Source organism: Aplidium turbinatum, chromosome 15 (assembly GCF_918807975.1).
Source record: "Aplidium turbinatum chromosome 15, kaAplTurb1.1, whole genome shotgun sequence".
Lineage (NCBI taxonomy): Eukaryota > Metazoa > Chordata > Ascidiacea > Aplousobranchia > Polyclinidae > Aplidium > Aplidium turbinatum.
Genome location: NC_137486.1, coordinates 9,592,821 through 9,662,596, shown reverse-complemented (window position 1 = coordinate 9,662,596; position 69,776 = coordinate 9,592,821). Strand labels below are relative to the sequence as shown.

The 69,776-nt window shown below is 37.9% G+C and overlaps 3 protein-coding genes across 3 annotated transcripts; 1 reads left to right on the top strand and 2 right to left on the bottom strand.

Moving 5' to 3' along the window:
• The first annotated feature begins 16,084 nt into the window (after window positions 1-16,084).
• Window positions 16,085-32,150, top strand: LOC145784277 (uridine phosphorylase 1-like). The gene is made up of 8 exons (XM_082596067.1): window positions 16,085-16,280; window positions 20,151-20,265; window positions 20,406-20,524; window positions 21,029-21,101; window positions 21,268-21,338; window positions 25,741-25,876; window positions 29,744-29,893; window positions 30,782-32,150. Exons 1-8 carry the CDS (start codon window positions 16,143-16,145, stop codon window positions 30,913-30,915), a joined length of 936 nt encoding a protein of 311 aa, XP_082452193.1. The 5' UTR covers window positions 16,085-16,142; the 3' UTR covers window positions 30,916-32,150.
• Window positions 32,151-32,531: 381 nt separating this feature from the next.
• Window positions 32,532-45,557, bottom strand: LOC145784276 (uncharacterized). Its single transcript, XM_082596066.1, has 17 exons — window positions 45,148-45,557; window positions 43,338-43,440; window positions 43,105-43,260; window positions 42,507-42,630; window positions 41,926-42,053; window positions 41,381-41,636; window positions 41,184-41,261; window positions 39,458-39,564; window positions 39,038-39,158; window positions 38,005-38,228; window positions 37,453-37,588; window positions 36,888-37,054; window positions 36,391-36,545; window positions 35,602-35,765; window positions 35,087-35,231; window positions 33,092-33,217; window positions 32,532-32,784 (listed from the first exon to the last, which is right to left on the bottom strand). The coding sequence occupies exons 1-17, from the start codon at window positions 45,288-45,290 to the stop codon at window positions 32,625-32,627; spliced, it is 2,493 nt and encodes an 830-aa protein (XP_082452192.1). The 5' UTR covers window positions 45,291-45,557; the 3' UTR covers window positions 32,532-32,624.
• A 3,318-nt stretch (window positions 45,558-48,875) lies between these two features.
• Window positions 48,876-58,616, bottom strand: LOC145784464 (uncharacterized). The gene is made up of 4 exons (XM_082596282.1): window positions 58,521-58,616; window positions 55,005-55,187; window positions 52,513-52,616; window positions 48,876-51,943 (listed from the first exon to the last, which is right to left on the bottom strand). The coding sequence occupies exons 1-4, from the start codon at window positions 58,543-58,545 to the stop codon at window positions 51,734-51,736; spliced, it is 522 nt and encodes a 173-aa protein (XP_082452408.1). The 5' UTR covers window positions 58,546-58,616; the 3' UTR covers window positions 48,876-51,733.
• Window positions 58,617-69,776: the final 11,160 nt, after the last annotated feature.

Genomic DNA, 69,776 nt, shown 5'->3' with positions numbered 1-69,776 from the left:
TGGAAATGCGATTCTTTTAAATCCCTGTTTTGTGGTGCAGACATTTTACTTTTTGGCAACATGGGATTTCAAAGGCTCAAGCGAATGGTTCAATTCAATCGAGGTTTTTAGTTGTCTCTCGAAATGCTTTTGATTTTTGCGAGTGCGTTGTTATTCATACCTGGGTTTTTTTTTTCGGTCATTTATCGGTCATTGACCGATTTTTTAGCAAAATGTCCGAAAAAAATATAGTCAATTCGGTCAAAATGTCCGAAAAAATATGTACGCGCTCAAATCGATTTCAGTGATTGCAAAGAAGCTTCTTGCGCCACTGTACGATTTCTTGTCAATCGGAAATACAAGACGTAGACTTAGTGTTTAAACGTTGATCCAATGTCTTATTATATGTGATAACACAAATACAGAAGTCAGCCTTCGAAATTAGCGTGGGCAATCGGCACTTGCCGAGGTGATTGCCGACGCAGATGCGTGAATGGCGCATTAGCGTTGGCAATAAAAATGCTGAGGCCACAGGAGCGCTTGTAAGGACCGAAAGATTACAAAAAAAAATAATTTTCTTGGACTACACCAGACTCTTACTATTGCTGAATGTTTTATTTGGGTTACTTCCTACTTCGCCGGCACTTAGACACGTGCCCAGCTGAGAGAATTGAGTCTTTCATAAAAATATTATCCTATTTGCATTGATTCAACGATGGTAGACATCAAATTAGTCTAAGCATCTACTCCTTATCGCGCCTCGCGACTTTGTGTTGCTCGCAGTATCTCAATTGTGCCGAAATTATGTTAGTGTAAACGTAAATCGAGGCAATCTTTTCGCAGAGAGCTATTAATTTGTTACTGGTACCTGGTTAAGCAATTAACGTTATTTTATGATAATTCAACGCCACTAGATGTCGAATTCATGTAAAACAAACGTAAATTTCTTATTGGGTACTGTTGTTACGCAATATAACCCGCCGGAAAAATTAAATCGATTTGTGTTGCCTCGAACATTGAATCAACCCAAAATTAACTTACTTTCCCCCCGTCAGTTATATAGGCTAACGTTTATTACTTAACAGTGTGCGTATCGCGTTGCTCGCTTTATCGCTAGTTTTTGGTATTATTACATCACAACAAATCAAACAGTGCGGTCGTGATAGACTATTCTAGTATATATTTTGCTTTTCGCTTTACATGTTTTGGTACAATTTTTTCGTAATAAACGTTCACATGCAATTGCCGAGGCAATTTCAACTTTTGCCGTTTGGCCTTGACAATGTTTTTGCAAAAATAAAAATATGTTAATTTCGAAGACTGAAAGTAACGTTTGTCTGTTCTAACTTTTCTCAGATAAAACACGACAACGTTTCTCAGCGAAACTTAATGTTGTAGCTAGTCAGGAAGTGCAAATTTTCGTTTGTATCAGCTACTTCAAAGGAAATATTTTCATCAGAAAAAATGACCGAAATAAATAAAAAATGACCGAATTTTTTCAAGTCATTTCGGACAAATGACCGAAAAGTCTCAGCGAAAAAAAAAACCCAGATTCATACTACTATATGATTCTTTAGCTGTGATACTATATGATTCTTTAGCATTTCTTTCAATAATGTATTTTTCTTATAGGCTTGAAAAGGGCTATATGACTAGCCGAAAACGTTCGCTTGTTGTTTTTTGTTTTTATAATGTTAAATGTAGTGTTGTTGCTTAGTTATGTCTGTTTATCGTTGTTATTCAGGGAGCTAAATACCGTATTTACTTGATTGTAAGCCTCGGCTTATAAAGTTTTTTTTTCCATCATGTTTGCGGCTTACAATCAAAGGCGGCTTACATTTTTCCTTTTTTGTTTTTGCCTTTTTCCTTGTCGACTTTGCCATAGATGTTTTGCCGTACTGCGTTGTCTGATGCCCACAATTGCAGTGCTTCCACTTTGAAGGATTTTATCCCGAAAAAGGGATTTTTCAACGCTTCGAAGGATAAAAAAGGGAAATTAAGATCAGAAGGATTTTTTAGGGATTTTTGACAATTTTACAAGAAAATTTTGTCTTAAAAAGGGAATTGTTGTTTTTAGCAATATTAAAGAAAATTTTATTACTATTTCCATTCAAAAGTTCTAAAAACAACCGGAATAACGAGGTGGTCACAACGGTAAACTATAATCTCTTGGTGGGAAAATTGTAACGTAAGATTCCCGAATCCGTTTGTCTGTATGTAATGACCGAAAAAGAAACACTCTTTGAAACGTCTTTTCAAAAAGTGTATTCCTGTAAAATTAGCCCGCGGCTATCGAAATCGAGATGCAACGCCGTACACCTCTAAAAACTGTCACTACAATACAAACTACTTAGATAAAGACGGAAATTTTGTCCAGCTAGCAAGCACTAAGCAAACAGTTAAATGTGCGACTAACTCTCAAGCAACCATTTCACGAATGACCAGAATAGATAGCAATATCTCAAACTCACATTCACACAGAGATGTACGTATGCGCCGCAAATTCTACGCCGCATACATGCGGCGTAGACTTTTTGTTTGCGCTAACGCTTGCGGCCACATTTTTTTGGATAGTTTGCGCTTGAGGATGCGCCATAAAGTTTTCGCGGTTTTTTAGCGCATAGCGTCAACGCATACTTTTTAATGTCTTAGTTGTTGTTTGCAATTTTTTTTTGTCAAACTGCAAAATGTTAACGTCTTGCAATTGCCCATTGTTCTAGTGTTGTGTCACAGTGTCATCTATTGTTCAGTCAGCTGGAGTTTGTTTGTATATCGCACTACTGCCTTTGACGCTAGAGTCCCACGTGGAGACTGAAGTCTTGCAGAAAAAAAGAATTAGTTAAAACAACTTAGGCCTACTGAGAAATTACTTAGTAAATTACGGGTCAAAACAGGAATGTAATGTAAGCAAGCAAGTAGGTAGGTTGGTAATGCCGCTCCATGTAAAATGTAAACAATGACTTGGCTTCGTAGTGTGAAGTTTTTTTAGGCAAGCAGTGTTGAAGGCGTTTGTAAGCAATTGTGAGCACTTTAATTTATATTAGTTAAGTCTTGCATTTTGGGGCAAATCAGAAACTTCTCAGGCAATGAGCAGTGCAGCCTATGTATCTAAACAAACTCAAATATTTGGTCTCCGACCGTGATTGCTTGCATGATGTTGTACTCTGTATCTGTATGTTATATGTAGTACATTACTTTGCCGATTATTCTTGTTGTAGGCTAGGCTATGTAGCGTAGACTGCGTAGTAATGTGTAGGCCTACATACAGTAGGCTATCAAGCTAAGGTAATTTTTACTTGACAATTTATACATTCTGTTGCGTAAGTATGTAATTATATATGTTTTGTAACTTGATGAGCAGTTTAGCAAAACATGCATCCAGGGGCCAATTGTGAGAGGCTTTTGAGTAGCCTACTGCTAATAATACTAGTAATGCTAACTATCCCTGAATGCTAATAACAAAGAGTTGTGCAGTTCAGAATCTAAACTTGCTTGTGTCTGGCAGTTTTGTCTTCCATTAACCCACTTTTTAAAAATCTTATCAGAAAAAAGCATAGAGCTTACTGAGAGAATTATGGCATTAAAAGCAATATTAGTCTTATTCAAACGGAATTATTTTAAAAAGAGTGTTTTTTATAATGGAATTTTAGGGAGCGACAGTTAGTATATTACTAGGAGCGACAGTTAGTATAATACTAGAATTTTCTTGATGGGCTTATGCTACAGTTTCTTACACTACACTATTGTATTCAGGGAATAACTTACGGTAATACTAATCTCCAAGTGAAATGGAGCATGATAATACAAATCCATGGCCCTACATGGAAAAGTATTTTAAGCTCTTCTTCGAAAGGCAAAAACTTATATTTTCAATGCCAGATGTGCCTTCCGGCCAAAAAGATAATTTCTTGTAACGAGAAATCGCGAAGTGGCTTGAAAAGTGTGTTGTTTCGAGTGGTTCATACCGTGTGAATGTTTGGCACCTAGCAAACAAAATGAGTATGCGCTAGAGTATGCGCTAACGCTGACGCCGCCAACTTTTTTTACAAGTTGCGTTGAAGCATACGGCGTATAGTTTTTCGAACGTTTGCGTTTGTGCTGACGGCGTCAATATTTTTTGTATGCGCGTACATCACTGCATTCACAGTACTGTGACGTAATAGTGAAAGACATTGTCACGCAATTCAAACAGGTGTTCAAAGCTGGTGAACCAATATTTCATGTTTAAACAGGTTTGACACTGAAACAGATTTAAACAGGTTTGACACAAGTCGTACGAACGATGGTGCAATCTCTGCTCATGTTTAGGAAAAATTCCATGACGTAATACGCTAACATTCAGTAGACCTGAACGGTTTTTATATGACGTTTGATTAGGTGAACAATTGTCTGGAACACGAGGATCAGCTGGTTTCGGTCGCCACTCGCGATCCGAAACCTCTTCTCACTCTCTTTCCCATTCTCGGTTCTTGCCTTTCTGTCACTTGATTTCTATTCTCGCCATTTTGGGAATTTGACGTGAGTGCAGTGAGTGAGTTAGTTTTCAGGATACGAAATGAGGGTACCATACCAAGTGTTCAGGGTACGAATTAGGTTGCACCCATAATAGAGCTAGCTAGGCTGTGTATACAACGTGTATAATTGTACCGTATGGTGTACACCAGGGGTGGGGAACCTTTTTAGTATTGCGGGCCACATAAAATGAGAAATAACACAGGCGGGCCACTAAAAATTTTGAAACTTTAATTACAGATAAAAAATGCCAATCTTAAATTCTAATCTTTCTGGAACATTCCGCCTTCATCACCAATCTTTCTTTTCTTTCCAGAAGCCATTATACATTACAATTAGGGATGCCCAAAGTAGAATAATTGCCTATTGTAGAATTATTCTAGAATTTATTTTCGGATCTAGAATTTCGAATCCTATTCTAGAATCCTGGGCGTAAATTTTAACCTTTTCTTTTTATTGAGAAAATACACATAACGGCATGAAAAAGAAGCCTTGCAAAGCTATCATTTTAACAAGTTCTCAATCGTTCACAACAGTGATGAATTGCAATGTAAAACGTTTATCTCCTCCAGATGCTGCCCTGTCAGCCTTGTTTTGAGTTTTCCAACAGTCAGCCCAGCGCTTGAAAACGATCGCTCCAAAGAAGCGGATGTTGCTGGAATGGCCACATATTTTGCAGCTAAGTTGTGCAAAAGTAGGAAGTCTGCTTTGTTGCAAGACTTGCAGGCGTATTTTTTCAAATTTTTTTTTTTATAATTTTTTCTTTTCTCCGTATTATTTCCGAATCCAATTACCCGATAAAAAAGCGGTTTTTAGATTCGAATCTGGATGGATTCGAATCTCAAGGATTCGAAATTTTACTTTGGGCATCCCTAATTACAATGTAAAATTTTTCTAATTTGAGAAGTAGGTTACGTACTTTGCAAAACACTTTTCACAAATAGCATAACTGACCAATTAACTAGTCACATTGTGACGTACACTAGGGTGGCTCTTAATTGGCAAAAAATGAAAAAAATTTGAGTTTTGTGTGGGACACCCTTCTAAAAGGTGAGGTTGTCAGAAAAAATAACTCCTGCAAAAAATTGTTGAATTTGAAATTGATTTAGAGGTGGCCCTCCCCCCCTAAAGTTTAGCACCCTCCTCCAAAATACCAAATCTGCATATCTCAAAAACTGCTTGAGCTAGAGATACGTTTTTGTGTCAAAAGATGCAGAAGACATGATTTCCTATCTGCTTTCTGAACAGTGATTGCATCTATCTTGAGTAGAAAAGCAGTTATTTAGAAAAAACCTGTTTTCGGTATTCTAGCACAAAACAATGCTAAACAAGTATTGTGCCCAAGCTATTCAATAAACAAAGTTCATAAACTAACCTGTAAAACTGGTAAAACAATAAACGAAATAAGTATTCCTAAACTTTTTTGCATTCATACATAGCTAAAATGCCCGTTTTTTGTCATACTCCTTGGAGAAACTCCTGAGCGTGGAATCCGCTTTCAAGCTTCAGGTGCTATGCATCGCACTTGTTGGATGGTGAGTGCGATATATGCAAAAAGCTTGGTCTGCATTTATGGTATCTGTCCGAAGAAATGGTTGGACTAGCCTTGTTTGACTATCGATTGTCTGTGGAAAGTAAAAAGCTAATGGTGGCAACCATGTTAGATGAAACAGGAGAACGTCCACCAAGGAGACCAAGCATCAAAGTAGATGCGTTTCTTAGCAATAAGGGTCTAGAACAGTATTGCACCTCTAATTCAAAATGGCTTGTTCAGCTGTTGGGTAAAGATGAAGCAATAATTATACTTTCAAAGGATCCTGCTCATTGGACTGAAGATGGTGCATTTATTCATGCTTTACACATGGCATAGGGACTTTCAGTACGGTAGTCCATGACAGAGCAGAGAGAGGAGTTGCTCTAAGTTTAATCCAGGATTTTAACAAACTCTTAACTAAAGATGAGTACCAGCTTCAGTTTCTTTTGCAAGTTGTTACTGAACACAGGAAACTGTTTCCAAATTCCAACAGGAACAATATTGTCGATTCTTTTTCGTTTAAACCTTCTTTGTTACTCCAAGGGTCAAGGGGCTCTGTCTTTTACCACCCTTGTGCAGTGGCGATGCGGTTTAGATGCTTAAGCAGGTGTCGAGCAGCAATTGCATTGATTCGTCATCCAGTTCAAGCAGACCACGCACACCATTTGGCACAGTTACAGATGGTGTGGTCTGTGGTTTGTTCCTCTTTGCCACACTCACAGATTGCGGATGGAGCCATCCCCCATTTGTTCATGTTGGAGCAGAATAGTCAGACTCCAGTAGCCCAGTACGCAGGCGGTTGAGTCGCACCCAGGCCTTCCTTGGAAAATTATGCATTCCGGTCGGATGGGGGCTGGTGTCGGAGACAAAACTTAAGAGTCTTGAGGAGTTCTTCTTCCACCCTGAGCTCCATTTGTTGTCCTCCCAGGTGGCCGCGCTGATGGATTGGTCTTCAGCGATTTTCATCAGGAGTTGTGCGTCACATACAAATGGGTGTCTCGATTTCAGTTGCCGAGGATGCTCGATTGCTCGCTCACAGACTCGTAAAGACTTGAGTGGAGCAAGTGGTTGGGGTTCGTAGTGCGGCGAGAAAGAGACAGGATGGCTTCTTCGCGACGAAACTCAGCTCGTTGGTTGCTTGCAAGGACAGGGAAATTATCCGATGGTGTAGGTCGCAGACATCCTGTCACGATACGCAAGGCAATATGTAAAATATTGTCGATAATATCGCTTCTTGCGGTACTGACCAGAATTACATTTTGAAAGGAATATCGTTACCAGAGTTCCCTCTAAGGTGCAAAAATTAAGAAAAAAAAACGAAATTTTGTAGACGGTTTCGTGGTCACAAAAAACGTTGTAAAATCAAGATTTGGTCAAATGCGTTTTATCTAAATAACTGCTTTTCTACTCAAGATGGATACATTCAATGTTCAGAAAGCAGATAGAAAACCATGTTTTCTGCATCTTTTAACACACAAACCGTATCTCTAGCTCAAGTGGTTTTCGAGATACGCAGATTTGGTATCTCGAGGGAGGGCACAGAACTTTAGGGAGGGAGGGCCACCCCTAAATCAACTTCAAATTAAAAAAAAATTTGCAAGAGTTATTTTTTCTGACAACCTCACCATTTGAAAGGGTGTCCCAAGCAAAATTCAAAAACTCAATTTTAAGAGCCACCCTAACGTACACACTGTTGTTACAAATGGCCTTCTGTGATGGATTAAATTAACCAGTCATAGAAGGCCATTCGCAATATACTGAGAATGCAGAGCCTACTCTTTTTTGAGCTGTTGTTTCAATATATTTTGGGTAAAAAAACTTGACGCTGGCCACATGGAACAGTCACGCGGGCCGCAGGTTCCCCACCCCTGGTGTACACAGTCAGATTAAGTCAGTATCATGAATAGACCTAGTATCCTAAAGTTTTTCATCAGTCTCAGATGATTGTGAAGACGTTACTGACAAGGAGAAAAAAAAGATAGCCTCGTCTTATAGAGTTGAACAAGTTAGCGCATCAAGGAAAACCGAACTAAACACAAAAATAAGTTTGTTAATCGATGGATAATTCGTTACTGCACATTTACCACCTGTCTATTAGGGTGGTCCTCAAATGTATGCAAAAATTTCAAACTTAAAAAATTGTAGTGCACACACTTCTATTTGGTTCCTTTTTATATAAAAACATTTTCCTGAAAGTTTGAAAGAATTTGATAAAGGTTTAGAGGTGCCAGATTACAGGTAAAAATTTAATAAATTGAGCGATTTACAAAACCCTCCCAAGATAACGTAACATTTGCAATTGCATTTAAAAAAGAGTAAAGACATACTAACACATCATGGCAGAACGAACAATAAACATGAGAAAAATGATATGTAAGAATACTGTACTCTCATCCAACTCTGCAGTAGGAAACACTGATATAATTTTCTAGTACTATGCTTCGTGCATGATTATATTTCCAAAGTATATTACTGGAAAATTAGAAGTTTAACTCGCAACAAGATTAACTAGTGCATTCTAAAGATAAATACATAATACAATTCAGTCTGTGGACTGATACACCTTCTGAAGATTTGCTGTTCCACAACTTGTAGAATGTATTGAATTTGCTCTTCATCTTTCGTTAATATACATTATATGATACATTGTTAAAATTTTGCATCAAAGCAACACCTCTTTCAGCAAATTCATTGATTACATGGAGCCCACCAACAATAGCTTGCGCTTTCTTATAATTGTCATCAACATTCCAAGATGTGATTTCCACCTTCAGAAAGTCACATGGTAAGATGAGAATCTGGAAAAATCTCATGGTGTTTGATGTGACAAAGTGCGACAGATCTTTTGATGAAATATCATCTGGTACTCAAGAAAGACGCTGTGAAGGTGTACTACTTTGATGAGTTAACGCGGAAACCATGGCTTTTTTTTGAGTAACAGAAACAGCATCATTAAAAAATGCCAGGCCCACAAGTTCTTCAGTTGTACCACAAGTGCCTCGAAAATGTTTTCATGGCTTCTTGCGATAAAGCTGCATTGTGTTTCTCATACAAATTTACCCTTTTCAAGAGCTCCAGGTCATGTTGTAGTGCACATTTAGCTAAACGTGCTGTGAACCATGATTTTACATACATCTTCAAAACAAACATAACAAATTGCTTTAAACCACATTGCTCCTTACTTGACAAATCAAACTGCATTCGAAACAACCAGATTTTGAGTGCATACATCTATCTGGTGCAATGAAGGGCACCAGGATGACAGAATCGAATTCCATGTGGTGGTGTTCCGTTGAGGATTATGACCGATACTTCTCAAAATTCTTGGTAGTTGTCTCTTGGCTGATTATTGTTACGCAAATGGTGGATACAGAACTGTATGATTTCATCAGAAAAGCTGCTGTCATCTTTTTCCAATGTCATATACCCATCTTTATTCAATGTACTCCATTTTGATTTAAATCGCTTAAAAAGGAGAATGCCTGGTCCAGATTATGGCCCAAGGCATGTCAAGAAGGCTTTTTGTAATATTAGTTCCAGAATATGGTGACGACAAACCAGATGAAACATGTCCTTGTTCAATTCTTTTGAAATTACGACACAAACACCAGACTTCTGACCAGTAGCCTATTGCTGAATTGAACTAGCTTTAGCTGAATCTAGAATATTTGCTCAACTACAGACAAAGGTTTAGTAGCTGGTGTGACATAATTTTATCTACGGTACTGTTAAGACTATCAACATGGCAGCCAAGTAATGGTGGTCAGTGAAATGGAACAACATCATGCTGATAAAAAGAGATTAACCCAGTTTAAAAGAGAACATTGCCTACAACTATATCAACAGTTGGATAATTACAACTTCAGTGTGTCAAGTATGGTTTTACAGACTGTAGCTTCCTAATTCCCATATGTTCGCATAGGAAAAAAATCTGAATTTTCAAGGTAAATCTGGCACCTCTGAACAAAGTTCAATCTCTCTGAAATTTTTACAGGGTCCATTTTTTGTCATTTGGAGATGTTTTGAGTAGTGTCACATTGCATTCTCTAAAATTCGGTTTTCGGGACCACCCTACTGTCTATTTTCGATGTTAGGGAAAGGTTAAAGAGTCCGTGTGGGAAAGATGAGAGTGGTAATTGGTAATGATGTCCAGGACTCCAGGTGGTAAATATCCCACAATCGACTAACTGACAAGCGTTTTTTTGGCTGGACAGTGAGCAAAGGAAGTAAACCATGTTATTGTAAAATATGTGCTGCTTTTGTGTAGCTTACGATACTGTTCTAATAAAACAGCGTTGCTTCGACATACCGTTGCTACTGAAAAAAATCAATTATTCAGCAACTTTATGGTATGGTATCAGATTGGGTTTGTCAACTAAATCAGCCATGCTACTGCCGGCAAGGTTTTGTTTTTTGTAGCGATTTGAATACTATACCACTTCTTCAATTCACTGATTTTCTGTTCTTTCAAGTTAAAACGTAACTTAGGTGAGATTAAAATAACTTTAATGTTGTATTAGCACTTTTTTAACTTAAATAACGTCAAAAATAACATTGTCTATGAAGGAAATTTTAAAGGATTTCCGACTGAGAAAAAAGGGATTTTTCAAGATAAAAAAGGAAACTGAAGAGGATTTATCAATTGTCAAAAGTGGAAGCACTGGACAATTGTGAAGTTGTGACATGCATTTTAAATTGTCACATGCATTTATGACGTGCATTCGAAAGAAGAAAAGGAGTTGTCAGTTTTATTTATGGTAGGCTACTTAACAGTAAACAGTTTCAGCTTTGCGTGTAAACAGTATTTGAGGCTTACATTCAAGGGCGGCTTACATTAATTTTTTAACACTATCACATGCGGCTTACAATCAAGGGCGGCTTACAATCAAGCGTGGCTTACAATCTAGTAAATACGGTATGCAAAAAGCAAATTTAAACTAGGCACTGCAGTTTTTTCTGAGAATTAGAGGTTTTTTGTGTGAAACTAGATTAACCTGGCAGTTAAGCTGCAGAGGTCAGCAGGCTAGTGTGTTAGATAATTATGTTTAGTACACATGAATTGAAATTGATTTGTGATTACCCAAGGATAGCACTGAGGAAAGAGAGCGTTGGCTGAACTGAAGTCAATACCACGAGATAACATATCAGAAAGCAAAGATACTGTAGTGTGAGAACTGAGAAGCACTGACATGGTAAATTTAGGCCAGCATCACATCCATCAGTTTTCAATTGTATATATATATTCCAAAAAGTCTTGTTCCTAATAATGTTAGTAAAAAAGGAGTTACTCAGTAGTAAAAGTAGTATTCAGTAGTATGATTCAGTAAATTCTGATTTCAGTAAAATTAAAGTATGATTCAGTAAATTTACCCCCAAGGGGTAATTTTACCTACGGTTAAGAACCCCTGTGTTAGACTGAAACTGCTTGCCTTCAGTTTTGTTTCATTGATTTCAAAGAAAACAATAAAACATGCATAATCACAAAAACATAGAAAAAAAGAAAAATACCAAGCTCACATCTAGGGGTGTTCAATTTCGATTATTTGAATATTCGAAATTCAATTTATTTTCGAATTTCGATTTCGAATATCACAACTATTCACCAAACTGCAAAATGTAATTTTATTAAAAGAAACGACATGAAAATTCGCTAGAAAACGCGAAAAAAAGCCATGAAAATTTGCGAAAAAAGAACACAAAATAACGTCTACAGCTCCAGGCCCATGTTGATGTTTATGAACACAAGCTGATCGACATGGTCACCCGTCAGTCGGGATCTCAGTTTCGTGACGGTCAGGCCAGCTTTTGAAAACAATCGCTCCGCTGGAGCCGAGGTCGCTGGAGCCAAACACTTCAAGTTCATTTTCACAGCGAGCGATTCACTGCCGCGACATTTCACTGCAGAGTGCAGAGATTTCGACCCGAAAGCGACATCGAGTATGTTTGCAAGCGCATAAAGCTAAACGCACGCTCCGTCTACGTAGCAAATTATGTTGTTTTTGGGTGCATTCAACATCTGATGACATTGAATCGATACAAAATGCTAGATTTTTGCTATGTCCCAGGCAGCAAATCAGTCATTTTTAGATTGATTCAAAGTCTGCAGACATTAAATCAATGTAAAAATGACAGATTTGTTGTCTGGTGTTGGATTGTAGCATCGCAACTCGTTCTAGTGATTATTTATCGCGAAGCTGTTGCGGTTTGCATTCAAAAAGTGTTTTCCTGCTGCCGATCGCTAGTTCATTTATTGTATTATGTATCAATACAGCATAAAAAGTTGCCCCCACACAGAAATATGCGTGGGGGCCAGGGGGGCCTCGCCCCCCCTGGAAAAAATTTCGCCCTTCCCTTGGCAAAATCTCAACATTCTCGAGCAACAGCTACAATTATAATGATTTTGCCCATTTACATTTTTTAGGGCCCCCCTAAAAAAAAGTTGCCCCCCCCCTTGCTCTGCGGTCTGGCTACGGCCCTGCCCCCACGGCTTAGGCGCCTATGGATTCGGTAAAAAAAGGATAAAACTGCGACAAAGTTCACTCTACACTTTCTGCTATTGCACAACCTAGCTATCTTCATTCTTGAGAAATTTGTGAAATTTGGCATTAAAAATGCCAACCTGGCATCCCTGGTGCAGGACTGGCCGTTGGACCCGCGAGAGCGTGTGATAGTCACGTGATCGACGATGCGCATGCGTTGAAGTCTTTTTTCACTTGCAAAATGCGACAAGACAGATTTCGCGCCACTCGCGTTACTTTCAACCGCGTTCAGCCGAAAGGACGGCTATAATTTCGAATATGTCCGATACGAAAAACGAATTTCGAATATCACCTTAATCGAAATCGAATCCAAAATCGAAATTGAACACCCCTACTCACATGCAACACATACTGTTAGTATGATCTGAATTAAATAGACTGCAATGACATAGTTCTAACAATCAAAAGCTACAGTAAATATTACTAGAGCTGATTGCTGAATATAAGGAATAGGGAAGGTAAGGTAATTTGATACATTTTTACCTGTTGACTGCAAGTTTTGCGACGCAAACTATGGATTTTAGGCTAACACAAACTATTGATTCTGATCCCTTACACACTTTTTAAAAACATTTTCACTTTTGTTACTTTTTTTTATTGCAATGTTAAAAACATCACTCAAATGTATCGGAAGGTAAATTAATACAGTAAAACTAATACAGAAATCTCCATTGACACTTGACAGTAAAGCAACAAATAAAAATTTAATATGTGGTTGGTGTGCTTGGGTGCAAAGATGACTGTTCAGGCCCATGTATGCGGCGAAGTTTCTGCTACAGGATGGACATGGGAAGGATAATTGGCTGGAGTTCTTATTCAAGGTTCTAGACTTATGCCAGTGGCGTAGACAATGGGGGGGGTTTTGGGGGTTACAACCCCCCTTTGGCACGTGTGTGACGTCACGATATTGAGAATGATGCTTTCAGTCTAAAAAAAATTGCTTAATTTTATACAAAACTGCATTAAAAGAGCGAGTTTTGCCAATACCAAATGTTCAAACATCTCAGCCAGGAATTAGCAACAAGAAAACATAGAGACTTAGCTTTATTTCCGAAAAATGCCGAAGAAAACATGATCTTATCCTTTTGCTATGCCACCGGACAGCACCATTTTACAGGAATATTCATACCTATATTTTTGTTGAAAATGCTCTCAAAATGCACCAAATTTAAAGTAATTTTTCAAAATTCCTGGCTACGCTACTGACTTACGCTGTTCTCGTTTTATTTTTTTAACAGCAGATAGTGTGTAGGCCTACGATAGCCTATTAGCTGCTTCGCAAACTAGCAGGTCCACTTAAAAAAAGAACAACTTATTTAAATCAACTAGAATTAGATCAATGACAACATTTATTACAGTTACAGAAGAGAATTTAATATACCAGGCCTCGAAATTCACGGCGGTCATGTCCGCCGTCACAGCGTGTGATGTCCGCGGGAAGTACCATCTAGATCGGTCATATGTGTCCGCCGAGAAATAGCGATATAAATCGTCATTAAGTAGTACGAACAATTGTTGCGAATATATAATTTCCTGCGTATTCTAGCGCGCATCTAAAAAATGTGAATACTGTATCCCTTAGCTTCCATTCAAGCAGGAAAAAACTTTCGATTTTTACGTTGCTTCAACGATTGGTGACATTGAATCAGCGTAACAAAGGTGATTCTTCGCTAAGAACCGATGGGAGTACCGGTACTTTTACATTAATCACGCGCAACTTAGTTCAAGTCTTACGTAACAATGTCTGGCTTTGATCTTCGAGTAATATTGATAAGGCAAGGTTGGTTACAAAATTAGATTATAAGAGTAGGCTAGTACAGAAAGATGCAGCAAAATTTGTTTAGTTTTGGTATTACAGCAAGAAAGAATAGGTCCAGGGAAAATTCACTTTCGCTCACATGACGCGCGAAAATAAACCAAAAGAAAAAAGCTTAAGAAAAAAGAAAAAGGCGAAGATTATCAAGATTAAGTGATTAAGCATGACGATCGACGATAAAACTGATGTGTCCGCCGTGAGACTTAATTTGTCCGCCGAGATAGCTGCTCAGACCGGACACGTTTGTCCGCCGTCAACAAAAACGAATTTCGAGGCCTGATATACTATATCATACTGTATCAATTTACCTTTTTAAAAAAATCTGATATTTGGATGCACATTGCAAAAAAAAATGTAACATGCTCTTGAAGCCTTATCAACAAAATGTTAAATAAGTTTGGTTTCTCTTTCTAGAACTTTTCTTCAATTTTCCAGACGAAAATATTCATAAGCAAAAAACTTTAAAAAAAACACACTTTATGCCATAAAAGCACCAGTTAGCTGCATGGCGTCATTTTGTAGGCATTATTTTCACAGATCTTTCACTTGATAACAATATTTTGACAGATGAGAGTAATATTTTGTACATTTCTGTAAGGGGGATTATCAAACTACGTACCTTCCCTTCCTCTACTGTAGGTTACAAAGAAATGAGGAACTTGTGTCAGCTGCACAGAAAAGAGGAACCAGGATTGTTTTGAACAGCTTTGTTAGCCTATATGAAAACCCCACTTATCTAGTCTACCCTACTTCCTCTTTAACGCTTTTGTTTTGTTTTTTTAAATTTGATATTTACTTTCGCTCTATATTCTTTGTTTGAGAAATGGCTATTTCTTGAAGCAGTGTAGAACTGTAGATATAGGCACAAGAAGCTGCAAAGGCTTTGATGATGAAAGTTATTAAGTGTGCAACTAAATAATTTCAGAGATAAAAATTTGACTGAGATCCAGGTAGATTTTTTTTAGCGAAATTCAACTGGTCAGAAGGTCTCTTGGATTTAATTTGCGGTGTAAAAGTGTTGGTGAAATGAACTGGTGTTTTGGGAATTTGCGAGGAAGCATAGTATGGTTCAATTCTCTTTGATTTGCATAACAAAGAGCTATATGATAGATTAGCTGCATCTCAATGTTATCTATGACACAACAGTTGGCTTGCAAGCTAGAAGTTCAACAACCCCAGCTAAGGACGATAGTGCCCGAACTAAATTAGAAGTGAAAGTATGACTTGGCTTTTGGCCAAGCCCGCACAAACGGAAACAGGTTTTTTATATTGCAACTTTTTGCAACTTATTTCTTTTTTACATGCAACTTTTGTTAAAATTAAGTGCAAATTTCTCGCAATTTTAACGCAATAAAAACTTGCCCTAGTAATTACATGATAAGAATGCAACATAGCCAGCAGCAACAAATGACAATCTGGGGAAGCAATTATGACATGAAGCAGACATAACCTAATATAAATTCTGTAAGAAAGATGCCCTTCCAGCGAATAACTTCTTGTTGAGCTGAGGTTTGTGCTGTTTTATTTGAAGTGCTTCGTGAATTTTGGTTTCAACTTCTGATTGACAGTTTCGAATTATTTCAAAAGAATCTGATGTAAAATTGATGTCACAACAAATATATACTGCTAGATATCTAAAAAGGCAGAAAGTTTTTTTTACAAATAAACAATCTACTAACTCTTTTGTGTCTTCAATATAGTATTGACACCCCACAGAATATTTTATATCAGTATTTAGCCTAAAGCTTAAAGCATCTTCACTATGAGCGACACCACTCAAACAAAGTCATCAAGAGTATGTCTTGCTAATCCAAATTTAAATGAGAAAAGTGACTATCTTTATCATCTTGACTTATCTGTTGAAGATGGCAGATTAGCGGAGAGATTTCATGATGTCAAGGTATGTTGCCACACAAGAAATAACATTAAGTATATTTTTTTGTCCATTTGACAACATACAGTAATGCATAATGATGTGATACAATGCAGTTACTCATGTAGCATAACAGACTGCTTGAAACAATATTATGCTAGATACTAGACCTCCCCAGTCCCCGGACTTTTTTTTGTTTTCATCTATATTGTGACTTTTCTGCATGGGTTTTCAATGCTGATTTCAAAAATATGCATAAAAATTTTTTTCGATCAACGTCTGGGAAGTTATTCGCTGTTGCTTAGCAACAACTTTTCATAAAAATTACAAAAATCTCCTTTAAAACCCCTTTACTTTTAACCTAGTATCCTGATATCTAGATTATCTGAAAGCATTTCTTCTGCTGAAGAATTTAAAAAAAAATTTATTAAAATTGGACAATCGGTACCAGAGTTATGACCGTTTAAGTACCCAAATTATGCAGTCACGCATGACTGATTTTTGTTAATTTATTGCCAAATGATACTAGAAAAATGGTGAAAGTTGCTGTCAAGGGGTTTTTGGGGGTAAGGAGTTCAAAAAATATATCAAAAAGTGTCTCAGAGCAACAAAAAAAAAGTTATTAAAAAATTGATACAAACAGTCATGCATGAATGATTTTGTCGCAGTCGCTTCATTCCTACAACGAGATGTATTCCTTAGGCACCACAAACGTTAAATGCCTGGAGTCATATACAGTATAACGTGGAACCGATCATCTCAATGTAGCTAATATCTGGGTACCCATTGCACTTGATGTTAGAATACACACTTCATTGCTCGGAAAGAGCTCTGATCAAGTGCAAGATGGTCACAGTCCGCCACAATTTCAATAGCATCTCTTACCCAGCATAATGTAGTCTATGTATCTAAATCATGTGGCAAAAAATGGGTTAAGTCAGCTGAACTTAACGATAACCTTCTGTAATGCATTTCAGGTTTCACTATTGATCAGTTAGCATTTTCTACTTGTATCTTGTATGATTATATAACGTATTGTATACACTTCTGCTGTCTGATATTCCGTGTGTATTCATGTATCCATCATGGAGCTGAGGAAGAGTAAAATGAACAATGGTGGTTTGCTTGGTAATTTGCAGCCTTTAAAACATTTTAAGGACAATTTAGACCAACTACTGGAGATGTTCTTCAGAAATACATATATCATCTTCAATTAAATCCTCGTAACCACCAGAGTGGGAAGCTCGCAGCTTGGGATACAGCAGTATGTCCAGCAAAAGTATGGCAGCCTGCTTGCATTCCACTGATGACAAAACAAAATATCCAAAACAAAATTGTTTGTTTGGTTGATGAATACAAGAAATACATACATGACAAAAAGGAATCTGCTGCCTTAATTAAATTTCGAGAAACACTGACAACACGATTTATGATATCTGCTAAGAATGCCGAAAATCTTATTAACAAAAACAAAACATTGCTACCAGAAGATAAGGCAGAAATTATACAGTTTCTTAAATTACTTGAAACAAACCAACCAGCATCTCTTGGACCCCTTGACAGAAAGAGGTTGAAACGCTTCACGAATTATGCATTGAAGAATCGAATAAAGGTAATAAAGTATGATGTATGTTTATTCCCAGTATGCTTAACAGCCCAATGATTTTTAAAGTAACATACCTATTAATTTTTGATACTGATGCATAAACAAGACATTTTTTACAGATAAATGCAGATTCTCAGCCATCTACCTCAGTGCTTAATTTCCTCTCCTCGTCATCTTCCCAATAAATTAAGTCGAATCTGCACTGAGAATCTGCATTTATCTGTAAAAAATGTCTTGTTTATGCATCCGTATCAAAAATTAATAGGTATGTTACTTTAAAAATCATTGGGCTGTTAAGCATACTGGGAATAAACATACATCATACTTTATTACCTTTATTCGATTCTTCAATGCATAATTCATGAAGCGTTTCAATCTCTTTCTGTCAAGGGGTCCAAGAGATGCTGGTTGGTTTGTTTCAAGTAATTTAAGAAACTGTATACCTTCTGCCTTATCTTCTGGTAGCAATGTTTTGTTTTTGTTAATAAGATTTTCGGCATTCTTAGCAGATATCATAAATCGTGTTGTCAGTGTTTCTCGAAATTTAATTAAGGCAGCAGATTCCTTTTTGTCATGTATGTATTTCTTGTATTCATCAACCAAACAAATAATTTTGTTTTGAATATTTTGTTTTGTCATCAGTGGAATGCAAGCAGGCTGCCATACTTTTGCTAGACATACTGCTGTATCCCAAGCTGCGAGCTTCCCACTCTGGTGGTTACGAGGATTTAATTGAAGATGATATATGTATTTCTGAAGAACATCTCCAGTAGTTGGTCTAAATTGTCCTTGAAATGTTTTAAAGGCTGCAAATTACCAAGCAAACCACCATTGTTTATTTTACTCTTCCTCAGCTCCATGATGGATACATGAATACACACGGAATATTAGACAGTAGAAGTGTATACAATACGCTATATTAATCATGCAAGATACAAGTAGAAAATGCTAACTGATCAATAGTGAAACCTGAAATGCATTACAGAAGGTTATCGTTAAGTTCAGCTGACTTAATCCATTTTTTGCCACATGATTTAGATACATAGACTACATTATGCTGGGTGAGAGATGCTATTGAAATTGTGGCGGACTGTGACCATCTTGCACTTGATCAGAGCTCTTTCCGAGCAATGAAGTGTGTTCTAACATCAAGTGCAATGGGTACCCAGATATTAGCTACATTGAGATGATCGGTTCCACGTTATACTGTATATGACTCCAGGCATTTAACGTTTGTGGTGCCTAAGGAATACATCTCGTTGTAGGAATGAAGCGACTGCGACAAAATCATTCATGCATGACTGTTTGTATCAATTTTTAATAACTTTTTTTCTGTTGCTCTGAGACACTTTTTAATATATTTTTTGAACTCCTTACCCCCAAAAACCCCTTGTCAGCAACTTTCACCATTTTTCTAGTATCATTTGGCAATAAATTAACAAAAATCAGTCATGCGTGACTGCATAATTTGGGTACTTAAACGGTCATAACTCTGGTACCGATTGTCCAATTTTAATAATTTTTTTTTTTAATTCTTCAGCAGAAGAAATGCTTTCAAATAATCTAGATATCAGGATACTAGGTTAAAAGTAAAGGGGTTTTAAAGGAGATTTTTGTAATTTTTATGAAAAGTTGTTGCTAAGCAACAGCGAATAACTTCCCAGACGTTGATCGAAAAAAATTTTTATGCATATTTTTGAAATCAGCATTGAAAACCCATGCAAAAAAGTCACAACATAGATGAAAACAAAAAAAAGTCCGGGGATTGGGGAGGTCTACTAGATACAGTAGTCGTCAATTCACATTTTTCAAGTGACGTCTTTTTGAATGCACTGCATCATGCAAGTGCTCTTAGCCTTGTAGCTGACTAACATTATGCATAGATGTAAGTCTCATTTTATAGATGTAGTTTCATGTTAGTATGCATTTACAAATTTAGTTGACTTGCTGTAGAAATCCTTTCTGGAAATGGATTATTTTTGCATTAACTCCATATATAATATTCTCGTTGTACCTGACCCCCAACAAACATAATGACAATGACGTTTTATAATTGCAAACCCAGGTTTGCTGTTAAATACAGTACAACCATTTTTAGTTTCACCTACATTTTAAAAAAAAATTGTTAATAGTTTTTTGAAATGAAACAGCTAAAAAGCCTTTTTGTTCTGCCATTTTATTACAGTGTTGATATAACCTGCGTGTTTAGATTTCTAAGTTAAAGATGCAGCATAAAATTAAAGAAACCAGTTGAGCAATAGTTACAGAATTATTTTTTATGTAACTTTCAGTTTATTTGCATTGGTGGAAAAGAAAAACGGATGAGAAACTTTGCTGAAATTTTGTATGAAAAACTCAACAAGCCAAAAAATTGCGAATTTGAAGAAAGTACCGGTACTGGAAAAGGTAGTTTTCTTCAGAACACTTCATTTTTTATGGTTAACTCAATTTGGATTTATTGTAGAGGAGCTTTCTCGCTAGCTTGGTAATTGCAAGCATAAACAGAAGCTAAGACTGAAACCTAATAATCAAATTTTATTATTCAGAATGTCGATTGAAAGATATCAGTGGACATGCTGGGAGATATTCTATGTTCAAAGTGGGCCCAGTGATATCTGCTTCTCATGGAATAGGAATAGCGTCTATGTCGGTTGTGTTTCATGAGGTTTGTATGGATGTGATGTCTCAGTTTTTTTAGCTTATGCCACTTTCAGTCTCAGAGCCGTTGAGAGGATAATTTGGGCCTTGTGATAATGAGAGGTCTTGGGCCCCTAAACAAGGCACTTTAAAAAACGACATTATTACCTAAGACTTTCCGGTTCCTTGGAAGGATTCCCGTCCCCTGAAATAATCCTGGGTCTACAAGTACCCCCCGTCAAGTGTCAACCTTACTGCTTACTATACTTGGAAAACACAGGCGGTGTATAATTCACTGCGGTGTGAAGCCTTTATATCAACCACAATTTGCAATTTTGCATACACCCAACACACTATTATCGATGCATCTATTTCTCTGATGACGTGGAAAATTTGCACTTTGTGTGATGAATGAACATGTATAAAGATAACTTAATGGCTGCCAAGGTCAAGTAAATCTATCGTGCAGTTTTAAGCATAATTACGTCATGTGCTGCAATGAGAAATCCTTAAAAACTTTACTTCGTTTCAGCTTTTGAAATTGGTTTATCACTCGGGATGTACAGATGTCAGTGTGATACGTATCGGCACTTCTGGAGGTCTTGGTATGTAACTGTTTATGGCAAACAAAGTCAGAAATACTCCATTTTACGTTGATACAATGGCTGCAGACATTGAATCAATGTAAAAACCGAGTGTTGTTAAAGTAAAATGTCATACAAGAAGCAGTAGGCCAGCTTAATGGACTGGTTTCGTTTTTTCTCCTTTCAGGTGTAGAACCTGGAACAGTTGTTTTCACAAGGCAATCTTATAGTGGTTTACTGGAGTCTCATTACCGACAGGTATTCAGCTTTAATATTTGGCAGTCAAAGCACTATTCTAATAGAGTAGGGTCAGGGATGGATCCAGCCTCTAATTTTTTGGGGGGTGCTGCTGAAATCTATTTTCATTCAAGGAGGTCCATCAGTGTGGCACTGTCAAAATGTGTCTCTGCTGTATTTGGCATGCGGATAAGCATTCATGTTGTTAATTACAGATGTTTTTGTTTAATATTAATAAAGACCTGAAAACGGAGAAAGTGTGCATGAAAAATCAAGTCTTAAAAACAAAATAAATTTGTGATGAATGAGGTGTATTGCTTGAACGTTCATTTGTGTTTGAAGAAGATGAGTCCGGTTGAGATCAGTTATTGTTATTAGAAAATGATCTATTGAAAATGGTCTATCAGATTCCGGAATTGGATCGGAATTTGGTGCATGAAGCCGAGGCCGCTTTCGTAAATATGACAAAATATTGGTTGCAGGCATACTTACGCTACATGCAGGGCCGGATTAAGGGTACTGTAGGCCTTAGGCTGTTTACTAGAGAAGGGCCTAATTTTGCAAACCAAGCTACAAAAAGTAATAAAAATACATACATGAAAAATTGAAATTATTTACTACAAAATAACATAAAAGAAGAATGGCTCGTAATTGGTTTTGGAAACAAACACAATTTTTATTGTCAAGTTTGAAGCAGATGAAAAAGATTTTGGAAGAAAGAGGTGGATAGTAGGTACCTATGGTAATACTTTACCCATACGTGCCGACTTCCGGGGGGCGGTGCCCCCCTTAAATTTATGGTTGAAGGGCAACAAAAATGGCTATTACAAGTGGTGTTTCAAAGATAAAATACTTCGCGAAAGAGATTTAGATCATTTGAACGGACTTAAAGAATGCCGAAAGCGAAAAACAGCCTACGTTGCTCTTGCCCGCGAAACAGCAGTTGATCGCATGGCTTTCTCTGGAACGTGAATTTCTACTGAGATGCGCACAGCACGCACGCTCATAGTCACACACTGCTTATCTTCCCGCGGGTGAAGAGCAACTTCAATGTCAAAACGCGTGGAAGCGAATGCGAGGTTAAATGTTTTTTCCTGATTTTACGAGTTATCTAAACGTCCGTTAGATTTTTTGTGACTTCAAGCATGAAATCGATTTTAACAAACTTTATCGAGTTGAAACTACGACACAACGAACAATTACGTGAATACAGCTTAAGGAAAAAATGCATTTTTCAAAACTGTCATCCGTGTTTTGCTTCAATAAGCACTGTATTGATGTATATATTGTGAAAATATATAGGCTACATCTCATACACTCATCAATATACACTCCTGCACTATCGTATATAGGCTACTCGAGTATAGGTCAATCTCGTGTGAAGTCGAACCCCTACTTCTAAGCTGAACATCGGTGGTATTTCCTTCTCCCGTGCATAAGTCGAATAGCTGACATCGACTTCAACAATCTTGGAATGTTACGTAATAAGAACGATTATATCCTACACACAAAAAAATGATCTCTTAAAACAGCTATTTCTGCTATTTTGTCCCGTGAGCTTTGCATATTGCTCAACAAGTGCATAAAGTTTAGAATTGACAAGAAATCAGTAAATTTGAAAATCAAGTTTGAATCACTGCAAATAAACGTATTCAAAACTTTTACTGCGGCCGAGGCCATTTCACACTCCGTAATCTACGTCGGCAATGATTTTGCCGCAGCAAAAATGCGTTCATTTTGTAAACTGCTCCGAGCTGGAGACAACAGCTTGTTCCCTGTATAAGTCGAACCTGTCTTTTTGAGGTGAAAATCACTTGCGAATAACTCGACCTATACTCGAGTATATACGGTATTCGATAAAAGACTATAAAGACTTTCGATAAAAAACAAAAGAGAAAACATTTCGCCGTTGTGAACGCTTTGAAGGTAAGTAATTAGCAAAACGAGGTTAATAAAACTGATAGCGGGTTTCCATTTTGCTTGAGATCATGATTTTTTGCGTTTTATTTCGATAACTTCACTGTTTTGATTGTTGTTATTCACACTCGCACGAAAAGGAAGTGAATCGGCTTGTTTTCCAACTGTTCCAATTATGAGCTAACAATATCAATTTTTTTACGTCTAGGCGTCCTGCATGCGTAAAACTAATCGTTTCAAGCAGCGGTTTTAATAAATTCGGTTTGCGACCTAGGTGTCAATATAAACAAGACACTAAGCTTAATCAAAGACTATTTTGATTGAGTAAAATAACGTTATGGTTATGACGTCATCACCTTTCTCGCCCCCCAAGGTTTTTTGAAAAGTCGGCGCCTATGACTTTACCTAATGACACACTAAACCAGGGGTTTTCAACCCTTTTTCCACTGCGACGTCCTCAGAGCAATCAATGTAGTCTCATATCCCCCCATAAAAGTATTCAACAAAAACATATTTAATGCAAAATTTAACCAAATTTGATTCATGCCGACATCCAGTTATGTTTAGTTTTGCTGTTCCAACGTCAACTTCCGAATCGAAAAACATTTTTTGCGATGTTATCACTGCTTTTATTACATTTCCTCCGATTGTTATTTCCATTTTCTATCAAGCTTAGCTAGATAGTAGGAGAAGAAATAATAAGAATAATCTACGTTTTCGCACTTTCACCGGTTGAACTTATTGCAATCTTTTATGGATTTATTTAAATCAATTTCAGTGAGATGGTTGGTGCTGCACATTTTTAACAATTAAGTTTGTCAATGCGTGCACCTGTTTCTGAAAGAACTTCCAAACAAAATATCCGACACCAATTTTTTTCAATGCCATTGAAAACGATACTGAGAAATCTATATTTTGCATAGGATTCTACATAATTTTGCTTTTTTACCATAGCGTTGTTACTGCCTGGTTAACGTTAGTCTGCACAAAACAACGTATAAGAACTTGAAAAATATCGAATGCTTTCCTATGGTTAAAGCCTTTGCAACGTCTGAAAGCTTAAACGATATACTAACCTCAAGTAGAGGAATGGGCGATTGCGAAAAAAACACAGTGTTTAATCTTTTCTGCCAAAAAAGAATTGAAAACAATACACTGGAATTTCAAGCACCTCGCCAACCTCCAAAAAACGACTCGCGACTCCCAGGTTAAAAAGGCCTGCTCCAAACTCAATTTTGGTAAAAGTGGCGCCTACGTGGTTTTGGAAATCAGCTCTTCAATCTTCATACGTATTGACTCAACTCAGTCATTCGTTTTTAAGCAAAAACTGTACTGTACTGGATCTGTATCACTACCAGCCTTACAAAAATTGAGGGCCGAATTTTTCTAGGGCCTAAGGCTATAGCCTTATTAGCCTAATGGTTAATCCGGCCCTGGCTACATGTATGTTAATTTTGTACAAAACCCTAACTTTTAAATATTTTTCATGTGAATTAAAATCTGAAAACCAAATAAATATCATGATTTAATATTTTTTCATGTGAATCAAAATCTGAAAATCAAATAAATATCATGATTTAAAGTTGTCATGGAAAGAAAGGATTAATATTCCTAAAATAACAATACATTCAATAGTGACAATCATACAATTGACACCACCTCCCTCCTCCTCCCACACTCCCGCGTGTCGCGCATTTTGATTTTTTTTTAGGGGTGCACACCCCCCCTTGGATCCATCCTTGAGTAGGGGTCACCAAACTTTTTTCTCTGAGGGGCAGATTGCTGCGAGATTAACAGCTGCGGGCCGGATACAAATTGCGAAAAGATATACAACTATTTAGAATCTCCATTGACTTGAATTGAGCACAATAAATAACAAAGTCAACGGTGGAAGTCAGAGTAAAGTATACAACACAACCTAAAAGTTAATTATTTAGCACTGGTACTGTCCAAATCCTTCTGCTTATGATGTCTAGTCTGGCTGGTATGGTATGATTTGCCTAAACAGAGATATCGCACTGATGAAACATTTGTGTTTTGAACAACAAAGTTTGTGATGTCATAAGAAGAAACAATATGGAAAAATTATTAGCATGTTGCGTGTAGCTCAACAGCAACGTCAGTCCTTTACAAAAAGTTTGGTAACTTTTTTCCTGAACAGTTGTAGTGCAGCTGTTATTTCCGCAGCACGTGGCGGGCCGGATGAAATCAGTTTGCGGGTCGGCTCCGGCCCGCGGGCGTAGTTTGGTGACCCCTGTAAATAGAGTGTCAGATTTTCTGCATCATAGACGATTGTGCTTTTTCCTATGAATTGTCGGAAATCCCCCTTGTGTTGCCTGTATGGGTTATTTCACAGACGACACTTATATGCATAATTTCTCTACAGTTTCTCTTACATTGTTTGTACACTTGTGTGCGTTTTAAAATGCTTTCAAAGTTCATTGTATACGTCACTTTGAAACCTTGCAATATTCTCAAGATCTGTTTATTCGGTTTGTTGCTGCAGGTCGTTTGTGGCAAGGAAGTCATCTTTGAATCGAAAACCGATAGTGAATTGACGGAAGATCTCAAGGCATGCGGAGAATCCATGGGTGTCAAAACAGCCTTTGGCAACACAGTGTCAACGAATGACTTTTACGAAGGTACCAGAATGGCTTAGCGGTATTGATAAAAATCTGAGTTTATTCACTAATCTGTTTCTATCTATACGATTTAACATCTCTTGTTCCCGTATTGCAGTGGTTCCCAACCTTTTTTTGGCTGTTACCCTTATCTCCACCCTGAAGTGAGTCAATTACCCCAACGATCAATTTTCAAAAACAAAAGTGTTTATTGCTGTGTTTTCAAAGGGCTAACTATGACAATCAAAATACAATACAATATTGAACACAAGATAACGATGCTTGGTAAACATTCAATGCGAAGGTTGGGCCTGGACTTCAGCCGCCAGCTTTGTGATCCTGGTTTGTGGTACTCAGGGCGATTGCCGTGTCGCTTTTGACATCCTGGCCATTGCGCTTTTTTGTCTTCATTCCCAAAACAGTTAAAAATCCTTGTTCACAGCGATACGTTGTTGAAAAAGATGTCAGGATATTTCATGCCCGTGTCGCTAATGTTGGTGTGTCCTGGAGTCTGCCTATCCAGAAGAGCTCCAAGCCTTTCCCCTTGAAATCAAGTTTCAACGCTTTGTTCATTCGGGGAGTGATAAATTCTTCTTTGGCTGGACAGTCGTCATCATCCACTTGGCTGTCATCACATGTGAAGGGCTTAATGCACCATTGGAGACTAGCCATGTCCATATTCGGAAAGTAGTTGTCCACCTTCTTGGTTAGCTGGCCTAATTGGTCAGCTATGTCCTTCTTCAACACCGCTGTGAACTCAAGTCCATTGCCTTCGAGATACATGTCAAGCGTCTGAAACTGCGCCACTGTGCCTCTCCCAACTCGCTTGTTCCACAATTTAACCTTTGCGATAATGCAGCTACGGCTACTTTGGTGTCGATCACAGTTACATTCTTGCCTTGAATTAAAAGATTACGGTACCTTTGTTCTATTCACCAAAGATAACAGCAGGTTATAGAAGTATTCAGCTAAGTCGGGCTTCTTCTCTATTGGAAAAACATGGACAGCCTCACGAAGCTCGACCAGGCGGGTTATCACCTTGCCACGAGACATCCATCGTACTTCTGTGTGGTACAGTAATGCTTGGTATCTTTCTCCCATCTTCTTGCACAGTTCCTTGAAAAGATGGCTGTTCAATTCCTTCGTTTTTACAAAGTTCACAACCTTCACTTGGTTTACTGTTTCAAAATCGGGTCTCGTTACCCACAAAAAACAGGCAAATTACCCCCGGGGGTAATTTACCCCCAGGTTGGGAACCACTGCCGTATTGCGAGAGTTGGACGCGAACGAATGTCTACTTTGTCTGATGACATTTCTCCATGCCACCCGGTCCTGAGAGTCGACCGATGCAAAACCTTCCAGTCACAGAGCTTCCCCAATGTTGTTGAGCCAACGCTTTTTGGACGTGCTCGAGGAGTAAAATTGGGGAAGCTCTGTGACTGGAAGGTTTTATTTGGAAGTTTGAAGGTTTAATTTGGAAGTTTGAAGCGAGTTAAAAAGTATCAATCATTCGAATGTAGACTTGGCACAAACAACGATTGCTTCCTCAAAAAGTTCAATGTTTGCCATTGCTCGACTAACACCTCCAGCACACTCTGATGTTTGTACAGCACAACCAACACAGGTATGAACTTGTGTGAAAACATGCCATCATGAGCAAATAAAATTCCAGTAGCGGTAGCCTACACTTGGAAATTAAAAACGTTTCTTGAAAACCATAAAACCAATACTGTGGCGTGCTTGAACTTGTTTGAAGTATAAGCAACTTTTAAATGCGCCTTTTAAGAATTATATCATGAGATGCAGATCGTGCTTTATTCAACCCTGGGCATGTATTTATCCATTATTTAGCTTCGACAAATATCTTTCATGTTGTCGAGCCAACGCTTTTTGGACGTGCTCGAGGAGTAAAATGAAAGATATTTGTCGAAGCTAAATAATGGATAAATACATGCCCAGGGTTGAATAAAGCACGATCTGCACCTCATGATATAATTTTTAAAAGGCGCATTTAAAAGTTGCTTATACCTCAAACAAGTTCAAGCACGCCACAGTATTGGTTTTATGGTTTTCAAGAAACGTTTTTAATTTCCAAGTGTAGGCTACCGCTACTGGAATTTTATTTGCTCATGATGGCATGTTTTCACACAAGTTCATACCTGTGTTGGTTGTGCTGTACAAACATCAGAGTGTGCTGGAGGTGTTAGTCGAGCAATGGCAAACATTGAACTTTTTGAGGAAGCAATCGTTGTTTGTGCCAAGTCTACATTCGAATGATTGATACTTTTTAACTCGCTTCAAACTTCCAAATTAAAACTGTATCATTGCCGTACAGTAAGAATGCAATGCCCACATAAATGAAGCTATTGGGTAACGGCAGGAATGAGAAAGTGGATATTTTTAAAACCACTTTTGTGCTACTTGAGTTGGGAATCCCAACAAATGGATCTCATTCTCATCACAACCTCGACATTGTAAAGAAATGAAAGTATCATCAGCATTATCTCACCTACGTTATATGTGAATACCTTTCAGCAGGAAGCCGTTTATTTGGCAATGCTTCCTTTGAATAAGTTCCACCTCCGCATTGCTTCAATATCTTGCTGTCAGGCATGGAGGAACCACGTGGGCCTGGGCCCACCTACTTTAATTTCTGGGTGGGCCTGGGCCACCCACGTTCGAAGGCCAAATTTCTTGGAAAAGGTAGCGAAAACGCAAATTAGAGATGGAGTTCCAAAAAAGGTCTTCACTCACTTCTGAGTTTTAATAGCTCAGAAGTCTTCAAACTTTTCTGCTGAGCCCACTATTGATGGGCAGCACATGTGGGTGTGGTTGCGTGTGATTGGTGGAGAAATCTATCAATATCAATGGCCTATAATTATTCTCTATGGTTAAAACAATGATGTCATTGTTTAGAGTCCTAGACTCTATGTGAATTTGAGTATAGTATCGGCCAACTTTTTCCGATACCGAAACATATAAAAAAGGCGTTTGCTACGAATTTTCTACAGAAGCAAAGATATAGATTTTTTAAAGTAAAGTAGTAACTAAAGTCACATTCACATTGATGTAGAAAAATAACAACCTGTTCAAATTTTTGATACCTCACACTCCCATGACTTCTTGCACGCACCTTTTAACATTGGTTGCTTGCAGTGATTCTTTCACTGAAGTACGGGCCTGGGCCCCCTGCCCGCCATAAATCCGCGCCTGACTCCCAGGTGGTATTATAACTGTGTGTGTGTTGTTGCCTTTTTGTTTGTGTGTACAGCGCTATTGAACAATTTTTTAAATATTCTAGCCAATCGTGGCTTAAAAATGGAAACTTTTTACTTGTTGGCACGAAAGGCAATCATAAAAACAACAATGTATAAACGATTTCAAGTATTAGGAATGCAACAATGTTATGGAGGGTGTGGTGAGCTTGGCCCCCAGAAGTCGGATTGACTTTGACTGCTGCGCCCACCTACTTTTAAAATGGTTCCTCCATGCCTGCTTGCTGCAAAACATAATCTCGACCAAAGTGTCTTTAATTAGTTTAGCCCGGGGTTAGGTAAAAGTTTTCAAGCTATGGCTCATTTTTATAGATTTTACACGCGAAACTGAGTTTTCTGTTGATCTTCCAGCTGTGGCTTCCTGTCCTTTTGTAGCTTGGTTTGGAGGAAGATTGTTAGCGGCTCGGACCAATCAGCGAACAGTTCGATGTGACTCGGGGATCTTAGTTTGTCCACACCTGGATTAAACTGAAAATGGAGATCCTTGTCTTGCAATAGAAGAACGCTTAAGCTAAAATTAACAACGATGAGTGAAAAAAAGCTACTGCTGAACGCTCAATCACGTAGGAAGTATGCTAATAGAAACATAAGAGTGATATAATTTATTCCACAGAGCAGGGTCGTATAGACGGCGCATTGTGTAATTTTACTCTGGACGACAAGATGGAGTTTCTCACTCGAGCCCACAAGGAGCATGGCGTAGTTAATATGGAGATGGAAAGTTTGTGTCTTGCTGCCATGTGTGGTCGGACCAATGTCAAATGTAAGTATCACCATCAATTCAGTGACCAAATGTCATACGACCGCTGACGCCATTTTAGTCTATTTTCACCGTCTTACGGAAGTGACGCATATCCCTGACGCGAAATTTTTTTACCACAAACTTTTTGTCTCATTTGCATATTTCTGTAAGTGTAGCCATTGCTGGTTACCGCGCGGCGCGCGTAACTGTTTTTACCGATTTTTGCCCTCACAGCAGCCGATTTTCGCTCTTCAGGTCCAAATCTAAACATTGAACTTGAAAAAAACGTAGCCTGGAGCCACACCTAGTCTAATCAAGTTTAAAAAAGTTGAGAAAGGAAATTGATTATGATGATCACTAGTCTAAAAGTAAGATTTTCCAAATCGATTAAGAATTAACCCTAACCCTAAGAATTAACTCTAACCCATTAACCCTAAACTTACTTTTTTTGAAAAGTTTTTGTGCACTCAAAAATTAATGTAAAGAAAAAAAATGACGATGGGCGTCGAACCGTTGTCCCCACGATCATAAGGCAAAAGACGAAACCACTGAACCAAACACGTCAACGGAAAATGTTCGCATTCACACGGTATAAATACAAACTCTATGCGAAGTCACAAAAAAGTTCGTGTCCCTGACATATGTGACACAATATGACGTTCCTGACTACGGGACCAACTTACGTCCAGAAACGTCGATTTAATGCTACAGAAACACGAGTGAAATCGCATTTTTAAAATAACAATAATGCGTGTTTTTATATAGCGCTGCATCCATCGCAGAATGCGTTGCTTTCCGAAGCAGTGTCAACGCAGCCGTAATGACTGGAGTGTAATTTAAAACTCCACCACATCAGAAAATTTTTTGAAAATACTGTATAAAACAACCTGGTAACGCTACTTTGTGCAGGCGCCGTTGTTTGTGTGACTTTGCTGAACCGACTGCTCGGAGACCAGGTGTCCAGCTCTTCGGAGGAACTGCACTCTTGGGAAGCTCTCCCACAAAATATCGTTGCAGAATTCATCAAACGAAGATGCACTTAAAGTCAATCCAGATTATGGTCATCAGTCTCTTTCATGATGCTTTTGTTCCTCATTTCAATTTATAGTTTTAATATAGTATATACTTTTCAGTATTCGTAATATATACTTATGATTAATCAATTCCCAACCAGTAAAAGTTTCCGTTTTTACATCGTTGAAACGCCAATTTTTTCTAATTGGTTTGTCACTGCTGCCCATAGATCAACGTTAAGCTTCGGTGAGGCATGATAACTTGCCGAGGCTTCACTGTCATTTGTGTTTTTGTTCACTCTCATTAAATAGGCGAGGTGTTCACCCGAGTCTTATCAACACTTTTAGGAAAAACGCCTAAAGTACCGTATTGAAGCTCAACATGATATGGGCTAGCAGCCACTACTGCATAAATTAAAGAACGTCCCAGACAGCAAAATCTTTCATTTTTACTAATTTAAAGTCTGCGGACGTTGAATTAATGTAAAAATGACAGATTTTGCTGTTTGCTACGTTCTTTAATTTATAGTCAGTCATACGTCATAAGTATTGCTTTTCATTATATATTCACTTATTCATTCAGCGTTTTTGATTTGTAATGTGTGCTGAAATTGCTTTGTTCGAGAGCCTTAGCTGGCAATCTAAACACATTCGATAGCGGCTTAGCCAATGGTGCAGCATTGCTTGGTGGTGCTACGCAGGATGCAAGCCACACGTTGCGTTTAACAGTCGCACCATCCCTGCTGCAATCAGTCCTTTTTATATTGATCCTATGTCCGCAGACGTTGAATCAATGAAAAAGATCTTGCCTGGGACGTAGCATCGTTACAGAGGCGCTTTCTTTCACGTTTAGCAAACTTGCTTCGTAGACGTTACTGTAAGAATGACAGAGTTAAAAAGCTACGATCTTTTATCAATGGGTTACATTCTACAATGACATGAGACGCGTGTCATGGACGGGTTGGTGAAAAATGAAATGTGTAGCCAAAGCGGAAGAAAGAGTATAATGAGGCATCGAGCAATTACATTATACAAGTCGTTCCATGCGGTTTTACGAGGGAGATCGAGCTACCACGATTACGACTTGATGTTGAGAAAAAATTGTGTGTGTGTTTAAAATGCAAGCTTTTTAAGCAAATTACATGGCCTGTTTTTTAAGCCGACTGTGCAAATTTCTGCAGTGAAGGCTCTTTTCAATGCACTGTACCACCGTATTCCTTGACAGTGTATGCTTATCATTGATCGAAATACATAATCGCAGTCAGCTTTTGTGCTACGCAACAAGGCATTGTTTTGACCGAAAGTGACCTTTGTGCTGTTAGCAGCGCGCATACACAATAGCATACAAATCAGTCATGTTCTGTGCAAAAAGGTGCTTAGCTGTTTTGAGTAAAACGATCAGTTTCTGCGGCGGTTGGTGTTTGTACAAATTCAATGTTGGCTGACATTACGTTGAGTCAGAAGAAGTTTACTGAAGTCAGCATTTATGATTTGTGTAGTTCGGTATTGGCAATTTCTGACCCAATTGACAGAAGTTACAAAGTGCAGACAACTAGGATTACGCAAGCGCTCAGGATAAAAGACTTGTCAAGCTATCTTTGCGTGGTCCTAACATTCGTGTTTGTTGGCAAACAAACAAACCGGTGGAAACCAAAATCAATTTTAAATATGAAAGTAGATCTGCGCTTATATCGATTGCAAGAAAAGAACAGAAATAATGGTTTCTATTGTACGCGAGTTCAGTACTTTTGTGACAACTCGAAACGCTCTTTGAACTGGTCTCTCTGCGCCATAACTTCCTTGATTCTCTTGCGAAGCAAAAGTTCGACTTCGTTTTGTCCTTGGACGCGGTCTGCCAAATCTTGCTTCATGGACTGAACAGTGGCAGCGAGTTCATTTCTGAAACAAGTATTTAAATGTAAGCATAATACCAAACGTCTTTGGAAGTTGATTTAGTGCAAATGAGATTTTAGCTAATCGAGTTGCCTTTAACTGTGAAAAACACACTAATTGACTCAAAATGTCATGAGATTCTTCAGAGAGCATTTAATTCAAACCATGTCCAGACAGCAAATCCGACGTCTACAGACGTTAAATCAATGTGAAAAACGACTTGATTTGCTGTCTTGAGTAGTTCTTGTGGCTTATGTATCAATGTTTAAGTTAAATGCTCAACCGTTGTACAACGTATCTGAATGAAGCTCACTTGTCTGATTGCAGTTGGCCGACTTGTCGTTGATGGTGACACTGCACTTCTGTGGCGGTCTTTTTGATGTGAGTCATCATCGATATGACGTCATTGACCAGACCGAATAAACAAGCGACGGGTTTTCTAAACAAAAACTGCTGTTAACGTATCTATCCGTGTTATATTTTGCTTGATTAGATAGTTATTGGTCTTCTTTGAACTGAGAAAGCCACTTTTGAAGGGCACTATTGCAACAGAAGGAGTAGCACTCTCACCAGCCAACTTCGACGAAACGCTATGCCATCGCGGTAACACAGTGGTTTTCAACCTGCGGGTCGTAAAACGCCTGAAAATCCAGTGTATCGTTTTCAATTTTTTTTTTTTTTTGTAAGAAAAGGTAAAAACTGGGTTTTTTCGCAATCGACAATTCCTCGAGCCGAGGTTAAGTAGCATTTGAAATCCCCCCCAGTACGTTGCTTTATACAGACTAACGGTAACCAAGTTATGGCAAAAAGCAAGGTTATCTACCATCCTGTCAAATATGGATTTGTCTGTGTAGTAAACTATTTTGTTTGAAAGTTCTTTAAGCAACAGTTCCACGCATTGACTAGCTGGTTAAAAAAATATGCAGCACCAACCATTTCACTGTAACTGATTTCAATGCGAAAATGTAGATAATACTCTTTTTTCTCTCCTATAATCTAGCCAAGCTTGATATAGTAGTAGTAGGCATCCTTCCATCTTTTCAGATGATGGTAGCACTCTGGGTACGGCAGCTTCTCATATGGATGTTGTCTGGTGTATGGCATACAACCCACCTATCGGGTAAGACTCTAAGCTCCACACACCCAATGAAGCAGGTAAGTCGTGACGGGTCAGCACCTAACTGGCCGGGGGCTGCCCGGCTTAAAGCGGGCGGTAGCTGAACCAGTAGGATTTCGAGGATCCTTCCCACTGTCGAAGACAACCTGTGGCGTCTAGCATTTACGTCAATTTAGCAAAGACTTAAAACCCGTAGACTGCTGTCCTCCGGTTTGTTTTACGCACCCAGGGATGGGGGCGACTGGAGTGGCCTCTCCAGAGTGCTGGCCTGGGCGTCTGTATGGAGGTCTTGCGCTGCCCAAAAACACAACAGGACCCCCCTCTCTGCCTCTCCGGCGTGGTCCGAGGGAACGCAAAGCGTGACACTCGGCGACGGTTTGGCTGCAGGAGTTGCCGGAAGGATGTCAGAGTTTGACAGTCGACCGCCTCACGTACTCCACTCCGGATTTTCTGTCTGGGTTGACTCCCGTAGCCTTTTCCAGGACTGGATGTAGCCGCAAGACAGCGGAGGTTTTTGAATCAGGGTTTGCCTACCCCTAGGGCCTAGACGAACTGCCGTCCAAGGCTGACGGGCTCCGTCTGCCCGGCTGTTGTTGTACTGTCTTTTGTCTGACCTCTCACCTGTAACCTGTCCGACATGGTTAGACCTGCCAGGGGCTACGAGCCCCCGTCGGTATAGCCCACAGGATCCTTGAGGTACTCAAGCCTCCCCATCACGGCAAGGTAACAAGCTTGATACGGGAGAGGTAACAAGCTTGATATAGAATATGGAAATAACCGGACGAAATGCATTAAAAGCAGTAATAACATGGCGACAAGACGTTTTTAATTTCAGAAATTTACATTGCAAAAGCGAAACGAGACATAACTGAAAGTAAGCCTGAATCAAATTTGTTTAAATTTTGCATAAAATACTATTATTGAATATTTTTATGAAGGGTCGCAAGGCTTCGTTGATTGCTTTGAGGGGGGTTTTAGTACAAAAGAGATTGAAAACCCCTGCAGTGTAGCATATCAACAAGACAATAATTCTTACTTCAAGCAACAACTTCGTCCGTTTCAATCACTTTCTACACCTTCTATTGCAATGGTGCCCCAAGTGAGGAGAGATCATATGATTTATGATACTTGAGGTCAGTACAAATGCGTTGATTTGTAAGAATTCAATGTTAAAGTCGGTACGAAGCTGACCTGTCAAACTTTATCTCTGGTGACCAGTCCTTGCTTTCGCCTTGACCAGCATGGCGGATCAATGCTGACACGACCAAGGATTTGGAAGGGGTCTTCAAAGGATGTTCGGACAAGAGTGGTAAATCTTCTTCGCGCCGCTGGTTGCCTGTGACGAAATAAAATACCTGACTTAATCTCCAACACGCTGGACGAGAACCACGATACAGAATAAAAATGTTCATACCCTGTCAATTACTTCATATCTCTTTAATTGCTTGGAATCAGAATTTCAAATTATGAAAACATACAGCACAAACTTAGGTTAAAGAAATTGGGCCTGACACAAAATATCACAACATTTAATAAACTGAACTACCTAGCAAACAAAATATTCTTTCATGCCTCTGCGACAAACCTGGCAACTATCTGCGCCGCACTGGTTAAGAAACGCTGATTTAAACTAATCGACAATTGAATGGTTCCAGCTACAATTCAGTTGGTGATTTATTGAGGTTCTATAACTTGCGGTCACTGACCCGTGTCAACTTTCCTCAGATTCAACAAGAAGGATGTCATGGCGGACACAAGTTCTCTTAACTTAGATTCGCAATTGATGACTTCCTCCTGTTGTTCCAAGATGGCCAGCCGGGAATTCGCTTTGGTGATGTCATTTTCCTCCTGAAGAACCGCATTGTCTTCCCTGGATTAAATAAGATGAATATTAACACCAATTAGATGAATAATATTTACAATGAGAACTAGTATGAAAAGGCGAATGATATTCATTGGGTATATCTATCATAAGCGAGGGGTAGAAAATTTAGTAATTATGGGAAAACTTCTTTGTCAGATACACCAGGGGAGTCCACTATAAGTTTTTTTTTTTTTCAATGTTTAGAAATATGGTCTAACAAGAACTTTGTAAAACATTAAACAGTCGATGGTTGTTGAAAACCATGATAGCTGACGTCTTGTCTAGGCCGATGATGTTAAATATTTTAGATAAATAAATCTCTGGATTAAACACTGTAACATTTTAATCACAAAGCTAATTTGAAGGCCTAAGTTGAAGAATTACTCAAGTCAAAAATAAGATTTTTGAGGTAAAGAAAGTTAAAGTTCTTTCATCGTTCTTTAATCTTTTATTTCTATGCAAACACCAGCGTGTATTCTAGCGAAATTAAGCCGTTTTTTAACAAATTTTGCACAAAGACATGCATTGACCATCATACAACATATTTTTGGTGATAACTCAATTTCCACACAATAAAACTGAAGTAGTTCTACAACTACGGTTTCAAAAATGACACTTCACAAAGCCTAACTTTGTTTTGCTTAGTTCGGCTTTCAACTTTTCTATTTCGGTCTGGTTTTCGGTCGCTTTCTCTTGCACCTTCGTCAGAATCCCCAACGTGGACTGCAAGGTTTCCTCCGTCTTTGCAAGCTGCGTGTGAAGCATGCTGCTCTCCTCTTCGAAACACTGCAATAGGGGAAATTCCAATGAAAAAGTGGTGAATGTCAAAAACCACTCCTGTTTCAACTGTACTTCTATCGAGTCTTCTACATTTCAATGATATTCCACAAGCTGACAAATTCTTTCGCAATGAAGCTGAAACCCAAACAGCAAAATCCATCATTTTTACATTGATTCAACGTCTGTAGACTTTATCGTATCCACTTCCTACACAAGTAACGTCGGGTGTGAGAATACCACCGACATACAGTTGTTTTCACTGTCTGAGCACAGAGGCGACCGGTATTTATGGCAACAGTAATTTTTGTTTTCGGTTAAAAGATACAAGTTAACAACGCAGTAACGTACGGCCTTTGTGTTTATAAACTCTTCGTTCATAAATGAATTTTCCTCTTCTAAGTTACGTAGAGTGGCCTGCAGACTTTCCATCGCCATACATTGGTCCCCAAACTTCATTTGCAAGCTGTTGCGTTCCGACCTTATAAGTTCGCATTCTTCAGACAAATCTTTGTAATCTAAAAAAGAACATAAAAACATGAAATGCTTGAGGTTTCTGACTACATACTTGAGTAGCATAAGTGCAACAACCAAGCGCAAAAATTATTTTCTTTGTTTTGAATTGTGAGGTTGAAAACTGCTTTTTTCTTTTTTTTTTTCGTCTCATTTCCAGTTGTCGGGGTAGGACGGGGTCTGACAAGGTACATCCTCAGCTTCCACTCATCACGATCCAGAGGGAAAGTGTTGTCATCTACCACCGCTTCCTGTCATCTTTTATGTATCTCAGCCCACGCCTTCTGGGACGTCCAGCGTTTTTGCAACGGTGTTTGCAACGCTTTTGATATTACTGACAGAAAAGACTGATAAGAGGCCAGGATATAGCTAGAATGAAAGACAAAAATGATACAAAACTCACTTTGGGCTTGTTGTTCGTTAGCTTTCGTTAAGTTCTCGAACTTATCAGATAAATCTTCAAACTCTTTCATATTTTGCTCGAGCAGCTTGATACGTTCTTCACGTTCAGAATTTATTTGCTGAACACGATTTAATTCCTAAACATGAATGCTTGAATTAACCGGCCGTTTGCAATGAAGCGACCTTGAATGAAGATACCAAGGAATGGCTGCTATTTTAACCTCTCGGCATAGTCCGGAGAAACACCGTCAACTAGACAAGCGATATTGATTGATATCGGTCCCAAAACTCTAACGAGTCATTAGATATTGAAAAAACACATTATTGTAGATCTGTAGGATATTGCTTGTGTGTATGTATATGAGGTAACAAGCAACGAAGATCATGAAACAACATCCAAGTATCAAGCGCACTAAGGAGCGAAACTTGTGCTTAATTTTATGCTGTAAAGTGATAAGTTTGAACTGTTATATAATTTTAGTGCAAAAAAAAGTTAAAAGTGGATCTGGGTTATTTTTTATATTACCATGATGGGATAAACAACAAGTCTTGCCTGGTTTTCATTCATTTCTTGTTCTTTTAACCTCTCACTCCAATCCTGCAGATTTTGATGATAACATTGAACTTCCTTCCATTTTGCATCGAACTGATCAGTTCTCATCTTCCACTTCTCTTTGATGTTCAGGAGGAGATCATCCAGACTTCGATACGAAGTCAGCTCAGCCTCCAACAATTTAACTCTCTCCATAGCACGGAAATAATAAGACTCGTATGAATCTGAAATGGAAGAGAGTTTATTAAATTTTTGAATACATCTCAAAACTGTTACAATGTAAACTCAAACAGCAAATCAACCGTTTTTACATTGATCCAACGTCTGCAGACGTTGAATCAATGTAAAAATGGTTGATTTGCTGTTTGGGAATAGGTAAAATAGTCACTTGTTCCTAGACGAGGTGTTGACCTGAATCAAGTCCAGGTCACGTGATCATACGGAGCGCTGCTCAGTCAAAACGTGGAGAACTGAAAACACTGATACTTTGTACAAAACAGTCATACAACTGTCATTGACATTCGAAACACGTTTGAGATTGCTCTTAGAATATTTGAACCGTCAAAGCATGAAAGGTTCTGGACTCGGCATATCTAAACTTTTTGAACACATTCTCCAAGAACACGGAGTCCCAGTAAAAAGTTGAACATCGTTTCGTGAAGGTTTTTCCTGCTGGCTGCTTACTCTCCAACCATTTTCTTCCACAGATTACAATCTCACGCATCTCTTCCAACTTCCAGCAAGACCCATGTCTTTTTCTGCAGCATTTCACCAATTCAACCTCGACCTTCTTTTGCCATCATTTATTTCACAAAATATCATATCCTCGACCTTTGACCGTGCTAACGCTTTCGCAACGCGTACCATCTCACCCGATCTCGGCGTATTCAGAATGCCTAACATCAATTAGCCTCTGTAACATCTTCCTCCTTAATAATTCTTCCTTCTGCAACCGGCTATCATGTTTATCAATATAGTTTTCTTCTGTGTGGGTTTTAAGACATTAGATTATGAAAATTATGTTCACACTAACCGGCACCATCCACCGAAGTAGGAGGTCGATCTTCACCACAGGAGCAACTTGCGCTTGACTCTTGTGCTTTTATCTTCAATGCTGTGTTTTCATTTTCAAGTTTCTCGATTTTCTTACAAAGCTGAAACAGAAAATTTAATGAGTTAAAACGCATTTCATTAAGCTTTCGTAAGTTCGGAGAAGTTGGAAACTAAAAGCGGGAGCTACTGATATTTGGTAACAGTTCTCTACGCTCTACCTACACTTGTAGCATAACCAAGTTAGTCCCGAACAACAAAACTACGTTGCTCCTTTTAAATCACTGAACGCAGGGGTGTCCAAACTTTTTTCGGGAGGGCCAGATTTGAGCATGACATAAAATCTTGCAAGACAAGGCCTTACACAATTATTGAAACTACGTTAAGCATTCTGAGGCCTCACTTTGACAGTGTTGTCGTCGCGTAGAGTTCCCTGCACGTCATGGATGACTTGCATTTGCTTGTAAATCTGTTCAACAGCATCTCCGACTGCAACAAGGCTGCATGGGTCTGAAAATATGAGTCGGTTCAGGTTGGCTAATGATATCTTATTATGTCTGTGATTCACGAGGCCATTTTTAAGCATGACGCTAATTGGTCTCGTAAATCAAGTTGTTGCGATAGTGAAACACAAATGTATCAATGGCGACGAAAATGCGGTCGTGCGTTTGAGGTGGTAATAAAGATTCCAAGAGCATTTTTTCAATTATAAACCTTTAGAATGAATAAAAAGATCAAGGAATCGGTATGGTCCCAACTGGCAAAATGAGTACTTTTTACATTGATAGAACATCTGCAAATGTATAATCGAAGCAGAAAGGACGGATTTTGCTAGACGGCCAATGGCCGTCGGCTATGATACGCTATTGGTTGGTCCCACGCTAAACCATTTTCTTCTGCTTCTGCAGTTGGCAGTTCACAAACAATATACGCAAAAGCTATGATTTGTAGTGGGTAGCTGCCCGGATGGGCTGGGTTTTTATAAAAAAAACTCGTTTTTTTTTTTAAAAGGACATGGCTAGATCTACAAACTAGTGCTGCCAGATGAGGAATTCTGCATCGATCACAAAAAACTTTAAATTTATTCAAGAAAAAAAATTGTGGCAACACCTGTGACGGAACAAAGCTTTTTCTCAAAAGTTATATTTCTAACAACCATGGCCACCTGGAGATGCGGCCTGATTTGTCACATTTTGTAGATTTTGATTACAGCTACTGCTAGTGCTTGACTGACATTTTTTGAGATGTTTTTAGTTTTTGCGGTTTCCTAATGACATAAAACTTTTTTGTTGCCTTGGGGAAGCAGTAGCAAATGAGAAAAAAAAAGTTGAAAAACGCAAAATCAGACTGTTATTGAAAAGTAACAGTCTGACTAAAATCTACAAAATCAAATTTTCTTTGTTTTTCAACATGTGAGGATGTTAAAACCTATTGTGTCGTCTGGGGAAAAGAATAAAGAATGCGTAAAAATCTAATTTTTAGAAAAATTTGTTTAAACGTTTGCCCAAAGTTAGAAAAACCTGAAAATTTCTGCAAAATGTAACAAATCAGGCCGTATCTTTAGGTGGCCATGTAACAACCAATCAAATAATAGTGAAAAGTGTGGATCATTATCGGGATTTTTATCTTTTCTATCATTAGTTTTGTTGCAACTATTGCTAGAAAAAAAAGTAATGTAGGCCTTTAAAGGCCTATATGTTTAAATCAATTGTTGTTACATTTAGCAGGCTTAGCAACCAGTAACCCACTGCCTAAGAGCATGATTTTTCACAGGAATGCATATCGCAATTCGCATATACTGTATAAATAGTAGCCTAATCAAACAAATTAGAAAAAAACATTTTGTCAGCTAATTTTACGTGATGAAACCCATTTTTGCCAATAAAACCAGGATTTTTTTATCAAAATCCCGTTTTTACCCATATAAACTAGGGTGGGTTGGGTTTTATTTAAAAAAAGGGTGTTTTACAACCCTGACAGAAGCCGAAATTTTTTTGCTCAACACAGATGTACAATTTCACATTTCAGTAATAAAACGGTTTCGCCACCGTGTTCAAAATACAGCAACTGATTTAGAAGAAGAGCAATACAAATACAAGTTGGTAAGATGTTACACATGACGACCTCACCTGTCATAACGCCGACACTTGTCGTTTCAACCGCACTCGGTTGGGGTGGATTCATTTCGATTGAGGAAAGTAAGTTTTCTGGAAAAAGAAAACCATGTTTTGTCACGCCAAATATACAAAGCAAGTGATTTATGAAGATTCGTTTTCATCATACTTTCATAACGCAAGGGTAAAATAGTAAGTTTTAGTCACCCAACTTTTTTCATCAGTGACATTATGTCTGGTATTTGGCTTCGGCGATTCTTTCGGTGTTTCAGCGGCGTTCTTGTTAGAATCTTCAAAACTGAGAGACTTCTTAAAACTAGCGACGCCCACTGCAGCATCGCTTTCGATTTTTCTTTGTATGTGACGTCCATGCATAAAATTAGCCGAAGTCGGGGTTGCCGGTTGCTTCACCGCCTTGCTACGAGGGGTTCGGATTTGTTTTCTAACCTCACGAGCTGGGCTGTCAACCTAAAAAACAGGTGTTGCTTCAGGTAAGTAAAGTCCCCTCAGTTGTTCAGCCTAATACAATGAATCTGATTAGCTTAGCCAGTTAGTCATTTTTGGGATATGGTTGCAAACAAAAGCCAAATTTCGTGACCAAGTATGTGAACACGGCCCATTTCCTTCGGTCTGACGCGTATCTATAACATACAAAATGCACTATTGATCACAACTAAGATAGACATAATGACTTGAAGTTTGAACATTCATTGCATATTGAATACTTAATGGTCTCACACAGTCAAACAAAACCAACCTTGAAAAATCCAGCATCAAAGGTGATTGACGATCGACGTTCTTTCTTTAACGCAAGTTTGGCAGCGGCTAGCCTCTTCCGCGCTTCTTCCCGACGTGCTTGAGCGGAAGGGTTCACGACAGGTTGCTCTGGTAAGACATATCACAATAGTTAACGTTTCTACACCATCCAGAACCATCTCAGAACAGCATCCTCTTGGAAACTTCAACTTAGCCGTAACATTCAAACACAATTGTATATACACATCTTAGAAATTATGAACAAAGCGATTTCACTACTTTAAAAACACGTTTTCATAAGGTTGCTGGCACTGCATTTCACAAAAGGTTACTTCTTTAGTGACAAACGGATATGGCTCAAAGGTTGCTGCTGCATTTCATTGACATGTTTGAGAAAACGAATGTTCAATCACCTAAATTGAGTGATTCATTTTTTTGCCATGATGTTAGAACACAATGACTATATATATAATAATTTATAAGACATCTTTTAATAGAAGAAATAGTGAAATACATAACAATAACATGATATGATAGATGTAAAGTTGACTGAAAAAACAAATGCTGTATATATATGCTAACTGTTGACAGTGTCCGCCTTTTTGACAACTTTCTTCTTGACTTTTGGATGGTTGGATGTTTCTACCTTCCACTGGTGTTGTTTTCGCTTTTCCAAATCTGTAAACTTTTTATCCACATCTTCAACCTTAAAAAAAGAGAACCAATTACAAAACAAAGGGACAATGCTACCTGTATGCGGTGGCATGTTTATTGCAAAAAAATGGTGTAAAAAGTAGAAGCATTTATGCAGAAAATAGCTAGCAGCCCACAACCTCACATTCTATTTAAAAAGCCCAACTTTAACTCAAATACATTCAAAGTTGATGGATAAATTAGTTCTAAAAGCAGATATCGACTTCATCAAGTGCTGACATTAACCATAACCAGTGACTACACAATGAAATCAGCCTAACTTGACGTTTTTTTAACTTTACAGAACCCAACTTGACTAACTTTAGACCAAATATATCGACACCATTTTATGCTTTGTTGTTTCTACCTTGTTGTAAACCCCTGTTAAGTGGCTTGCATTGTTATCACTGTGATTCTGTAAGAAACAAAAACAAAACTGAACTGTACAAAACCAATTTTATTTTGTTGCAAAAAAACATTTTCGTACCTGATAATATATCATATCCCAGAAGCCTTGCAAGTCTTGGCAGGTAACAACCTTTTCACTGGTGTGAAATTCGCAGTTGTCAACTAGACCTTCAAACTGCGAAAATCGTTCATCCATAATCAGATGAGCTTGACCAATCACAGTTCTGATGTCACCCTAAAATTGTTTTAGCCCATTCAAAATATGCACTGCATTAGCACACCTGTGACACCAGCTACAAAAAGCATCCATACCAAAATAGTGTCAGCATCTTCAACACCCAGTGTATCAGACAGGCAAGACTGCCAAGCCCCACACAAAGCCAACAATCGTGTTCGCTCTTGTGCCAATAAATTTCTAGAAAAAATACACAATGTAATGAGAAATCTGCATTCATAAAGCCCTTACTTGGCTGCCTTGCAACAACCGGAAACAGACATTGCCGTCGGCTGCAGCGTGGGTCAGGTGTACATGGGAAGGCGTACACCGATGCATAGCGCTCAAGTCCGCTTTCCCGCAATGCAGGATAAAGATAAACCAACAAACAAACAAACATTCCTGTACAGGCATATTCAATTACATCAGTCCTATTTAAAATGATTAAAATTGTCCTGTTCAGCAAAACATTTTGAACTACAGTATTTAGAAAGTACAATTTTAAGAGAGCAGTTTCCAGGTTACTTTCTTGTTAAATTATATCAGCTCTTTAGCAATAAAATGGTATGCAATGCACCTTTTTTCTTATGTGCATGTTGAAACATCAAAAACAAATATATATATACTTTTGTGATAAGTTGCACAACAAATAACTTATAATTCAGAAAAATGCCCCCTTATTTTATGATAGCAAAGCAAAAGTAAGTAAACATATTAAAAAAGAGGGGGGTTTGCGACACTTTTTAACCTTGAATGGACGTCAGCATCGTCAGTACTTTAAAGGGTAGACGTTAATCTTAAAATTGATTCAAATATTTTTTTCACTAAGTAAACATAGTTTAGTAAATTAATTTGTAAAATGTAAGACAAAATGAAAACATTGCTTTTGATATAAATAACAAAACAAAAATAGAATAGTTCACCAACGTTTTTCTGTCAAGCAAATATTTTTGGCAGTGGCTATTTGACCGGCGCCGGTCTTTGAATCTGAAACACTATTTGACTGGTCATGACGTCACTATACAGTATAGGCACTTCTTTCTTTTTCTCTTTCAAAGCAAAAGACGAGAAGAGTGCCTATATAAGTTCTAAATTTGACTATTATGTTCAACTGATTAGGTGGCGCGTGGGATACGTCTCCGGTTGGTGTTCCAGAGGGAATGAGTTCGATACTATGCAAAAGCGTTTTTTTTTTTTTCAAGTTTTAATGACATTATCTTATGACGAACGGAAAACTATTCAGAGAAATTCTCAAATTCAAAAAAATTAAAAAACTCTGACTTTATTACTCATAGTTCGTCGTTCGGTCACGCATTACATTTTTGCGTCGTTCGGCAAACACGGTCACATCCTCTTATGACGAACGGAAAATTATCCAGAGAAATTCTCAAATTCAAGAAAATTAAAAAACTCTGACTTTATTACTCATAGTTGAAAAGATATAAAAATTGAGCTGTAGGCTTCTGAAATTAAAAATTGACCGCAAAAATGCAGCAGCCTAACGATTGAGTCACTTCGGGTCAAAATTTAGTTAAAACTTAAAAAAAAAAAAACGCTTCCGCGTAGTATCGAACTCATTCCCTCTGGAACACTAACCGGAGACGTATCCCATGCGCCACCCAATCAGTTGAACATTATAGTTGAATTTAGAACTTATATAAGCATTCTTCTCGTCTTTTGCTTTGAAAGAGAAAAAGAAAGAAGTGCCCTATATAGTGACGTCATGACCGGTCAAATAGTGTTTCAGATTCAAAGACCGGCGCCGGTCAAATAGCCACTGCCAATATTTTTCTGTTGTTATAGTCAGTAGGTTAATTTTAGCTACTGAAGGGCTAAGAATAGTATATATAATACTAAGCTAATTAATGTTCCAGTGCTTTTTAAACTATTTTTATGCAAACATATCACCTGAAATATAAAGCATCATGATCAAGGTTTTCTTTCGTGAATGTTGTTGCAATCAGTTTTTTGGCAGGTTCATTTCTTAAAGAAAGGATATTTTCTTGAATATTGGGATTCTGCTCTTGAAGTGGCATACGTGAAGACTCCATGAAAAACTAGTGGAATTTTCTTCAAGCTGCTTGCAACTTAATCTTAAATAGCCTAGCCTTTTAAGAACTAAAAAATTCACTGCTTTAAACTCTCCACAAGAAAGAAGCATTTAATCTGCAAGAAACATTTATGAAGCAAGAAAAATGAACTCATGTACGATAGCCTACATCTCCCACATTGCAGAAGTAATGAGAAAATAGAGAATTAGATAATGAGTGTGTCTGCTACGGTACCAGGTGAATAGATAAGATTTGTAACTGGATCCGAATGATTAATACTTTAAACCAGACATTATCAAAACACAAATTTTCTAAAATTAGTGAAATGTAATTGTAAAACAACTACAGACATCTTCAGATTGTTTTTCATTTGAACAAAACCAAGCAACAACACGGCATTTAACATAAAACAAAAATTACTCACATTTTTGGATGCACATCTAGCCTTGGTCAAGTCTTTAAAAAACGAATATACATTAGATACAAAGGAGCTGGTATACAAGTCCCCCCACCACCCTTGGCAACTCATGACAAAGAGGAATTGACCAAAACATGTGAATTGATTGAAGTGTGTGAACAGTAAAGCAAAGGTAAAGTACCAAAGACAGGCAAGACACAACAATAACACAGGGTTGAGCATTACAACAGTATATTACATATTTACAAATAGTTCAACATATCAAACGTTTTCGACTTAACTTAAGTCCTCATCAGGAATCTGTAAATAATTATAAACTACAATAAATTTCACTTAAGTGAAATTTATTTTCACTTAAGTGAAATTTATTGTAGTTTATAATTATTTACAGATTCCTGATGAGGACTTAAGTTAAGTCGAAAACGTTTGATATGTTGAACTATTTGTAAATATGTAATATACTGTTGTAATGCTCAACCCTGTGTTATTGTTGTGTCTTGCCTGTCTTTGGTATAAAAAAGCAAACTCTCTCTCGAAACTATAAAGGTAAAGTAGTTTCACCCTATATGTTTGGTTGAGTCCTGTCTTTTTCATGAGTTGCTAAGGGTGGTGGGGGGGGGGGGAATCATATACCAGCTCAGACACAAAATACTAGATAGTGAAGAAAATTTGTTCTAACATTTGAGAAAGCTGTTTTACATTGCTTAACTACGGTACCGGTACCAAATAATAAACAGGTAGGCTACCGTATTAGAAAAAAACTCTCTCTTGCTGTAGAGTGTAGACTATTACTCACTTACTCAGAGAAGAAACGCCAATGAATAGATTTTATCACATATAAGTATAACTTTTCAAGTTTTCCTATTCTTACAATTCGTTCTTGAATCAAATTGAGAAAATAAAGCAAAGCTTCCCGCAAAAAAAAGTGACAAGGGGAAAGAACCTTCTATATTTCATAGAAATCATAAGCTTTTTATTTTATTTGTATTTTCCATCGATCTTAAAATGGTTCATAGCACAATTAATTATAAAAATAGAAGCAAAGCAGATAATCAAAACTGAAGAATTGATTCATAATGTACCAAATACTCTATAAAGATTGATAGTAGCAGTTCTTTGCATTGGTCCATGATAAGGCTACCATATGTCCTCTTTGAGGAGGATTTGTCCTATTTTTTAAGAAAAATAAATTGTCCTCCGAGCCCGAGGACACTTAAAAATACTTTAATCTCCTATTTTTTAACGTTTTCAGTTTATTTTTATTTTTTCAACAGGATTTTATTGTGATGCAACTTTTAGGGAAAGGCTTGTATTTCAATTCTAAAATTTGCTGTAGCCTACCAACGTAACATGCTGATTCAAAGATTCTCAAAGAAAAAAAAAATTTGGAGTAAGCTACCTGTTTGATCTGTTGTTGTGAACAATCTTAGAAGTTCATTGTAAGTTGTAACAATAACATACTACATTGTTTTGCATTGTTGTCGTAAGTAGCCTAATGGCGTTCAGCAGTAAGTGCAAGCGCGGAGCTGCGAATTCACTTGCGACTTGCGAGGAAATCTGATGAAAAAATATATGAAATTTTTTTCAGCGCTTTTCGAAGTTAGTCAGCAAAGTTTTCGCTCTCCAGGTCCAAATTTTAAAACTGGATTTGTGATAAATTGAGACCTGGAGATAAACTAAGCTTAGTAAAAATCAAAGGTGGGCAAAGTTACTTTCAAAAGTAATTGAGTTACAGTTGCTTGGCCAAAATAGTAACTGAGTTACCATTACACATTTTAAAAAGTAACTGGTTACTTTCAGTTACTCACAAATCCGAACATAAAATTCTGTACCTGGCCAGCTCTGCACGCAAGTCCAGTTTAACCACAATGTTTGATATACCCTATAGTGGTAGAGCCATCCATGCCAATATAACAGCACAAGTACAAAAACAACAATGTTTTATTTTAAAAAAATACTCAATGGCTTACCGTATATGTTTATTTCCTTTGAGAAATACGAGCATTTGAAAGTGCTCGTCACTTAGCCCTGCCCTTTTGGGCTTTAAAATGTCCTTGCCCAATCGTCGTCGTCGTTTGAGTCTCAGGGGCCAAGGGTCTATCCTTTTGCCGCCCCAGATTCACGATGTTCCCGGACTACTGTGGAAGGCTATCAGTGTTGTACGCGTCAATGAAATAAATTGACGGCGTCAGCGCGAATTGCCTAAAAACTTTACTGCGTCAGCTCTCAAAAAAATTGACGGTGTCAGCGCTAATTTCTAGCGCTATTTTAACCAGGGTCTCACAAAACAAAAGTATTTCAACCAAGTTTAGGCTAACAATAACAATAAATAAACAGCAGGTAGGCTGTTATGTTTTGATTTTTGAGACTGTATTGTAATTGGCTGCTTAGCCTATTAGTTTTTGCCTTGTAGAAACACAAGCATTTCAAAATGTTTGTCCGACAATCTGCTGCGTTTGGGCCGCATAATGTCCTTTCCAAGTGAAAATATGCGTTCCACAGCAGCGCTGGATGGTATATTGGTGTGTTGTATTCCAAAAACAAGCCTTGAAAACGTTTACTCGGAAAGGTATCACTGTTTCAAGCGTGCTGTGATGGTGTTGGTGTAGCCTATCTTTTAACAAGGTCCACTGCACCAATATCGCTCTTTTCAGGGGCATAGAGCTCTTGAAATAAAGTATCTTTTACCTCCGCGATGACATTCATTGATTTTTCGCTTTCTCTCTCTGATCCCTCGTTCTCGATACTGCTCACGATATGAGCGATGACCATTTAGCGAACTTCCCCCGCTTGTATTCCAGGTAGCCTAACCATTCCAACCAACGCGAAAGGCAGTAATTCGGATGAGTCGCGCTGGCCAGAATACACTGTGAAACTCTCATTGTGAAACGAGATTTTCCATGAAAACAAAAAATGACGCATAGCGCGTGACGCTTAAAATCGGCAAAATAGTTGACGGCGCTATCACTTCCGTCAACTAAAAATAAATTGACGGCGCTAGCCTCAGCGTATAACACTGAAGGCTACTAGAGCGCAGCCAGTCTTTGGTTTCATCATCCATGATGATTCAATATTTGTAGATGTTGAATCAATGTGTAAAAGACCAATACGACTAGCTGGGAGGCAAATCTACCTAAACTGTCAATCACACATAGAAGACACAGAGCGAATGTTCAACAATTTAACGTATATTTCACAAATATATCCACAAAACTTTCGCGTTACGTAATTATTAAGGCAGTGCCGAAACATGATCAGTAGTCTATGCGTAAGACTATTCTCAAACACGTCTGCAAGCGCTTAAACATTTTATCATGTCACCAAAAGTAAATAAAAGTTTGTTTTTTAAGAAATGTAGTTTATTGTTATTCTATCTTGTCAGTTTTGTCGCGTGACATTTTCAAATTTTGTTTGTGCCAATAATGTTTTTGTCAGTTTTACTTTGGGTGCCAATGACGAAGTCGGCTCAAATCACTGCAATCACGAACAACGTTGATTGGATTAAAATTAAGCAGAAATGTAGGGACCGGCCTTGGAAAATATGTTGCCTGTACAGGAAATTATCCTTTATTACATCGATTCAACATAGCGCGGTAAATACTGACTACGGTTCGATAAAAACAATCAAATGTGACTGGTTGTGAATTTCAAATACCGTACTCAAGTGTCCCGCTACTCACTACCAGTGGTCTCATATTGACGACACATAATACAAACGCTTTTTAAAAACCGGCTTGGATCATAAACATTTAAGAACAGGTTCGCACGAACCGGCTGATTCCCACCACTGATGCTGAGAGGTTGCAAGACCGCAACAGGATTTCACTGTAACGCGAAAGGGAAACAGAAAAGTGATCTAGCCACTGAAATAAAAAAGTATTAAAACTAGTCGGTCGTGCAATTTGTAGGTTGGAAAACATGATCAAAATGTTCAATGTTTTGAACAAAAGATCCATTGGTGATGATGTAAAAACTTACAAGCTATTGAAAATATTACTTCTACAGTATAATAAAACAGAGTGACTGTTCACCAGGCATTTGATAATTAAAGTAACTTGCGTTCTTCTGGTGACTTGCGTTCTTCTAGTCACCAGAAGAACGCAAGTTACTTTAATTATCTACAGTATAATGGTGGCTACTATGCGATATTTATAACCATAGCAGGAGTATTCATTGAAAAACCATAGTGAGAGCATGGCCATCTGGTGAGAGTATTTACAGAAAAACATGGGTATTTTTTCATTGTTGGAATTGGCTAACCCATTACTGGAGTGGTGTAAAAGCTACCATACGTACAATAAGCTCAAAATGCGTAACATTTTGCTTACACTATTCAATAGAAATGTTACAGAACAGCAGTGGTATACGAAAGGTAGAAATGGCAGTGAAAAAGCAAGCAAAAACAAGTAATACGCAAACGTGTCAACCCGATTGTAATTTGGTAAAATTCAATGCAAAGCAGTTGAGCGATTACTTCTCACGAAATATATGCACTGACAATTGTTGTAAAATGGGCCACCATAGGACCACAGACAAAGACCAAGTAATGATAAAATCCAATACTCGAGTTTCAAAATTAACAGGCTTTTTCCACAGGTTTCGAGCAGACAATATTCAGATATAAAGAATCATAGAAAAGTAAACACTTTAAAAACAACCCGGCCAACCAACCACTCCTTCTTTAAATTGATTTAACGTCTGCAGAAGTTGTAAATGTAAAAATGTTTTTTTGGGTGGAACAAGCATAGTAGACAGAGATGAGGTCAGCACCAAACTGAATTGTTCGTGAACACCTCTGACGCTATTACTGTAAAGGAAAATTGAAAAGCACTGAAACACAACCACGAGTTGCGCCTTTCGTTCCATGTCATCCATCGCTTCATGTCTTCTTCACTATGCACAGGGAAAATCACATCACAGATAGAACCACTTACGCCACCTTGCTGCTAGAAGTGGGGCGAAGTAAACGAAAGTGTTGCCAGATGTTCTTTAAATTTTCTTTCCAAATGTTATTTTTCTTCCCAAGACTAGCCCAAAATTTTTAAAACAACGAAAGTAAACCAAAAGCGATTTTATATTAACATCGAGTAGGCACTAGGCATGCGTCCGTGTAAAAAAAAAGCAATGTATGAATAATTGTTAATGAATTTAGATTATTTTACATGAAAAGAAATTACAAATTTATAAAAAATTGCACAAAGTACTCACTTACATGGCAATCTTTCTTCTGTATTAATGGTTTTGCAAAATTATAATATTGTTAAGTCAAGTGTTAACTGATTAGTCTGTTCTTTGGGTAGTCCAAACAGTATCGCGTCAACGGTTTTGTAAGGTACCGGTACCTTTGAATTAATATTGTGCAAGTTCAAACAAGGTTCAGCAATCACGCATTAATCTGTTCTTGAGTTAGCTAAATAAGACGTGCGGCAGAATATTTAAACAGCATCTGGCAACACTTTTGTATTGCGCACCTTACTGTCAGTGAAGCTAACTTTTTTTTCTTTGTTTCAATATTGCGAGACGTTAAAAACAATGTAAAAAGAAACATTGAAACTTGATAGCAAGGGGTCATGCGAAAATAGGGTTGAATGCGTATCTTTATTTGGTGCAAACTAGAAGATGGAAATTTAGCTGAAGCCTGGCGGTCAAATCCTCTGAGTGAATCGAAAGCAGACTTGGCCGATATAAATGTCTACGAAATATAACACCCTCCGCGAAAGGAGTCACATGGTTAATCTAACATCATTTTCACGATAAACATCATTTCAACGATTTAATCTATCATTTTCATTGCTACATTATCTTTCAAGTAGAGTTGCCCTCCTGGAATGAACCTCGACGATCTGAGCGCACAGCGCATGTGATAGTGTTTCAATGCAAGTCCGAATCAAGCAAAATAAAAAAAATCTGGGCCGAGTTAATAACAGAGCATCAAAAGCATCCCCCGGTAAGGTGAATCGATGTATTCGATCACGATAACTGACTCGATGTGTCTCAAAAGAACATTGATTCCACAAAGATCACTTCAAAATCTTTGCCCGGACCTCGAGCGCAATCTGTTGATGAATTGACAATCTCTCTGCATGATCGTGACCCGTCTGGCAAATATCGCAGCTTCGTTGCAGTCGGATAAAAACCTGATCAAGTAGGATTCAGTAGCCTCTTGCAAGGCTGAGAGAGCAGCTGCCTGCCAGTGGGTTATCCTTCGATTCTGTCGCGATTGTATTTCCCTCACCTGAAATCACATTGTGGGAATTACGAAGGAGATTATTAATCATAATAATGCTTTCTAGCAATAGTTAGTACCACCTTCGTCTGATGATTGCGACAGTAAAAGTAGGAACAGGCGAGTTGATTTATTGTTTCACTGGCGTTTCGCGCACTATCACAATGCGCAATTCAGAGCGAATAACGCACAAAATAAAATTTCGAAATCGATATACTACTGCAATTGCTCTAAGATGGCTTCTAAATCGCCCGACGCCATTGAGGGAGACTACGCCAGATGATGTGCCTAAATGTGTGGACGCGAAATGTAGTGGAACGAAAGAGAAAGGCCAAAACTGAAATTAAATTTGGGATGTACGTCGGCTAATTTGGTATTTCATCATTCGAAACGAAGTTACTTTTAATTTTTTTTTTGAAGCACCTAGTAAATGCATGGAAGCCATAATTTTGGATATGCGTTCAATCACATGAAAAAAATGAGATCAAGTAATGCCCTACTACCCTTATGACTGGTACCAAGTAACCTTTGACATCATAGTAAAAACAAAGCTCATGTAAAAAGCAAACATCACTTACAAGGCGGCTGAAAGGAAGTTTGCGAATACAAAGGTCTGTTGTCTGTTGCAATTTTTTGATTTCTCGAAGGGCTTTCACTCCAGGTCTGAATCTGTTACGTTTTCCTGGAAACAATCAACTTAAATGAGCATTAAATACGACAACTAGTGCTAGAAACGATAATTGTCCTGATGAACACCCAAACTCTTCAGTATTCAGTTAAATACGACAATTAATCACAAAATTGGAGCCGGAGCCTCGGAACTTTGCATTTTCAAAAGCTGGAAATGCAAGTTAAATTCAGGTGAAGCTGGAGCCAGTTACTCATGCTCCAATTAATTTCATGAGATGCTATTGGCTGATTTCACATAATTTCACAGCAACCCATTACAAAATTGATACTCGTGGGCTGGTATTTTTAATTGTTGGATAATTGTTGTGCATCTGCTATTTCATGACTTTCAATTTGAACTGATTACTGCTCGAGGGCGACTATTAATGAAGTTGTTGTATATTATTTGAGAAAATATGGCAATGGAACCGGAGAGTGGTATAAAAGAGCTCCGGAGCTGGAGCTATGCTCCGATAGAAGAGAGATCCGAAGCTGGAGCAGTTTCATATATACGCCGGCTACAACCCCTGAGCACCACCGAACTTAACTCATTTAAACAAGCAAAAAAAAAAAAGAAGTTGATTCAGTGTTTTCTACACAGCACTGTTTCCATATCCAAAGTAATAATGATGATATAATTTAGCCGGTTAGCCCCTTGTGAAAAACAAAAATATGACAGTGAAACAGTTATTTTTCCTGATGAGCTCAGAGATCGTTGTGTCGAAAACGTTCGATATAGATTTTACGCATTTTTTGTATGAGGAAATAAATATGTCAATCCGTTTGTGCTGCTTGGTTTTATTTCGTTATGGTAAAACTAATTAATTAAGTAAATTCTCAAATGAAGCTCCACCTAAAGCAAAGAGTGACAAGAATATCAAAAGAAGCAATTTACTGTTCTCTCACAGGGTATGTAGTTGGCTTGATTTTCTGTCATGCACCTACAGCTACAGTACCACTCATTCTGCTTAGGGTGTGTGAATTTTGAAAATGCTATGCAACAGGGATTGACAAAAGCACCAGAACTAGCTGCGTACTGAAATCAAGCTGAATGGCCCGTTTCGGTGAGTCCGATTCGGTGAGAGCCCTATTTGGTGATTTTTTTAAATTATCGGGTACCGTAGCCTAAATATCATTGCCGTTTTAGGGTTAGGGGTTAAGGGTTAGGGGTTTAGGGTTACTGGTTAGGGATTAGGGTCTAATTTCAACGTTTAGCGACGTTAAAACGATGTAAAAGCGGCAATGATAGTTAGGCTACAGTACCCGATTATTTTCAAAAAAAAATTTCAAAAGTTACCGAATAGTAAATTTACCGAAAAAGGTTCTCACCGAATCGGACTCACCGAATAGTAGCAGACCCGAAATCAATGGTAGCCTATGTCAAATTCGCTAAAGTGCGCAAAGGAAAGAGAATATGAAACATAACCCATGGAAAGCCAAGCAACACCATGCTTTTGTTATATTTTTGTTTTTGGTTCAACAAAGTCCTTATTTCCAAGAAAGTAAAAATCCTTTTATAAGAGTTTTGGCATTCAGCAATCTTCACAGGAAATGTTGTTGATTCAATTTTTTGTCGTTGGCAAAGTCCATGTCCTGATTCATTCTTGCATGCCACACACATACTTGCCTGTAAGGATCCGATGATAATCCAAATGACTGCCTACGTTATTAAAACCTACACCATGTCAAGTCCACAGCAGTCAACTCAGTAATCATTATGTCAATGCTGAGATTTCTTTCGAGATATTCCACCAAGATGTGCATAAAGAAGTTGACTTCTTATCCTGGTAGTGTTGAAATCATTCTCCGATTTTACCTGTACAACTGTTGGACTCTTATGCTTAAATATTCTATTGATCTACTGTACTAAAATTGCCAACAATCATAAATTAATCATTTGTGGAACTTATCATTTAAACTAACAAAAAAACTTTTCAGAGATTCTTATTACTTCGGAAAAAAATGAAATTTACACACTGTATTGCAATATACAAATATATTGAAATATAATAATGAAGAAAATATCAACTTTCGCTGTGATGATTTGTCACTTAATATGTAACTACGATAGCAGGACTCTGAAACTACGGTCACCAGACCACTCCACATGCTTCAACTTAGTAAGTACATTTCAGCTACTGCCAAATCAACAAATGAGATTTACTTGCTCATTTGGAACTTGCTTGGTCATCGCTTGTCAAACTGATTTTGCTGATTGCTCAGTTTTATCATTTGTCTTACGTGGTCAACAGAAAATATTTCACATAGAGGCAAGTGTTTCAAATTCTAACACAAAAATGTACGCGAAAACCACAATTAAAATTAATTTATCTGAAAAGATATCGGAGATAAAATCAAAAGTAAAATAAAAATAACATAGTAAAAAAATCGTTGCTCTTACGTGTAGGTTGAAGAGGTGGTCGACTAGTGGGTGGTTGGTTGTGAACTGACAGCCTTGATGGGGTTGATGGTTTTCTTTTTGCAGAACCACTGCGTGGTGTTTTTTGAGGACTAGGTTTGGATTTCTTCGGTGTCCTTTGAGTGGAATTGCCATCATCCGGCAAACGATATCGCTCTTCAAAACCTGTAAATATTCGTAACAGAAATTGATGTAGAAAAGATAATCATAAAAATTAAAGACTTTTTATTTTGGTTCACAGTCACTAGGGAAGTACGGTAGAAGTTCAGAAATTCGGCATTAAACAAAACTCATAATATCATTGTAATACGTTTAGTGCAACAGCTGTCAATTGTCATAACAATGGGAAGTCCAAAGGTTATAGCGATCATATTACCAGCAGTTGCTTCCGTGGCGATAAAGGTTTAAAACAAAAAACTGCAAGGAAGATCAGTTTCTATCATAATAGGAATCAAACCAATAAACTTCAGAACATCGTTCAGATGATCCTACTTCCTCAAACCAAGACATTATCATATATTAACTCTGGCAATTGTGAAATAATGTTTTTGGCGACGCCTGACGTGACTGTTTTCACAGATCTAACTACGGTACTTCAAACAGAATCAGCAAGCTCTTTATCTTGATTATTGCCTGGTTACATTCTTAGTTTGTTTGTTCTGTGGTATGTGTTTGTTGAGGCTGCTATAGATAATTTTGTCTTCCATAAAATTGAAAGTATCACATTTAGACATTGTTTGGCAAGACGTGCTTAGACACCTTGAGACAAAAAAGACATGCCTGGATTTCCAAAACCAAGCGTTAATTTTAGTAAAACATGCAGGTGTCATTTTCTAGAAGAACAGACACACAGAATATTGGTACGGAAATGTGATTTGTTGATGCGTAAGTTGAAGTACAAAATATAATCATAAAAAATAATTTCAAAAGCACCGTTTACTGGTCAGTTGCAGTTAATTGTCACAAATCTGGCTCTGAATTGTCACCTTAGATCTGACCCAAGTTAAAGCATAAACAATAAACAGCAGGTAGAACACCTTGATAAACACTGATTACATTGTCACACATCTAAATCAAGAAAATAAAACTCTCAATTTACATTGTTATAACAGCTAAGCCGTTTTTGAAGTTAAGTCTCAGATAATATAATATGCATTGAATCGATCACAAAATGAATACTCTTTGTGCTTATTACACTTGACTTTTTGGTATGTATTGCAACCAATCATTGGTATAAATATCAATCAATGGTTTGATATATATCTAACTGAGTAGTCTAGCAGATATATATCAATATGTATGATTGTATGTCAGTATGTTGTGCTTGAAATATGTGAATTGGTGAAAATCTCCCGTGGTAAATATTTTCCAAGAAAAATATCACCCGGTATAGCTCCCAGGAGCTTTGCACGCGTTCGCTTTCACATTTTCTGACATCACTTATTCTTGCTTTGCTTTAAAATTTTGGAATCTGTATAATCTCGCGAGCTCACAGTTCGTTTCTGCGGTTCTCGAGACATTCTTGCCTCCCTTAATAACCTTTAGAATAAACTATAACACAGTGCTTGATTGCCTTCTCACATTGCGTTATACAGATAGTTTTGTGGTTTCCTTACATTGTGCATTTGTGTATAGTGATTGCAACGCCCCAAGCATCTCTAATCAAACCTAGGGTTCTTTTTTAAGCAGCTGCAACCATGATGTGTCACTATTATGGGTCCACGTCTTTTAGGCGCAGACAGTTAGGCGCCGATCAAATAGGCGCGCACACTGTTGCGTCTGGATATTTAGGTGCGGAGCACTGTGGCGCATGTTCATTTAGGCGCCATTCCTAGTAAAGTCTGCAGCTAAACTCAGCTTTGGCAAAACCTAGTCGGGGTTTTGACGGAAAACTAAGTTACTCTTCACTCAAGCCTACCACTTGCTTGAATATATATAGGCTATATTATGGTATATTTTTTACTGATGTTTAGTGTAGTTATTATTTGACTTATATATATAACTAAAAGTAAACTCAGTTATGTTCGGAAACTTGAATAATTTATTGATAAAGCTTTTCCCGACGCAAACCTGGACTAACAACAAATAAATGCTGAACACGCCGATTAAAAAAAACAATATATTTTTCTGTTCAATATAACATTTTGTGTGAAAAGCATTGCCGGTTTAAGCAGCTTCACTCACCGAAGCCATGACATATTTTTCTGTTCTATACAACGTTTTGTGTGAAAAGCATCACCAGATAAAGCAGCTTCACTCAGTGAAGCCATGACTAACAACAAATAAATGCACGCGCATTAACAAAACAACATATTTTTCTGTTTAATATAACATTTTGTGTGAAAAGCATTGCCTTACCTGCCAAGCTGATACAATCTGCAGACTTTACTAGGAATAGCACCTAAATGAACGGGCGTCACAGTGCTCCGCACCTAAATATCCAGACGCCACAGTGCCTATTTGACCAGCGCCTAACTGTCTGCGCCTAAAAGACTTGCTCCCACTATTATTTTTACTACAACTACTACTTCAGACTTTAGTAACTTAGTATAGTAGTTACTGTTAACAATCCTTGTTGTGGTGCCAGTGTTTGGCCTTAGTTGTTGTTTGGTGGTTACTTTTGAGAATGGCTTGTTAGATGTTAGGTTGGATGACCCTTGCTTTGCCTTTCTTTCTTTGAATTTCGTTTCATATGCTGATAATAGTATTTCTGCTGTGTTGCATCGCCTTCATCCCTACATTCAAGACTAAGCCAGACGTGGAAGACCGTGTGTCCTGATCCCCCCTAACCACCGTCATGCCCACAGCCCACAGGTGTCGTTGTCACTCTGATGGCTACGTATAAACAAGCGTTTCAACCTACAATACACCAGGTCCGCTACACCTTGAAAAATACACCATCGCAGAGTTCATCAAAAAAATATTTTCGGGGTGGTATATTTTTTCGGGAATATTACCAAAAAAATGTCCATCCAAAAAACTTTTACCGAGGAAGTATATTTATCAGGATGATATATTTCAGGAAGGTACTTTTCAAAAGTATATTTACCCACCTACCTAGTACCTACAGTCTACACTCTACATTTATGAAATATATACAACAAAAAAACAACATGATTTTCTAAGTTTTAAAAAGTTTCATTTTTTTTTTAAGTCTACAGCAGCAGTAGCAGTACTCAAGGATCTAAAAGTTACATCAAATGAAACAAAGTACATATAATATGGTATGTGATTTTATAAGTTTTGGCAACACTAACAAATGTAGCATTATTGTATAAACAAATGTACTATATATAAACCACACTTAGGTCATTGTCTTGATTACTCAGTTTTATTGACCATTGCATTGCGGTCAACATACATATATTATACACAATCTGTATCAAAGAATGTATATAATTTATATAATAGCCACTGAGTAGGCAACAGCTATTTACATAAGATTTATTCACTAAAACTGTAAAAATTGAAACCAGATTATACAAATAAAAACTGTACCTGATGAGCGATCTGAGTTTGGCATCCTGAAGGAAAAGTACAGTTTCTTCAAATAAAAATAACTAAAATTTCCTTTGCAATTGTCAACTTAAACCTGCCGCAAATAAAATATTATTACAGTTATAAATGAAACTACCTATCAACAATACCGTACCAACATGACGATGCCTATATAGTTTGATGTCTAAATACTATGCGACATGGTGAGACAGCTAAAGTATAATAGGCTAAATGAAGAGGTATGATAGTTTTATGTATAAAATGTCATTTTTTCTCATTTTAATTTTTTTTTCAACTTATTTAGTGACTTCTACCCTTCATAGTCCAAAAACTGCTTCTTAATCTTTTAGGCTTATTAGGAACAAAAATATGTTTTGCTAGAACCGGTTTTGTTTGTCCACATAAACTTTTGTCTGCATAAAGATGAGACAAAATTTTGCGTTACACAATAACTTCCAGAAACAACTAACGTCCATGTACTAATTGGCGACCATCGACGACGTAACTGCGCCCAGTCCACAAATATTTTGCAATTGAAAATACTATGAGAAAAAAAATTTAACAGTTTATTGATCTATAATGTTGGATGGATAGATGGTCATTTATTTTTGTTTAAATGCGAAACAAACGTACATAAAAAATACAGTGTGCATCCAATGAGAGAGTGGAAAAAAACATAACCTTAAAAAGGTATAGGAGGTCATTGAGTCTGCACTCTTTCACTCAAACAGATATATGAAAACAGGCAGGCCTCGAAATTCACGGCGGACATGTCCGCCGTCACAACATATGATGTCCATGGGAAGTACCCTCTAGATCAGTGGTTCCCAACCTTTTTGTCTTGGCGACCCCCTTTAAAAAATTTCGTAGATACCGCGACCTCCACTTATATTTTTTCCTAAACGCAAGTATACTATTAACGAATAATATAACAAAAGGCAGCACTAAAAATGTTTTTCTTGCATTTACTGACAAATCAATGCGATGGTTGATCTTGTAGGTCTGCAGCTAACCGTGAAATTCGAGGTTGCGTGCTAGACAGAGCCAGTCTCATGTCGTCTTCCACATCCATTCTATTTCTTTCCTTCGTTTTCATATACAGAAGAGCTGAAAAACCACTCTCACTTAGATACGTCGTAGCGAAGGGCAGTAATACTTGAAAAGCCAGCTTAGAAATTTGTGGGTATGAATCATACATTTCACACCAAAATTGAGAGAGTGACTTTGTATTGCTGGTTCGCAATTGCTAATTGCTCACTTAAATTAAACAACTAGCATTCCAGTCCCAATTGAAAATATCTAAGCTTATCATTATGATTTCAAAAACACAAAGCTATTACACTGATGTAATGTTCAACTTCTCTTTTCCTCCTACACAACACTACAAATAAATACTTAAACAGACCACAAACTACTAGCACTAGGGCTAATCTCGTTGCTAGGATCTCATTGCGGTGTGTTTACATCACCCGCAACCGCTTCATTTCGGTTTCATTTCTGTTCAAACTACCGACATGAAATCCAGACTGGCACGAATCTCATTTCGATCATCACATGCAAACAGACTACGAGTCTGGCAGACTAACCGAAGCGAAACGGAAAATTATCATTTCTGGCGCAATGAAACGCCATGTAAACGTAGCCTGGCACATACTACTAGCAGACCGGTACCTCGTCCTACTTACATTCACTTTTGTTGTTGCACGAGCAACAGCTTCACGACCCTCTATAAAATGCTCTGCGACCCCCAGGTTGGGAACCACTGCTCTAGATTCTAGAATAGATTGATCACAGAAACTAGCGATACAAATCGTCATTGCATTGCACGAACAATTGTTGTGAGAATATAATTTCCCGCGCATCTAGAAAACGTAAATGCTGTACTCCTTAGCTTCCATTCAAGCAGGAAAACCTTCAATTTTTACGTTGCTTCAACAATTGATGACATTGAATCCATGTAACAAAGGTGCTAAGAATCGATGGGAGTATCAGTACTTCTACACTAATCATGCACAACTTAGTGCAAGTCTTACGTCACAATGTCTGGCTTTGATCTCCAAGTAATATTGATAAGGCAAGGTTGGTTACAAAATTAGATAATACCAGTAGGCTATTACAGCAGAATGCAGCAAGGTATGTTAAGTTTTGGTATTACAGTTAAGAAAGAAAAGGCCCAGGGGAAATTCACTTTCGCTCACATGACACATGAAAATAAAACTAAAGAAAAAAGCCTAGTGAAACTTTACACAGCAGAAAATAGTAGTGTTAGTGTAGAAGTTTTCCAACCCGTGCCCAGAGCATTGTGACACAAGAAGCCACATGACCTTGTTGGGAGGAAGTTAATCAGTTATGCGGCATATTAAGCAGCGCTATACACTCTTCAAGCTCACGTTGTTGGTCTGATGAAAGCCTTTTAGAGTGACTTCACTCAAACTTCAAAAAAGCCTTCTAAACCGCAGCTATAGTTCTCAAATGGCGAAGAATTATCAAGATAAAGTGATTAAAGTACATGACGATCGACGCTAAAAGGGGTGTGTCCGCCATGAGACAAGATTTGTCCGCCGAGATAGCTGCTCAGACCGGACACGTTTGTCCGCCGCCAACAAAAACGAATTTCGAGGCCTGAACAGGTATTGAGTTTTTAAATGGCAAATTGATACAACGAAAAAAAAGAAAAAAATGATGACATACGCAAGAAATGCAAAAAAGAAATAGCAATGACATTGGTTATTACAGCTTGTGTGAGTTTTATCTTTTTACGCCAACTATGTTTGTTTTTCAGTTTTAAAATTAGGTTTTTAAAAATTTTTGTTTTTTTATAAAAAATGACATCTTGCTTTCAAGCATACCCTATAAAAAAGGTAATATGTCAACGAGAAGTGCTTTTATCAAGGTCTGAGTGTTGTGGCTGTCATCACATAAGGCCTTCACTGCGCATTTTTTTATAGGATAAGGAATTCTGCCCTAATTTGAGAAAAGTTTAAAGCTGTTGAAAACAAACACTTGTACTTAGAATATTTTTTTTAGTTCTGGGCAAAGATCAAAACCCTAACCTTATTCCTAACTCCAACCCTCACCTTAACCCTTCCTAACTTTAATCCTAACTCTAGCAACACCTGATTGTAACCATGGCAATAAATAGCCACTTTGTTTTTTATATCTTCTTCAACAGATTTATCATGTTTGATCAGCTGTGATCTCCCATATGAACTGCCTCCATTGTGTTCTGCCTTTTGTTTTTATTAGTGCTTTCAACATGCTTTTTATTCCCATAATTTGCTTGATATTGTCAAAATATCTCATTTTTTGTCGTCCTTTTGTTCGTTTGCCTTGCACCATCCTAGTCAAGATTGAATTTCCAACAGGTTGCTTCTTGTTTAAATATCTTACGAGATATCTTTTAACAAGTAACTGTTTAAGTGAACAAATACGATTTTCAGAGACCCTTTAAAACAAATGGTCCCAAATTAATACCGGTACATGAAATACCACCAGCTGTTTTGCAAAAAATGCAATGTTTCACCTTCCACGATAGTGGTGAGTAGGAAAAAACACATGTTAAAGCTCTAATGTTGCATCACAAAACCACTTATAAATGTACAAATCATGTAGCATTCTCTTGTCAAAGTTGATTTGTATTTCAATCAATCATTTTATTTTTCGTCATTAACGCGTCCGGGACGAAAAAGATACTAACTACAAAATCGATATAGACCTACTAGACCGAAAGCCTACGACAGAAGATTTCACCCCATAAGGTACAAAAGGTTTGAGCCCTTGAAGTTACTGGGGTCAACCATGTCACTCACAAAAAGTATGGAAGATTGACCGCACCGGGTGGATCTGGACCCTAGAGCCCCCTAAAAAGCCCAAAAAAGGGGTTAATTTCACCCCATAAGGTACATGGACCAAACTTGGTGAAAACGAAGTTCTATGTCAGGACATCACAAAAATATCAAATCTAACAATATTTTCGAGTGGAAAGGTGATGTAAGACTCCCCCCAAAGTGACCCCCCAGGGGGTTAATTTCACCCCATAAGGTACATGGACCAAAGTTGGTCAAAACGAAGTCTTATGTCAGGACATCACAAAAATATCAAATCTAACAATATTTTCGGGTGGAAAGGTGATGTAAGATGCCTTCAAAGTGACTTCCCTTAATGTGACCCCCTCGGAAGGTTTATTCCACCCCATAAGGTACATGGACCAAACTTGGTCAAAATGAAGTCTTATGTCAGGACATCACAAAAATATCAAATCTAACAATATTTTCGGGTGGAAAGGTGATGTAAGATGCCTTCAAAGTGACTTCCCTTAATGTGACCCCCTCGGAAGGTTTATTCCACCCCATAAGGTACATGGACCAAACTTGGTCAAAATGAAGTCTTATGTCAGGACATCACAAAAATATCAAATCTAACAATATTTTCGAGTGGAAAGGTGATGTAAGACTCCCCCCAAAGTGACCCCCCAGGGGGTTAATTTCACCCCATAAGGTACATGGACCAAAGTTGGTCAAAACGAAGTCTTATGTCAGGACATCACAAAAATATCAAATCTAACAATATTTTCGGGTGGAAAGGTGATGTAAGATGCCTTCAAAGTGACTTCCCTTAATGTGACCCCCTCGGAAGGTTTATTCCACCCCATAAGGTACATGGACCAAACTTGGTCAAAATGAAGTCTTATGTCAGGACATCACAAAAATATCAAATCTAACAATATTTTCGGGTGGAAAGGTGGTGTAAGATGACTTCAAAGTGACTTTCCTTAATGTGACCCCCTCGGAAGGTTTATTCCACCCCATAAGGTACATGGACCAAACTTGGTCAAAATGAAGTCTTATGTCAGGACATCACAAAAATATCAAATCTAACAATATTTTCGGGTGGAAAGGTGATGTAAGATGCCTTCAAAGTGACTTCCCTTAATGTGACCCCCTCGGAAGGTTTATTCCACCCCATAAGGTACATGGACCAAACTTGGTCAAAATGAAGTCTTATGTCAGGACATCACAAAAATATCAAATCTAACAATATTTTCGAGTGGAAAGGTGATGTAAGACTCCCCCCAAAGTGACCCCCCAGGGGGTTAATTTCACCCCATAAGGTACATGGACCAAACTTGGTGAAAACGAAGTTCTATGTCAGGACATCACAAAAATATCAAATCTAACAATATTTTCGAGTGGAAAGGTGATGTAAGACTCCCCCCAAAGTGACCCCCCAGGGGGTTAATTTCACCCCATAAGGTACATGGACCAAAGTTGGTCAAAACGAAGTCTTATGTCAGGACATCACAAAAATATCAAATCTAACAATATTTTCGGGTGGAAAGGTGATGTAAGATGCCTTCAAAGTGACTTCCCTTAATGTGACCCCCTCGGAAGGTTTATTCCACCCCATAAGGTACATGGACCAAACTTGGTCAAAATGAAGTCTTATGTCAGGACATCACAAAAATATCAAATCTAACAATATTTTCGGGTGGAAAGGTGATGTAAGATGCCTTCAAAGTGACTTCCCTTAATGTGACCCCCTCGGAAGGTTTATTCCACCCCATAAGGTACATGGACCAAACTTGGTCAAAATGAAGTCTTATGTCAGGACATCACAAAAATATCAAATCTAACAATATTTTCGGGTGGAAAGGTGATGTAAGATGCCTTCAAAGTGACTTCCCTTAATGTGACCCCCTCGGAAGGTTTATTCCACCCCATAAGGTACATGGACCAAACTTGGTCAAAATGAAGTCTTATGTCAGGACATCACAAAAATATCAAATCTAACAATATTTTCGAGTGGAAAGGTGATGTAAGACTCCCCCCAAAGTGACCCCCCAGGGGGTTAATTTCACCCCATAAGGTACATGGACCAAAGTTGGTCAAAACGAAGTCTTATGGCAGGACATCACAAAAATATCAAATCTAACAATATTTTCGGGTGGAAAGGTGATGTAAGATGCCTTCAAAGTGACTTCCCTTAATGTGACCCCCTCGGAAGGTTTATTCCACCCCATAAGGTACATGGACCAAACTTGGTCAAAATGAAGTCTTATGTCAGGACATCACAAAAATATCAAATCTAACAATATTTTCGGGTGGAAAGGTGGTGTAAGATGACTTCAAAGTGACTTTCCTTAATGTGACCCCCTCGGAAGGTGTATTTCACCCCGTAAAGTACATGGACCAAACTTGGTCAAAACGAAGTCTTATGTCAGGACATCACAAAAATATCAAATCTAACAATATTTTCGGGTGGAAAGGTGATGTAAGATGTCATCAAAGTGACCCCCAGAGGGTTTATTTCACCATAGAGTACATGGACCAAACGTGGTCAAAACGAAGTCTTCTAGGGCACCACAAAATATCAAATCTAACAATACTCTCAGTTGGAAAGGTGATAAAAGACCTACCCAAAAGTGAATCTCCTCCTATAGTTTAATTTACTTCATCCCTTTCTCGAACCAACCTTGGTGTAACGAAAGTGCTATGCCAGGACAGTACGAATGGATTAAATTTAAAAATATTTTATATAGGTTTTGATGAAATACATTCACAAGCTGTCCCATGATGCATGAAATGGAACTATAGCCTACTTTACAAAAAGTTTTTGTATAAATCATATTAAGTCAATCGAAAAAAGGCAACAGGACATGACAATACATGGCTTTGTAACACCAAAAACAGAAAGTACGTAAGAAGCATATAGGCTACAGTAGCCAGAAAATTGATCCAAGATCTTGATACCACCACTAAATGTGGACTTAATCGAACAACTGACTATCCAAATCAAAACGTTTCGAAATGAATCATTTGGAACGTTAATTTAGGCAGTAATGAACATTTTCCAGCTGCTACAATAAATAACCCAATAAACCCAATGTAGTAAATTTTTGTTTAATGCCATTTGCTTCATGTCTCCAATCAGTTATTGTAACTGTTCATTCATAAACAGAGATTGTTTGTGTAAATGTAAACGGTAACTCAATTGGTTAGCGCGTCACTTCTGGAACGAAGAAGCTTCAAGATCAATAGCGGCGCTGGTTCGACTCTCGGGGTGTGCGCTTGAGCAACGCACGTTAAGGGCTGCTCTCCATTCAGCGGCATCTAATGGATGGAATAATTCCCCGACAACAAGCCTTCAACAATCGGAAACTTCACTCTGTCAATCTCGGTGACCGGGCCTGCGCCAGTGATTCAAAGCCTCTACAAGTATGCGAAACTGCCAGGATTAAGCTCTGCAAGAAGCTTTCCCAGTCCGAGGATAAAGATTCAATCAATCAATCAATCACTGGTGTCGCTTTTACTTTCTTCGTCTTATTCTTCAGATTCATACAATTCTCCTGTTATATACAGAGAAATAAAGACTGTACGAAACAATTGCTATTATGCACTACAGATATGCGTAACATACAATAGTAATTTTATTATCTTTTACAGACGTCTATTTTTCTTCGAATAATGCAACATTGCAACTTACTATTAACTGGAAAAAGTTCAACATTTATTTGTTATTTAGTGCACCCAGGCATTTTTCTCAAGATTGCAGAAACTATTGGTTATAGGTTCCTAAAACGAAACTTTACAGCCAGTTATTGGCTAATGTTTACAGTAAGAAAGTAAACGACTGATAGACCAGGAGAAAGTTTTATATTTATAAAGGGTAACCCAAGCGACATCCAATGCTGTTTACCTTCTTCTTGACTTTCCTGGATGAGATCAGATTCCACGCAGAGACATCTAAAGATGCTTTATACCTTTACCTTCAAACCACACCACTTTATAAGAACCTCCTTCTTCTTTCCAGCCATACTCTAGCAGCAACGTTGCTGCTTGTTCACTTCTAGTTGAAGATAACCACCATCTTGTGATGAGATGTGTGCGCCTTGTCTTCTGGAGAAGTACTCGTAAACAAAGTGGTAGAGTACTACTATCTACAGTAGCTTCTGGTATGCATGATATCCTTTCATTTTCTTTTTTGGGTTTGTAGCCGTCTAAAAACATTTGTAAACGGACTTCGTTGACATAATTAATTTTCTTGTTTTTGTACATGTTACACACAAAGTTCTCTATGGCGATGATAGTGTCTTCACTAATTTCTTTGTCGTGTCCGAGTTGGCTAAAAGCTGCCTGCGCTTCGTGGTTTCCTTGGAGTAATTTCAGCGGCCGCACTTTCCCTTTCCTGCTAAATGACGAGGTGTAATCAGAATCTGTAAAGGCATGATATGCAGGTAAACACTTGCAAATCGTCACTCCAAGTGCGGTAGGCCTATTCAGCTGGTTGATGTTGATGTACCGCTGCGTGTTATTGTTTTGCAAGCCAGCTTCTATCCATATCTTTAATGAAGGATCAAAAGTTCCATAGCAACCTAAGCCAATTACAAGACAGTCAGTGTCAGACGTGCGGATAACCACATTGGTTGGGGCTGGTACATCGCAGACAGCTTGCTTTATCTCTGTATATAACAGGAGAATTGTATGAATCTGAAGAATAAGATGAAGAATGTGAAAGCGACAGCAGTGACAATGAAGAATAAAGAAACGACCGTTTACATTTACACGAACAATCTCTGTTTATGAATGAACAGTTACGATAACTGATTGGAGACATGAAGCAAATGGCATTAAATAAAAATTTACTGCATTGGGTTTATTAGGTTATTTATTGTAGCAGCTGGAAAATGTTCATTACTGCCTAAATTAACGTTCCAAATGATTCATTTCGAAACGTTTTGATTTGGATAGTCAGTTGTTCGATTAAGTCCACATTTAGTGGTGGTATCAAGATCTTGGATCAATTTTCTGGCTACTGTAGCCTATATGCTTCTTGTGTACTTTCTGTTTTTGGTGTTACAAAGCCATGTATTGTCATGTCCTGTTGCCTTTTTTCGATTGACTTAATATGATTTATACAAAAATTTTTGTAAAGTAGGCTATAGTTCCATTTCATGCATCATGGGACAGCTTGTGAATGTATTTCATCAAAACCTATATAAAAATATTTTTAAATTTAATCCATTCGTACTGTCCTGGCATAGCACTTTCGTTACACCAAGGTTGGTTCGAGAAAGGGATGAAGTAAATTAAACTATAGGAGGAGATTCACTTTTGGGTAGGTCTTTTATCACCTTTCCAACTGAGAGTATTGTTAGATTTGATATTTTGTGGTGCCCTAGAAGACTTCGTTTTGACCACGTTTGGTCCATGTACTCTATGGTGAAATAAACCCTCTGGGGGTCACTTTGATGACATCTTACATCACCTTTCCACCCGAAAATATTGTTAGATTTGATATTTTTGTGATGTCCTGACATAAGACTTCGTTTTGACCAAGTTTGGTCCATGTACTTTATGGGGTGAAATACACCTTCCGAGGGGGTCACATTAAGGAAAGTCACTTTGAAGTCATCTTACACCACCTTTCCACCCGAAAATATTGTTAGATTTGATATTTTTGTGATGTCCTGACATAAGACTTCATTTTGACCAAGTTTGGTCCATGTACCTTATGGGGTGGAATAAACCTTCCGAGGGGGTCACATTAAGGGAAGTCACTTTGAAGGCATCTTACATCACCTTTCCACCCGAAAATATTGTTAGATTTGATATTTTTGTGATGTCCTGACATAAGACTTCGTTTTGACCAACTTTGGTCCATGTACCTTATGGGGTGAAATTAACCCCCTGGGGGGTCACTTTGGGGGGAGTCTTACATCGCCTTTCCACTCGAAAATATTGTTAGATTTGATATTTTTGTGATGTCCTGACATAGAACTTCGTTTTCACCAAGTTTGGTCCATGTACCTTATGGGGTGAAATTAACCCCCTTTTTGGGCTTTTTAGGGGGCTCTAGGGTCCAGATCCACCCGGTGCGGTCAATCTTCCATACTTTTTGTGAGTGACATGGTTGACCCCAGTAACTTCAAGGGGTCAAACCTTTTGTACCTTATGGGGTGAAATCTTCTGTCGTAGGCTCCCAGACTATACCAGCACGTTAGCGGACGGGAAAAGGTGGCAAAACCTTGAAAGATTTCAAAACGTGCCTGAATGAAAAATTATGTAATAGGCTATATATCAGTAGTTGGCACGGCCACAAAACTCAAAAAACAAATAGCAAAAAATAAACAAAAACAGAGAGAAGCACACCTGCAGTAATGAATGACAGCCTAATGAAAAGTGTTGTGGATTGAATTTGCCAGTTCCAGTATTGATGTGGATGAGCAGTCAATAATAATAAGATGGAGAAAGAAAACCGGACATAAAAGAAACCCATCCTCAGGCAAAAGCCCGTTTCAATGTGGCCCAGGAGAGCAGGTGTTGAGCTCTTTCTATGGTTAGACTGCACAACACACAGTAGCCTAAGACGATTGAGGTTTGATATCCAGTTTAAGTTATTGTTTCTTGTCCTGGTGGGTGATGGAATGGATGAGCTAGTAGATGATGATGTCCTGACTCCTGATGGTGTTGATGAAGCTCTCATCCCCTTTTGCGATGTGTCGTATTGATTATGGAGTATTGCGTTTGCTGTTAATATTTACAAACATAAACGTACAGCACAAGCAATCGATATTATTGTTAGGTAAGCCTAATCTTTTGTAAATAATTTCGAATTTCTACTAAAATCTTCACAAGAATGCAAGAAAGCTTTTCTACGTTGTCTTTCTATTGTGTGTCCGTTTTGCTTAAATGTTGTTTTAGTTTGTGAATAAAAAGTGACTTTATATCAGTCTTTCTAATTGAAGGAGGAAATTCGTTCCATGTTTTCGCACCTGTAAGTTCTATTGAATGTTGAGTAAGCGTTTTTGAGAAGTATGGAATGTTTAGAGAATCATTATCATGCTTTCTTGTAGACAGGCTGTGTGAACCTCTTTGACATATTTAAAAAGGTTGGTGAAGCAATCTGGTAGTAAATTGTTGTGAAATTTAAACACGAAAACACCAATTTCCAGTTTGAACAATTGCTCAATTGATATCGGGATCTTGCTACAACTATCATTGTTGGGACGAAAAATACGATGAAATTTGTCACAGATTTTTCAGATGCTCACATTCGTTAAAATAAAATCGTTTGAAAGCCACCAAAAGTTTAGTTTATTGCAAAATTTCTTGTTATTGGTTTAGCTTGATTTGAATTAGCCTAGTCCTACAGTAATTGAGCAACAACTTTTGTATTGCTGTAATTCTTTCTTTTCGGCACTGGTTAAAACAAAAATAAATTGAATTGGTTGTTGATTTTTGGTCCTCATGATACCTC

What these genes read in the sequence shown, in the direction of transcription:
- LOC145784464 (XM_082596282.1), bottom strand. Translation starts at nt 58,545, where the DNA reads ATGCCAAACTCAGATCGCTCATCAG. An exon ending in AAACTCAGATCGCTCATCAG is followed by an intron (nt 55,188 to 58,520) that starts GTACAGTTTTTA and finishes GAATATTTACAG; the next exon opens with GTTTTGAAGAGCGATATCGT. An exon ending in AACTTCCTTTCAGCCGCCTT is followed by an intron (nt 51,944 to 52,512) that starts GTAAGTGATGTT and finishes ATGTGATTTCAG; the next exon opens with GTGAGGGAAATACAATCGCG.
- LOC145784277 (XM_082596067.1), top strand. Translation starts at nt 16,143, where the DNA reads ATGAGCGACACCACTCAAACAAAGTCATCAAGAGTATGTCTTGCTAAT. An exon ending in AAGTACCGGTACTGGAAAAG is followed by an intron (nt 20,266 to 20,405) that starts GTAGTTTTCTTC and finishes TTTATTATTCAG; the next exon opens with AATGTCGATTGAAAGATATC. An exon ending in TGGAGTCTCATTACCGACAG is followed by an intron (nt 21,339 to 25,740) that starts GTATTCAGCTTT and finishes TTGTTGCTGCAG; the next exon opens with GTCGTTTGTGGCAAGGAAGT.
- LOC145784276 (XM_082596066.1), bottom strand. Translation starts at nt 45,290, where the DNA reads ATGGAGTCTTCACGTATGCCACTTCAAGAGCAGAATCCCAATATTCAA. An exon ending in AAGATGCTGACACTATTTTG is followed by an intron (nt 43,261 to 43,337) that starts GTATGGATGCTT and finishes AAACAATTTTAG; the next exon opens with GGTGACATCAGAACTGTGAT. An exon ending in GGCCAACTGCAATCAGACAA is followed by an intron (nt 32,785 to 33,091) that starts GTGAGCTTCATT and finishes TACTTGTTTCAG; the next exon opens with AAATGAACTCGCTGCCACTG.